Source organism: Saccostrea cucullata, unplaced genomic scaffold (assembly GCF_032062105.1).
Source record: "Saccostrea cucullata isolate Sc308-1 unplaced genomic scaffold, CSIRO_AGI_Scuc_v1 ctg2259, whole genome shotgun sequence".
Taxonomy (NCBI): Eukaryota; Metazoa; Mollusca; class Bivalvia; order Ostreida; family Ostreidae; genus Saccostrea; species Saccostrea cuccullata.
This window is the reverse complement of record NW_026936473.1, coordinates 1-71567: the sequence shown is the minus strand read 5'-3', so window position 1 is coordinate 71567 and position 71567 is coordinate 1. Positions and strand designations below refer to the sequence as shown.

At 31.9% G+C, this 71567-nt stretch overlaps 3 protein-coding genes across 3 annotated transcripts; all 3 read right to left on the bottom strand.

The window, feature by feature from the left end:
- Positions 1–6730: 6730 nt before the first annotated feature.
- Positions 6731–7615, bottom strand: LOC134245675 (scavenger receptor class F member 1-like). Its single transcript, XM_062727947.1, has 3 exons — positions 7422–7615; positions 7067–7131; positions 6731–6963 (listed from the first exon to the last, which is right to left on the bottom strand). Exons 1-3 carry the CDS (start codon positions 7517–7519, stop codon positions 6791–6793), a joined length of 336 nt encoding a protein of 111 aa, XP_062583931.1. The 5' UTR covers positions 7520–7615; the 3' UTR covers positions 6731–6790.
- Positions 7616–11307: 3692 nt separating this feature from the next.
- LOC134245676 (uncharacterized) lies at positions 11308–14005 on the bottom strand. The gene is made up of 3 exons (XM_062727948.1): positions 13871–14005; positions 11699–13697; positions 11308–11603 (listed from the first exon to the last, which is right to left on the bottom strand). The coding sequence occupies exons 1-3, from the start codon at positions 14003–14005 to the stop codon at positions 11308–11310; spliced, it is 2430 nt and encodes an 809-aa protein (XP_062583932.1).
- A 17723-nt stretch (positions 14006–31728) lies between these two features.
- Positions 31729–66077, bottom strand: LOC134245674 (uncharacterized). The gene is made up of 8 exons (XM_062727945.1): positions 66054–66077; positions 51146–51175; positions 45738–45996; positions 44631–44750; positions 44227–44338; positions 43879–44000; positions 32728–32785; positions 31729–32057 (listed from the first exon to the last, which is right to left on the bottom strand). Exons 2-8 carry the CDS (start codon positions 51170–51172, stop codon positions 32045–32047), a joined length of 711 nt encoding a protein of 236 aa, XP_062583929.1. The 5' UTR covers positions 51173–51175; positions 66054–66077; the 3' UTR covers positions 31729–32044.
- Between the last annotated feature and the right edge of the window lie 5490 nt (positions 66078–71567).

The window sequence follows — 71567 nt, the reverse complement described above, 5'->3', positions numbered from 1 at the left end:
CAAGCTCTCCAGGATGTATCGTATCAACGTAGGAATGGAAATGACCATTGTTAATTGATAATACGTCGTAGATATATCTAAATGTCGTGTAGAAGGCCACAGCAAGTGTTTTCTTCTTTTCACGCATAAGATTAAAAATTTAACTGAAGAGAAAATTAATCTCTTGCTATTGTCATTAAAAAAAAACGGTAATTCAGGAAAGCTTTTGCATAAAAGTTATACAATATTTCATTATTTTAGGAGCCAAATACTTTTGTTTAATATCTTAAACCAAGCTTTGATTTTAACTCTCGTCGAGAATTTTAACTTGTATTGCTGCGGCATTAATTTCCGTAACGATTTTTTAATAGAAATTTTAACTTAATTTCGGATTTATAAATGCGAAACTTCATGAATCATATTTTAGCGTTCTATACTGAACACCAGAAACATAAAAAATTAAGTCAAATATTTGAGAAATAATAAGGCATGATCAAGCAGTAATTATAACTTCCTTAACATTACCTTTAAATCAAACTGAATGGAATATTAAATTTGTTGTAAAAGTTAACGATGGCAGATTTGTGGACAGTTCCTTTTTTTCGGGTTTACTAGTATGTCCTTTAGAGAATTATGATGTTTATTTTGTTTTTTAGACAATTATTTTCTTAATGTTTTATATCTTGAATTGGTCCGTTTACCGTAGACTTATTGATTGTGTTCAAAATTTGAAAATGTTATCAAACGTGGAACACTTTTTATTTATAAAGTGAAGGTTTGAGAACATGCACCATTTCTCTCTTCTAAAGACCAGATCTCCCCTAGAACGTTACTGAGGCAGAAATACTGGACTTTTAGTCTACTATATATATCATTATTCTACTAGAGGAAGAAGTGTATTATTTATTTTTCATATCAATTGACAAAGTTTCATGTGTTTTATACCTGCCAGTATCTAGAGCAATGATTTTTGTTTGTCAGATTAATATATAATTTTATAATTATATCATTCACATACACAGGTTTATACATTTCCTTCTACAAAGCATAACTTCCTCCATCCTGTACGCGTATGTGTATAATAATGTTATTTATTTCTATTTTCCCTTCTACTCTCCATGTTTAATCTATAAAAGCTTTTCCTGCATAAATTGTATTCTATCTAGTCTCCGTAATATTTATTTTGATATGAGTTGATATAAGCCTTTTAACATAACCTATTCATACATTAATTATCTTTAGTGTTTTTTTATTTTTCCAAATTTCCAATTTTTCAGAAATATTTTACTTCTTAGTTTAAAACCGAGTTCCTACGTACATGGCCTTTAAACCTGTAAAAAAGTACCTAGTTTTCCACCCTCCCTTACTTTCAACTCCTACTCCAAATCATATACATTTACAAGTATATGATTGGCCCCATGAGAAAAGGTCCTTATGGCAATTTTTACACATTTTTAGTTTTTCATGCATTTTAATAGAGCAAGGTTAGAAGTTACGAAATATGAAATTTTATGACCCTACGTCAACTCTAAGTATGTTTTTCCTTTATTTATATCGTTGATACTTTAACAGGTAAATAATGACGTCAAGTTACTTTCGCACTAACGTCAAACGTCAAAAGTTTTCAGAGTGAACCCGCTTTTAACTTTTCATCGTAACGTTAATAATGATAATGAATTAATTTATATCACTGAATATTCCCAGAATTTTTTTTTTATTTATTAAATCTTCCATTTTATATATTGTATATAATACAATAATAATTTAGTAGTACTTAGTAATAAAAGTTTAGTATTTTCCATCAATGAAAGTAACTGTTTTATATTTCACTGAGCTGGGAAAAGCAAACTTCTGTTCAATATCAACATAATTTTGTTATATGCAGTATACCTTTACAATACTAAAATATTTCTTCGTGTAAAGATTTGTTCAATTGAAAATCTTATCGAATTCATTTGAAAATCATGGCCCTCGATACACGTAGGTCAAGCTGTCAACTTTGTTGTTTTAATACAGTGTGACGATAAATCTTTCAAAATGTGAAAGAAAATGCTCCAAAATATTTCAAAAAAGTCCTCGGCAACAACAATGATCAAGATGCAACTGGGTTGTGAAAATTTGTGACTTCTTTTTTTAAATAAATATAAAGAGAGAAAAAAATGTGAAATGCAATTAATTACTGTATACTCTGTACAACAATTAAAGTGTTGTTTTTCTTTTTTTTTTTTTTTGTAAAAAACTAAAGAATTTTAAAGGAACATATATACCAAGTATATACAAATAGCGGGTAATTTATTACACTGATTTATTAAAAACCATTCTACCTACTAGTGTTTATTTTCATTTTTTAAACATTAATCCAAACTTCAAATGAAATATATTAATTTTGTCTTTTTTAAATTATAATATGAAATAGAATTTTCGATCAAATTATGAATAACTGTCTAATTTTTGGTTTCATATTGTGATCAATTGAGTGGCTTGCGTGATATTTTGCAGAAATACACCGCATAAAATTATCACACTAGGCAGTTGATTGTTCATCGCCATGAAAAAATCTTACAGTCATTCCTTATGTCTACATGTACATGATCTTGATTCCGCAAATCCATGTGCTGCTGTAAGTCCCGCTTCTGTCTTAATGTGTTTTTTTTTAAACGCGCCTATATATATCGATCAACCAGTAGATTTATGTAGAATTAAAGTAAATAGTAAATAATAAACTAGAAGTACTGTGAACACTGAACTCACTAAATGATAACCCCCCTCACCCCCCCCCCCCCCAACACACACACACACACACACACACAATACCATGCATTATAATAGCAAAACACGAAATAAGTGTTAAACAAAAAAATATACTAGGAGGTGCAAAATGGTATGATTTATAATAAACGAAAGTACTTCATTAAAGTTTATCAATGGTATAGGAGGAGTTGCGGGTTAGAGATGAGTACCCTTCAATATTATAGAAAAAATGGCGTTGCCCTTGTTTGTAATTATGGGAAATCCGAAATATGTAATCAACCAAAAAATAAAATTGGACCAGAGGTGTACAATCTTATGGCACTATGTAACAAAAAAAATCTGTGAAGTTTCATTAAAATTCATTCAGTGGTATAAGAGGAGTTGGGGATAAGCGGTGGGTATAACAGAAGGACGGACGGACATCCCGATCACTATATATATACCCCCCCCCCCCCCCCCACGACTTTTCAAGCTGGATATAATAATTATGCATGTAAATGCCTTGTTGTTTTCAATCATATAAATTAATTAATACAGAAATTTTCCGTTAGGGGGTAAATATTAAATAGGAAATTTTATATTCATACAATCAGATAAATGCGACTAGTTTGCAATATTTCTTGACTGGCATAGTTTTGAAAATGACCAAGTTTTACGAGGTGGCATGTAAAATATTTGTTATGCGATGAAGTGTGTAGAATTCTTCACCTTCTAGCGTTTTTTTAATATCATTGTTTTTGTTCTCTTATTTGTTTATCACGGGAATTATTTTACCAATAAATTATAAAAATAAAATCATTTCAATTACATTATTCAAGCAGGTTGGGTACCTAACCAATAACTGATATTATTATAATTTCAATAATAAAACGAGTCCTAGATTGATAATAGCACAGAAGTCTGGTTTTTATCGTCAAAAAAATATTAAGTTGAGGATGGGAAATTTTTTCCGGATTTTTTATGGACGATAAAAACTTCAGACTCCTGTGGTAACAGAACCGTGCGGCGTTCATTGCTTTGATACTACATGTGTATAAGACACGGATTGTACATGTTTTGACTTACATGTATGCTATGTATACGACTTAAATCTGCAGATATTCAAAGCTCTAATAATACTATTAAACTTTTTTAATATATTCCTGGAAATAAAAAGGTACACCTAAAACAGTAGAGATCTCTTTACATTACATGCATACGATATTCTGTTCCTTAAATAATTCGATTTTTCATTGAAGTTTCATTTCTACATCCATAAACTGGATTAAATATAAGATCTCTCTCTCTCTCATCAAATTAAGACACGGGTGTAAACTTGATCTATCTTTTTTAATTTGAATAATTTTATTTCAAAAGGTAGTTTTTGTCTGTGATCACTATAATATTAATTGGAAGAAACAACAACAACGAGTTAAACATTTTTTTGTTGAAAAAATAATTTTAAAATTAAAGTCATTTGAATATTTTCATATCAAAAGGAGTAGAACGCATGTAACAGATTTTTTTAAATCAAAAGATTAGGTTCAATGTTGCATCTATTTCTTATTCTACAATTCTTTTTTTAAAGAATCTTAAGTTTCCAAAGTGTTAAAAAAATCCTTCTAAATGTTTTTCAACTACTTAGTAGAACGTTTGAACTGCTGATAAATAAGATTTTTAAAAAGTTTTTTAAATATATATTTCGGGAGCAAATTTCTATGAAGATGGTCAGTTAAAATGAAGAAAATAAATAAATGCCCCTCTCTGGTACCCCTTTAAAAAGTATTTCGATTATCAGAGTTATCTCTCCTGTTTTTATTTATAATTCTGAAAACAATTTCGCGTCTGTCACTTGCTCATTATTTTGCAAGATTCGGGAATCTTATGAGAATACTTTTAATCTCTGTTGTAAGAAATTTGTTCAGTTTCAAAATTGTTTTAGCATTAAAGCACTTTACAACAAAAAATATGGAAGATGCGCCGATGATTCTATGTTTACAAATGTTGAGAATGCTGGAGCGGATCTCATACACTGATACAGGAAAACAATTTTCTTTCCAGAATTTTGATTAAATGCCCGTGCCTAACACCTAACTTTAATTTTGTCTATACTAGTATAGAAAAATTTGCATTTATTCATCCGTATTATGTAGAATTTGTCTAAGCTTCAATATATATACATATAGGAAATGAATAGATCAGACACGTACGTATATATAGCTAGATGTAGTAAAGAAACTGGTCTCAAATAAAATTCTAAATACACCTACATCTAAATTAATACCAGCGGACCAGAAGATCCAAAGTAAAAAATCCTAATTAAATATATAAAATAAATGAAATTAAATTAAATTATTCTATAACGGTAACGCACAATGTTAAAAAACCACGATAAAGTCTAGACGTGTCAAAACGTAAAACACGTGTAAAAAAAAAAAAAAAAAAAATCTGCGACGACGCTCGCCGTCTGCAGCGTCACGTCTTTATGACGTTATTTCTCTGTTCTAGAAAAATTGCCATAAGGACCTTTTGTCATGGTGGCAATCATATAATATTTCATTTCAGTTAATTCTAGATGATAAGATATTTTTGTCTACAAATATTTTTTTAATTATTTAATTGACATATTTATTAAATATGAAGCAACTTATTATTCAATAAATAACACTTTTAGAGACAGGCCTAAGATAGAAATAGTACCGTTACATGTATATCAATAATTTTCCATTGACCAATAAAGAAAACAAGATTACATTCTTTAGGATTTTTATAATACAGTCACTTTTGATAAAAAATGCACATGTCTATCCGACTTGAGAGATATTGTCCTGTATTTCCAAAACTATCGTATTTCTCAACATGTTTGATTCATTTATTTGTTCGTACACAGGCACACTTTGTCCATCCATTAAATGCTCAGTATTATGTCGTACTTCAAATATTTTTTTATGTTTAAACAGCTTATGAAGATGGATAAGTACAAAACATAGCAATGAAAAAATAACAATAGAACCAACAGTAATGATTATCGTTGTCCATATCTTCTTCTTCGTAGATTCCTCGAGTAGTAAGTCTGTAAATGTTGATACTGTCACCTCTGCTTTGTTTTTTGTAACTACATCTATCACAGATAAGATACAAGAATTTAGAAACGATGTTATATTTCTAAATAACAGCAGAACATGAAGTCGTATGGTTATAATATACCATTATTCCAAGCACTTGAAGTGAGTAAAATATGCTTTGTCTTAAATGTCAACGAATTTTATGCAGTGCCATTTCAAGTACTTTGATCTATGAACTATGCTGTTATGGAAGTGCTTACCAAATAAATGACATTACAAAATTCAATTATCTCAAAGTCGGAGGATGTTCCGATCGATTAATCGGTCGAGAAATCAAGTATACATAAAGTGCAACATGAATGTTGCAGGATAACCAAGGAGATGAAAGATAAAAGTCGAGGTGTCAGCCGCATTTCTTTGAATTGGCAATAATCGTGGTAGAATCGTTCTTAATACACATTTTGATAACAACTTTTTTTTCAAGTAGCTTTATTTATAAAAATAGAAAATGTAGCTAAAATTGACGCAAGAAGTTCTATAACCTTCTGTGTACCATGATCACGAAACAGCGTGTACATTTATTTTTTTTTATTTAATAGATCGAAGAAAAAATAAAAAAAAAAGAATATGAGAAAATACACGTACATGTACCATGTCTGAGAAATAAGCATTTATTATTTTCCCTGGCAAATGTCGCTTGATTTCAAATATAATGAAAGGGAAGTCTGAATCTTACTTTTCACTTAATTTACATTTTTTTTTTAAAATAAAGTACTTTCTTACAAAAACAAACTGTGTTCATTTCTGTTTAAACCCCATTTTGTTATCCCCGACTATGCAGTAATCCTTTACAAACATTTTGTATATAACATCCTACTTTCTCGCTTGCTGCAACAATTTAAACATAAAAGGTGAACGCAAAAATATTATCATATTTTTTTTTCATATACGTACATGACTTACATTTTGTGTTGCAACATTCGTAATGCTGTTATGAAGTACTGCAAGTGAATGTGCTATGCAATAATAAAGCATTCACCACAAATACCTGTTATGGATTTAAAGCATTCTCCTTTTACAAGATGACATTCACTACAGCCAGAGGGACATTTATAGTCACATCCGTCCCCGTAAAAACCTTTTGGACACTGATCGGAGCAGTTGATACCAACGTACCCTGGTTTACACTCTAAAAATATACACACATTTCATGAAGACATTAAATCTTGAGGTAAAAAAGGTTATTCTTTATTATTACATGAGATCAGTACTTTGATTTATAGTATACTTACTTTCACACGTATTACTATCACTCTTCCAAAAATAATCAGCGCAGCATTTGCTTGTCCTGTTCCTCCTATGAATTGAAAACAATATTGAAACAATATGACAGGTACATGTAATACAAACATACTTCAGACTCTGAAACACTTTGAGCTAAAAAAAAATTAAGAAAACAACAGAAACACCAGACGAAAACACAGGGAAACCAGTATCAAAAAGAATTGCAGGGAACTGATTTATCTCTAATAACATTTTACATTTTTTAATGATATCTTTAGATATAAAAACGTGAAAGTGTCATTTTTCCGATTTTCTTTTTGTCTTTATAATATATGTTATGGAATAAAATGGAAATATTCTTACACTTCACTGCACTCCATTGCAGTTTCCCCAGAATGTACTTCATTGCAGAACAGTCTTGGTAAAACGAATGTCCAATAGCACAGAAAGATACTTCTCATATCTCCCGTTCTTAAATTTTAGTTGACACAGAATCATCTTCCGGTAGAAAAAATATTTCCTCATTGAAAATATTGAAACTATTAATTGAACTTCCGACAAATATATGTCAAACAATGTTAATGAGTTTGCGACTGTGTGCAAGTGAATAGGTTTACGCACATTACCGGAAATCAGACTTGTACTTAAATCAAACTGCATTATTATTTAGCTATCAAATAATGTAACGGCGTGTAAATAAAAGATAATGAAAAAATGACACAACCTTTGATTCATTATAATAAAGAATTATGTTACTTAACATTTAATTTAGGTAAAGTTTAATTTTACATATCACTATCTGTAATAAAGAATCCCCAATTGCTTACTCTTTGATTAAACACGATTCTTCCTTCAGAATTATTTACACATCTTTGAAAATCACAGCATTACTTTGTATTGTATGTTCCAAAATATCAATGGATCTCTCGATTTTAATAGAGACAAATTCTCTCTCTCTCTCTCTCTCTCTCTCTCTCTAAAATGCAAGAATAAAAAGAATAGTGATTGTATTCTAGTGTCTACATGTTATATGTAAAAACATCGTAATTTTTAAAACAATCTGCATCCTTTCTATAATGTGACTAAAAATAATTTAACCAAGCACCTAAAAGCGGAGCATACTCTCGCAAGAAGCATAGCACATCATAACATCGATCCTGATGCAAATTTCGTCACTTTCTTTTTGCCTAAAGGACTTACCTATAGACTCACAAACACACACATTGACGCACACGAGTGCATTACTACGACAGTTGATCAAAAAGTCGCGAAGTAATTGAATACATGTAACTTCTATAAAGCAAGTGATAAAGGGATTCAGAGATTAATTCTTTGAAGTAGTCCTCTCCGCTTCTACAACTTCTCTGTCCATATAAGAATCATGTGATCTGCGCGGTAACGTGACATGCTCTGAAGCGTTCTGTTACAGGACTAACAGATTTTTCCGAATTATATAATTTACCTTGCAAGTTATTTTTTGAAAGCAAAAACAGTCCATCTGTTAGAAATGAAAAAAAATGGCAATTCCCTAACAAAAAATACTATAGTTAATTATAGTTAACTATAGTTATACAGGGTTCTCCACATATGAAAATCTAACCATGGAGGAAGCTGCGCGAAGGCGAATTGTGACCCAAAACACAATGTGTGCTATTCTTCCTAATCTTGATTAATCAATGATTGGTTTTACAATTTTTTAAAACTTAACCACTTCACCACAAAACAATGGAATAACTAACACTTTCTAAAATAAAAAAAAATTATTATTATTAAATTTGAAAATCCTGACATGTATCTTACTTCACAAATATACCAAAATTTGCCCGAAACTGTACATGCTGTAGTAACCTTCTAAAGGAATTTAAGGAAAAAATGTTGATACAGTAAGTCAGTCAGAAATTAATAATTATATGAATTGTAACATGTTGTATGAAATGTTTCGTTTCACTATAACTAAAACTGATGAATGGGTAGTATTTTTAAGTTAACACCCAAAGGAACGTTTGGACCAGTGTCCCTTTTTCTGAACCTTATATTTGTTTTAGATATTGCATTTTTCACCAAGTTTTTTTTCTCCACTTGCCCTGTGCTAAAGATAGCGCCACGCGACGTTTCATAACAACGGGAAGTAACTCTAAAACTATGAGTAAACCGGCGATTAAAACTTAGCATGCTAAGATGGCGATTGAGACGTAGGCCCTTTGCACATTTTATCAAAAACATAATAAAGTTAAAGCTTAAAAAAAAAACAGAGCATGGGAAATTGATTAACTGCAGAGGAATATGAAATTTTAACAGAGTATTTTTTCTGACACAGCATGCATGACGATTATCATGCCCGTAATTGTCATCTTTTATGAACCCGTTATATATCTAATCATGAAGTGAACATGTTGAAGTTCCTTACTATTATTTACATGTGTACAGGATATTAAACTCTCAATATAGTGACCATCTGATCAGCTGATTGATTCTCCATTGATTGTCACGCTTCACAGCAAAGTCGCTGATTAACGACGTGTTTCTTTAGCACAGTTCGGTTTCCTTCGAGGCATGCGAGGTGCATGGCAGTCGTAGTATAAACACAAATTAACTACTCAAGTCATTAAAAAAGTAAGACTGAAATGCAATAAAATTTAAGCATGGCGGCTGCCAATTTTAACCATGGCGCAGCTCGTTTAACCATGGCGTACAAAAATTTAACCATGGCGGGCCGCCATGGTAAAACCCCTTGTGGAGAACCCTGGTTATAACTTTGACACATTGAAAACTTTGATTTACTAAAGTGATAACTTTGACACTTTGAAAAACTTTGGCAAAACTTTGATACTTTGAAAAATTTTGATTCTTTGAAAAACTTTATCGAAAACTTTCAACTTTGAAAAACTTTAGTGAAAACTTTGACTCTTTCAATAACTTTATCGAAAACTTTGACACTTTCAAAAACTTTATTGAAAACTTTGAAAATTTGATAATAGTTAGTGAAAACTTTGCAATTTTAAAAAAAATTATCGAAAACTTGGACACATTAAAAAACTTTATCGAAAACTTGGACACTTTGAAAAACTTTAACGAAAAGTTTTACACTTTGAAAAACTTTGGCAAAAACTTTAACACTTTGAAAAACTTTGGCGAAAACATTGACACTTTGAAAAACGTTGGCGAAAACTTTGACACTTTGAAAAACTTTGCAAAAACTTTGACACTTTGAAAAACGTTGGCGAGTACTTTGAAACTTTGAAAAACGTTGGCGAAAACTTTGACACTTTGAAAAACTTTTGCGAATACTTTGATACTTTGAAAAACTTTGGCGAATACTTTGACACTTTGAAAAACTTTGGCGAAAACTTTGACACTTTGAAAATCTTTGGCAAACACTTTGACACTTTGAAAAACTTTGGCGAAAACTTTGACACTATGAAAAATTTTTGGCGAAAACTTTGACACTTTGATTAACTATAGTTAATTATAGTAAACTATAGTAAACTATAGTTAATTATAGTAAACTATATTTAACTATAGTTTTTTTTTGTTAGGGTTTTATGGGTGGATAAAGATATCTTTTTCCAGAATGAGCATGGTGACCATCATAACCCGATTCCTCTGTTTTTATTCAATGTGGATAAAGTATGGGTGCCTCCTTTTTATCATATCTGATATGTTGTCTAGAGTAAATGATATTTTAGAGATATAATAATTATACTTTTGTTACAATATACAGCTATTTTTTCTATAAGTATAAGTGGACAAGGAAATTTTTTGAAAAGGAAAGAAAAAAACATGTCCTCACATGGACTAGGAATATTGTAGTGACCTATAAGTCTGCGAGCTCAGCTACAGGCCAATACAGGGGCTCGGGAACCACGAGGTATCACTAAGTCAGTATCAGGTTGCAAACTCATTTATTATTAGATCGTACCAGGTTGTTTCGTACCACACTCCTCCCCCTCATAATTTTTAAGAGATGTACAATGCGTTATTATATTTATGAAATAGTCAGCTGGGCCAGAAAAATCAAGCCACTTTGACTATATACAAGTAAAACATCATCAGAAGGGAATAAAAGTCCATTTGGAACACATCCTGGAAGAAAAAGCATAATTATACAAATAAAAAAAACAACTATAAATTCTACAGAGGGAGGAGTGGATAAGAAGGAAAAGATATTCAAATACAAGTAATAATTCTAATTAGAATTTCCAATGACATAATGATTAATCGTCCAAAAGACAAAAAATCCTTCATCCATTTAGGTGCCTGTCGTTTTCGAGCGGGTCTTTGGCAGATCTCGATCATCTGATGATTCATTCTCATGTCCTTCATTGGTGAGGCTTACGGCATCATCTTCGTAAGAACTGGGCTGCGTTAATTCCTCCTGTACTTGATTTTGCAGTTTGGATTCCTTGTCATTGGGTTCTGGGTGAATAACTGAATGTCGTAGCCTTTTAAGCCATAAGGGCAGATCTCTGTCTTGACAAAGTTTTAATCTGTCATGGTGGACCACTTTGTTTTCCTTTTTCCCTTGGATTCTGTATAGCACATAATCTTATAAACAATGACAAAAGGGCCTATCCATGGCTTCCTGAACTTCTTCGATTGGCCTACTTTGGAAGAGGTATCCACAATATATACCACATCACCCACCTCATAGCTTCTTGTGTTTGATTTTATGTCATAGGTCCTCTTCTGACGGAGTTGTGCTTCCCCCAAGTTGTCCCTCGCAGCTTGATGACACACTGAGAGAGCCTCCTCCAAATTTTCCACATATCCTGTTGGTTTTTGTCCTAGTATCTTCCTTCCTAACATTATATCTAAAGGTTTAGAGACTTCTCTCCCCAGCATCATTCTGTTTGGTGTGAATCCTGTTTGTCGATTGACAGTGGCACGGATTGCCCCAGCTATTTGTTGGAGGTGTAGGTCCCAATCTTTCTGTTGTGAGATGTTTTCCATATAACATCGGATGGCTTGGAGAACAAGACGATTGTATCTTTCGACCTGTCCATTCGAGCAGGGCCTGTACGGGGTGGTTCTCGTCTTTGTTATCTGGAGTAGTTTACACACTTCCTGAAATAAGCGGCTCTCGAAATTTCTACCCTGGTCAGAGTGAACCTGGAGAGGGCACCCCAATCGAGATACAAAACCTTCCACAAATGATGTTGCTACTGTCTCTGCTTCTTGATCAGGCAGTGCATAACACTCTAACCACTTGGTGAATTGGTCGACTATCATTAAAATGTACTTGTTCCCTTTGCTGGACTCCACAAATGGACCCATCAGGTCAATATGAACTCCTTCTAAGGGTGCCCCAGCATGGTATTGGCCATGGCTTGCTTTGGCATGTATATTGGCTTTCTTGTTGACATTACATACTGGGCACGTTCGGACATAAGACTCGCAATCTGAACTCATTCCAAACCAGATATACTTTGATTTCACCTTCTGTAGGGTTTTCTGCTGTCCCATATGGCCTGCTAATTTGTTGTCATAAGATCCTTCCAGAACACAGTTTTGTAGTGACTTTGGGACCACAAGCAATAGTCGGGACATAGAGCCATCTAACCATTCATAGAAAAGGATACCATTCAAAATTCGTAGTTGCGATGAGCAGTTCCAAAAGTATTTTACAGCTCTACTGGAAAGGGACAGGTCCAGTTCAGTTGGAACATAGTTTTCTGTCTTCCATTTCATTAGAGTACTTGTGTTTAAATCTTGCATTTGTGCATCTCTGATTTCTTCATCTGTTAAGGCAGAAGCCCAGTTACATGCATCCTTGTCTATGGTGCTAGGTGTTTTCTTTGGTTTATCAGTTTCTTGAAAGGTCCTAACTGCTAGGGGGATTACATCATCAACATCCTCCTGGAAGCGTTCCCATTGAGCATACATCCGTCGACAGTAACTGCAGCCCCCACAAGGTAGTCTACTGACATCACAACCAGCATTGTAACAGTCACAGGACAGGTCATTTGTTGTTGACATTCTGGACAGGCCATCAGCGTTCTGGTGTTTCTTTCCACTTCGGTGCTGGATGGTAACATCATATTGTGATAACTCTTCTAGCCAGCGAGCTAGTTGCTCCTCAATATTTTTGAACCCAATTAACCATGCCAAACTGTTGTGGTCTGTCCGCAAAATGAAAGGTCTGCCCAGTAGATAGTATCGGTAGTGACGAGTAAATGCTACAACAGCTAGCAACTCCCTCCTAGTAACACAGTACTTCCGTTGAGTAGATGTCAAGGTCTTGCTGTTAAAACTGATTAAGACTTCCTTACCACACTGAATTTGGGACAGTTCTGCTCCAATAGCCATGTCCGAAGCATCTGTGTCCAATATGAACATGCCATCATCAGAGGGATATCCCAGAACTGCAGGGTTAGTCATTGCCTCTTTAAGGGAAATGAATGCCGTGTCCTTCTCTTTGTTCCAGATAAACTTTGTCTTCGGCCCTGTGAGAGTGTACAGAGGTGCTGCTATCTCCGCAAAACTCTTTATATGCTCTCTATGGTAGTTAACATACCCAAGAAATGCTTCAAGGTCCTTCTTGCATTTGGGTGTCGGCCATTCTGCCATACATTTCACACTCTCAGTAGTGATGCAGACCCTTTTTCTGTAACCAAGCGACCAAGGAACTGAAGCTCCTTCCTGAAGAGATGACATTTTTTTGGTTTTAGTTTGAGGTTATGGGTCCTAAATCTTTCAAATACTGCTCTTAGATTTATTAAATGTTCCTCAAAATTCTAACCTAAGACTATGACATCGTCTAGGTAAGCAAGGCATTCTTTCCAGTTGAGACCTTGTAAAACTAACTGTATTACCCGTTGAAAGGTTGCAGGGCTATTGCATGTTCCAAATGGCATTCGTACAAATTCAAATAGGCCATACCTTGTGATGAATGCCAACTTGTGTCTATCATCAGGGTCTACCTCTATCTGATAATATCCCTGTGCCATGTCAAGCGTGCTCATAATGTTGTTTTTTCCAAGGGTGTCTAGACATCACTACTAAGTCAGAAACGTACTGACATTCCCATTTTTTACTGACAAACTTAGAAAATTACTGACAATGTGCTGTCGTTACTGTAAAACTTAGACAATTACTGACCTTTTTACTGCTGGTACTGATAAACTTAGAAAAGTGCTGACAATCTTAGTCAGTGCTGATAAACTTAGACAATTACTGACCCGTTTACTGTCCCTGCTGAAAAACTTAGACAAGTGCTGACATTTACTGATAATTACTGTCCCTATTGTTCTTGTTCTCGGGGAGGCTGCAGTGGTGTGAAAATGACTGTGTGTTATACTTTGCATTTAAAAACAATCTTTTTCTAATGTTTGATGAAAAAAAAATCCTAGGCAGTTATCATATTTTTAATCTAAATATGATTGATATCTGTAAAATAATTCAGAATATGATTTGAAATTAACTATGAGTAAATCAAGTTTGAAATTTATGTGTTGAATATATCTATCCCTGTTCAATTGAAGAATTAAAACTATTTAATCATCAAGTTAGTTTTCATCTATCTATTTCTTTGTACACAGATATCTGACTTTAATGTTGAGCCCCCCCCCCCCCCCACCCGTTTTCACGATCGGAAAGTTGAATCAATTTTCCGGTTTCATTTGCTCATACGGGTTTCCCTATTGAACAGTACAGTGTTCCATATATAAACTTGTATTATGCCTTGTTAATTTTGTCACTTAAAACATTATTTCTAAATGAATGGTTGGTTGATCGATTACGCAGGGTTCAGTAGTACCCAATGTCTGTAAGTCCGAGACTAATAAATAATTATCAGACTAGTAATAAAAATTCATGTATTAGAGATTATAAGTAATACTACGGAAAATATTTATATTTCTCAGGTCAGCGGTAAGACTAATATTAGCAGTAGCACCATTCTCATTTTTTTTTCTCTCTCCCCTCTCTTTCTCTCTCTCTTAAAGATACAAACAGTATTGACAAGTACTCCGTTTATTCACCTTGCCAAGGGGGTTAGATCACTATTTAGTTTTTAAACTTATTCTTTAAGTATTTTTCAATCATAATTCGATTTTTCTCAAAAATATTACATGTTTTGTACCTTCCATTTTTCCCCTGTAGCTATCGGTGAATCGGAATAAATTAAATTTTATGTGCCGAAATTAAATTTCATCTCATTAAAGGAGGTAGGCGTAGGGGGTGTTATGATGTTAACGTAATAAAAAGGTAGAGGGTGGACTTGTCTGGTAAACTATTTTACGAAGTAGTGAAATTGGAAGTCATTAGTCAGTCGAACCAGTGCTCAAAAATATTTATTCCGAACCCTCTAGCATACATGTATAACCCCCCCCCCCCCCCCTTACACACACGTTACACGAAAAAGTATATTGTACACCGGTTCTTAAATATGAATTTTATAAAAATGTGCAAGTTTTGTGAATGATGCAAATTTCTTTGTCCATTTGATCAATTTATACCCGTAATCATTATTAATTTGATTTATGTTTCATTAACATCTTTCCTTTTCATAAGAGTAAGATTATTCGCTAACTGTAGGTGCCCATTATCTTCCGTGTTGAGTAACCATTCATCTCTCTCTTCTCTCTCACTCCTCTCTTTCTTTTTCTCTCTTCTCTCTCTCTCCAAAAAATCAATATCGACCAAGGCAAAGTTTAAAATATATTTAAACTCCAGCTGTTTTTTTTTTACTGTCATAATATTCTGCATATAAATTTTGTTTGATTTTTATTCTTAATTATTGATAAAAAGTTGAGGAAATAAACTATGAAATATTTTTTACTTGATTTGATAATCAAACAAGTTCCTCACTCAACTGTCCCACCACACACACACTATCACGACTTGACAAAAAATATAAGAAATCAGTAATTTTTACAAAACTGTGGATGTAATGTATCCCTTCTCATATTTATTTTTGCTTACATCTTTAAACAATTTGTGCCTTTCCCCGGTTGGTTTTTACATCAATCTTCTTTTTTCATTAATAGTTAATTTTTTCTTACGTCGGTATATTAAAAAAATATATTTATTTAATGTAAGAAGAAGTTGAAGGTTTGTAGATTGCATATTACGGATGTGTTGGTGTTGAATTTCTCAAATTCAGTCTGTCTTGAAGAGTCTACCTGTCGCCGTAATGTTGCGTAACTAACTTCCAGTGAAATCCGGCGAATGGTCTTCTGTGTAATGCTGCAGTGACACCTATTGTCCTCTTTACCCGCTACCGTACACACTCGGATCGCCTCAGACAATTTCTTTTAAACACAGGTGCTTCACCAAGTTTACGATTGTATGTTGAATGATTATGTAATTCGGCTGGATACCAGCTAAACGACTTGAATAATTTTTGACAAATAAGAAGCACAGTGTTACTGTAAAATCATGATACTGGTTTCGATACCGAACAAAGCTATGAAATGTCGATTTATTAAGTTAATTTATTATGTTTACTTTAATTAAATTTATTAATTTTTTTTCCTAAACAGATAAAAATGAGTACAAACTAAACACGACAGTATAAATTGTGTGTTCTACTTAAGTAAAATAAATAAGGACGTGTTCATCGTTCTACATTTAATTCGCACGTACCCCCCCCCCCCCCATTTAATTTGAAAAGAAACTAGATCCATGTGAACGTCTACCGATACTCTAATTGGAAAGAACATTGATATTAATTTCTATCAAAGTTTTGTTTCAGGAGTATGCATTAGACAAATGATGATTATATAAAAGGTCATAGTTTTACATATATTTGAATTAAAATAACACTTTCAGGTGGGGTTCCAGAAAATCCAGATTCGAGAATCAGCTAAAAGATGTACATTATTTCAAAAGAATAATGCGGACAGTAACTAAATCAATGAATGTCAAAGGATCAATGATCAATCCAGGCACCCCTCCCCCTGCCCAATAAATAAATAAAGAAAATATTTAAATCCCCCGTCTGTCTTTTAATTGTCCAGTGGTTTCTTCTTGCAAATGCTTGGATTCGGGTACGTTTGATTGCACAAAAACAAATGCGGGCGCCCCCCACATAATCAAAAAATTAACACAATATGAAAACTTTAACAAACGCCTTTCCTCAAAAGAGGGCACCCAGGGCCTCACCGCGCGCTATGAGTTTATTATAATTTTTCAAACTTATTTGAATAAATCAAATTGAAATTGAATAAAACACATCTAGCCTAACAGTTTAATTCTTTAAATTAATATTAAAGAAAGTCAGGGAGTCAATGTTAATTTCAAAAAATTGCATGTCATGTATATAAATAACATTGTTTTATTATAAAAAGGAAAAGACCTCTATAAATTTCATATCTCAATACTAAACGAAGATTTTTATTTTTTTTAATTGCTGATCTTTTTGATCTTTTTGAAGGTTTTGAAATTTTATCCATTCTCTTGAAAATATTTTTTTTTCAAAACAATTTTCTATAAATCGATCAAATAAGCTTCTTTTTTTTCAAAGACATCACCTGGACATAGTTAAAAATTATATGAAAAAACAAATAAATAAAATAATTATCTATGTTAAAATATAAAATTTAAAAAATCGATTCAATCAATTCCACACCACTGCAGCCTCCCGGAGAGCGAGAACAATAAGACAGTAAACGGGTCAGTAATTGTCTAAGTTTTTCAGCACCGACTAAGATTGTCAGCACTTTTCTAAGTTTATCAGTACCGACAGTAAAAAGGTCAGTAAATGTCTAAGTTTTACAGTAACGACAGCACATTGTCAGTAATTTTCAAAGTTTGTCAGTAAAAAATGGGAATGTCAGTACGTTTTTGACTTAGTAGTGTGTCCGGTGTATAAGGTGCAGGTCTGAAGCTCGCTAGTATTAAAAAGAAATGAGAATCTGAAATCAATCGACAATATTTTATTGTGCTTGTTTTTCTTGACCGCACATGTCAATCACGTGTAAAAGTTCTACTTCATTTTAGAATCGGATCAATTATTAGTACATTTATCATGTTTATTGCGGGCAGTAATTATACACTTTTTATTAATAAGTGGCACTGTAGTCTGTAGCTCTCTTGTCGTCTGATTCACCAATCCCAATTTTTTTTACACACCAGCGAATTACAGATCTGCGAGTCTCAAATCTTACAAAAGGAATGCCGTACGATATCCCTATGGCAGAATGTACTAATAATTGACCCGATTCTAAAACGAAAGTAGAACTTTCACACGTGATTGACATGTGTGTTCCAAGCAAGATTATATTAGTGGAAAGAGTTACTAAGTTTTGATTTATTTTAATTTTAAATATTAAAATAAAACTATAATTTGTAACACATGTTCGTGAGTTTAAAAAATAGTAAGATTTCTTGGTCATAAACTCCGTGCGACACGGTGGAGACACACCGCAACACTCTGTGGACGCACCGTGGTGCACCGTGGACACACCGTGCTACACGGAGCGCTGAAACCGCTACTTCAAAGGTGCCGACTATTTTCAAGGCCCACGCTAAAGCGTGGGTTCTCGGTCCACGGTGCCCCGTGTTTTATGCGGAAAACTCGTGAGCTGTACTGTATGCAAGTGATTTTAAGAGTTATTGAATTTTGCATACCAGACAGTGTTTATACATGAATGGTTTCTTAACATTTTCCTTTTGAAAAAAGAGTTTAGATTGTCATTCTAAGACTCTCATCAAATTCAAAACAATTGTATTTTGAAAACATTACTAGTATCTGACTACGATAAATTAAAAAAAAGATTTCCAATCGTTTATTTTTAACTTAAAAAAACAAAACATATCATATTGATTATTCTTAAGATGTCTTTAGTTTTATGAAGTTAAATATGTATTAAGCAGTCCCCTGGTTATTCTAATAAAGTGTGAAGTTTTATTCAGTTAACCTGTGCAAGACAGTGTTCGTGATCTCGAAACAGAAGTATCCTTTGTATACAGACTTCAGCATATACTGACTTGTCCATACTAAACATGCATGTGTAAACCTAAAAATATACCAAATACCTTTACAGATATTTGATTAAAGTATGAGCATTTACTTATCTTAGTTTAATACATGCTGCACCGAAATACACATTATGCATCAAAATATTGTATCAGATCAGTTGTTTTAGACTCCAGATATACAGACCATACATAAAAAGGTTTAGCTATAAAATGTTTGCCTTTTTCAGAGTTGGTTAAAAATATATTTAATTGTAATGGGTAGGCCAAAATAATGTCATGGGCGCATGTTGTTTATTTATTTTGCCTGCAGTCATCTCGTTTGTATACAATATCGTTGTAAGTTGACCTATATCGCCTAAAATCAGTAAAACATATAAGTAATAGACAAATGTGGCAGACACTGTGGTGTCTTTTATTTCAAGTTAACTGGGATTTATCAAGTCCATATACGATTGAAAATAATTATTGTTATTTGATCAAACATTATCGATATACCTAAATGTAAAATTGAAGACCACAGTCACTGTTTTTCTCTTTTCGTGTTGAATTTTTAAAAAATAAGTTCTGCTTCATAGGGATATAAAAACAGTGAATAATAAAGCAGCGCAATAAGGTATAAGTGCGCATTGAATTTCCAAAGTTATTTGAATACCTAGCCGACGAAGTCTATTCTAATATTGTCATTGAGGAACTACAGCATCCTTTTTATACCAACAACAATGTGCTTGGTGGTATAATCGGAGTGGTTTTAACGAAATAATTTTATTGATGACCAATCCCAACAAGTTAAAATTGCCGGGTACCGTTTGTATTTTAGAAGCAGTTGTCTATGATGTTAAAAGTCTAGATTTTATTTTATTTTGAGGAATTGTTGTACAAACAGTAGAAGAGTCGTAAATTTGATATTATAGCCTTTGAAAAAATGTTGATTAAAAAGGGGTAATCGGAGTTTTTGATTATTCAGATCTGATTTACACCTCCTCTAGAATACGTTAAACTGTAGCACAGCCATTACAACAATTAATATTTTTGTAAGGAGTAAAGATAAGAGCTAGGCAGAGCACTGCTGGACCCATCTATTTATCTTTCTTTGCATGGATTTTTATGAAACTTAAAAATCCAGTAAAGGTAAGGTAGATCGAACTCACCTTTATTGACAGGTATACTGAAATAGTATTAAACACTGAAATCTGATGCTGATTGGCGTTTTCCATAGTAATTGTTAGTCCATTATTTACAAACTGAATTGACAATCATAACAAGAAGCACACGGTTGGCAGGGGATGCTCATTCCTCCATGGCACCTGATCCCATCTTTGATGTTTTGGAGGTCTGTGTTTGTTCTGCTCTTGTTTTGTATAGTTTTATGGACTTTTGGGCCTGAATACTGTTCGTTATCTGCAAATATTTAATATTTTGTATGCCTTAATCTTTTTTTACTATGATGTATGTAATATACATTTACATGTAATTGAAAATTGTTTGCCTTACTTTGAAAAATTCTCAACTTCTTGTCTAAAAATCTCGTTTCAAAATCATTGTGAACCTCTCTGACTGCAAACAGTTAGGGTATCAGTATAACTTAATGGTTTAAAGTCTTGCTAACGTTATTTAAATATTCTTATGATATGACACAAACAGCATGAAAGCATGTGTTACTCCATACAGGTATTGAATCTTGTAGAGAGGTGAAGAATAATCAAGTGTGCATATTTTCATTTCCAGGCGGTTAACGGTGCAGTAATCGATTTGGACATTGATCATTTAGATGCCGCCAAGTTGCAATAATCTGAAAAACTTCAGCTGACTCAAGTTGGATGGTGTCTTAAAAACGTACCGGTTACTTAATGTTCAGTTAAGACTAAAATTGTACATTGTAAAAGACACAAATTGTTATATAAAGATAAGTCAACCAAAAATAATACAGAAAATTTTGTTATTTTAATAACATAGATACTGATGATATTATTAATATAATTAATATGGTCCATCGATCCCCTTCTTATTATTAGAAACGAAAACGAAAGCATTTTTCTTTATCCTCTTTCGTCAGTTAGATAACATATTATTTTAAGAAAAGCATTTGAATGTTATCTCAATAAACTTATCAGCTTTCCACACCCAATCCAGAAGTTTGACAATCCATTTCAAGGTACATTTTAGAAAAATACATTGTGAAAAATTAATACATCACTTCATCAGAAAAAAATTAAAGAAATTGATATTCTTTTTTACAAAAATAACGCATAGTTGTATATAATTTTATTTTACCACCTTAATTATAAACAATCGTATCCTATGAAATCCAGTGATTGACGACATCTTACTTGGTAACCTTGCGCATCCAGCCTCAAAAGTATGTTTAACTTCTTCTACATTTCTTAATAAAGTATAGAAGTATAGGCTCCTATAAACGTCCGTTTGCAAAAATTCTTTTTTTTAACTATGAGAAGTAAACCTCGTTTATCTTTGTATCTAGGAGTATAAAATAGCCAGCAGAACACACAGTAACATCAACTGAATATGGAGAAAATAATATTGAGATGCAAAGTAGAATTAGAAATAAAATTTTAAAAATGATTGTCAAATAGTAGCGTAGTAATATTGTCACACTTGATAAATTAATTTCTCCTATACTGCGAGAAACCAAGTTTGACAAAACGCGGGAATTTCCGAGTTTCCTCGACACTATTGCCCTACGCTAATCAAAATACAAGAAAAATATAAAAAGGATATGTGTATTTTTCAACTGGACGTAGAATCGGTCACTTCTGACACCAGTTGTAGTGACCTATAAGTCTGCGAGCTCAGCTACAGGCCAATACAGGGGCTCAGGAACCACGAGGGATCACTAAGCCAGTATCATGTTGCAAACTAATTATTATTAGATCGTACCAGGTTGTTTCGTACCACAATATCAAAAATGATGTGGTAGAAAGATGTATATAACAAGTTAGAACAGATTAACGATTGATAACTAATTGTTTTTTACCAAATAATTTTTTAGATTTGATTTTTATTGATTAAAATCAAAGAAGGATAACTTTTCAATGACAGGTCAAGTTTAAAAAAGCATACATACCGCTCCTATATATTGGTAGTAAAACATTAAGATAATGTCTAAATACAATTAATATTCAGCAAATGTATGTTATTCATTTAGATTTTTTGAATCTGAGGCTTTTTTGTGTCGGATTATTAAGTATAGAGGACTATTCTATTGTCTACGAGCTATGCTTTTATGGAATGTTCTTATATAAAAATCGATAAAAAAAACATTAAAAATTTTATTAATTGTCTCAGAAGCCATAAGAGGTATACATGGATTTTTGGGATGTTAATGAAATACAGAATGAATATCGGTTAGCTGCAAGATGTTCCAACAGATTTATCAGTTAATTGTTCTTAATGCAAATTTTCATTTATGACTATTTATTTTTTCAGGAAGTTCTATTAATTTATACAGAACATGTGGCTACATGTAAAATTGATGTAAGAAGTTGTAAAACAATCAGGTAACCCCATGCATGTATATTTTGTTTCAAATTTAAAAGATCGAGAAAAAAGTCTATTTACCACGGCTGTGAAATTAAATATTGACTACTTTCCAGAGCAGCTGTTGTGTGTTCAAATACATGTATAAGAAAAAGAGTCGGAATTTTTACTTAATCTACATTGTTTGCCATGTACTGTAATTTGTTTTTAAGGAGGGACCTATGTTATTCTACGTCAAAGCAGCGTTATGTGACGTCACAATAGCGACGCTTGTTTTTACCTGTTGACCTTTACAACTGTGATGTAGGCTTAACATCTTCATAATCAATAACGTACACAGCTTACAAAAAGAAATTTTATACATCATTCATTAATAGCAGTTTTATTTGATTAATGGAGTATGTTTATATGAGAAATTCCTTCGGTTGATAATTCATAACAATTTCAGTTGTGAAAAAAAACCTTGATAATATGCTGATATAAGTGCAAAAAGATAGTATAAAAGAGAGAGAGAAGAGAGAGCGCGCGAGAGAGAGATTGGAATAAAAAGGAAAAGTTTTATTTAAATCAGTGTAAATTGTTACTAATCAAAACAAAATACTGCAGTACTTGTTTTGCGTAAAATAGTTTTATATTCAGATGTTTGCCAGTGCTTACTTACCTTTGCCTTAGTGCAGAAAGGTAAATGTTTATGACACAAGAGTACGAAAATAAAAGAAAACTTCATATTTCTCGTTTATTTTATCATAAAGGTACACTTTTTTCTTTATTAAAATAAAGTGATATTTTATTTTTTTCAAAAATATGAATAGCAGCATTTTCACACAAAGACTTTTCGGACATAGGTTCCCCTCTAATAAAGAAAACTGTGTTCCTTTTGGTTAAAACATCGTTTTGTTATCCCCGAACATACAGTAAGCCTTATAACTTTTGTATAATATACGGCTTATTTGCATGTTGCAGCAATGTCGACACAAAAAGCATTAATTGTCTTTTTAACATCACGGTGTCAGGCTGTATAAGAATTGATATTTGCAAGAAAGAAGTTGACCATACCTAGAGAACTAGATTTTGTACAAGCTGATTTACATTGGAATTCTTTACCTTTTTTCTGCAGTTCTGTACTACTGAATCAGTCCATTTATATTCTTCGAAAGGGGTGAATCCCTCTTTTTGCGCAAAATGTCACGTAGTAAGCTCGTGACTTTTCCTAGGATTGTTCTATTGTGTGAATGGGTGTGCTAACTTGAATGGAATTAAATCAAGCTCCTTCTAATACTTCAGAAATTCTATCTATACATTTTTTCTCAGTAACATATTGTATATATCAGTATATGAACAAGCGGCACTAAAGAAATGTTTTTTTTCTAATTTATTTCCCGATCCAGCGCTTGTTTACTACATAAATGGACTAGTCCAATAATACACAACACAGTTCAACAAGTCATGGTCTCCAAATGCATAAACATTTATCCCCGTTTCAGATGCACACAATAGAAAAGAACCAGTATAAAATATAGGATTTTTCTTCTACTTGCAGACCCCCCCCCCAAATCAAAACCCACAAAAGTATTATTCAAAAGCCTTATCATTCCTCCTGCAGATATTGATTGATTTAGTCAGGCAAGGTTTTTTAAAAGCTGTTACTTGTATTAATATTAATATTACAAAGCATTCACCACAAATACCTGTTGTGGATTCAAAGCATTCTCCTGTTACATGATGACATTCACTACAGTCAGAGTGACATTTTGTGTCACATCCGTCCCCGTAAAAACCTTTTGGACACTGATAGGAGCAGTTGATGCCTATGTATCCTGGATTACACTCTAAAAGTATGCACACGTTTCAGGAATATCGATATAAAATCCATATGTAAAAATATCGATCAAAATGGACAGCAACATTTTTTTATCCTTGTTGGAAGTCAATAATGATATTTTTTCAAAGAATCGGTCCAATGGACTAAACAACCGCTATCAAGTCTTGTGCAAGAATGAAAGGAGATAAAGAAAGCTCTGGCAGGATTTTTAAAAAGATGTTTCTATGTTTTATTTCATATTTTTGTATTTTAAATATGAAGAGAAATACAGAATGTGAATATCGAAATATTTCAAAGAGACCATAAAAAAATTCTTTCCGCCCTAAATCCGTCTTATCTGAAGTTGACATGGATATATTGCTTCAAAAGATTGCTTTAAAAAGTTCTTCATTTACATGTCATGAAGATAAACGCACACATAGAAATACGTGAGCTTAATTATTTATCTTTGCTAGCCAACTACTCTGATATGCTACTCTTCTCATAATCCCCTGGCATACAGAGTTGTGAAAAGATCGGATTGTTTTCGTCATGAGATCTCAAATTTTGAACAGGTACGCACAAATTGCGTAATGAACAAAAATGAACTAGTGTTAATTGTATCCGGGACCGTAACAGATGTTCCCCAACAGATGGTTCCTTTTATGTGCTTGATTCCTGTAAGACATTTTTAAAAATATGATCAGTATAGAAGGATTTCATCAAAAAATTTTAAAAGCCACAATGATACGGTGATATTAACTATATGCGATTTAACGTATTCGTACGCGCATGTACGTGCATGCACATGCAAGATGATCATGTTATGTTGTCAAAACAATTAACAAATCTATATATCTTGAGAATCAATAAAAAATCTTTTAAATATACATTTTACTGTTTTTCAAATTTATTGGTCATTTTGTGTATTTCACGCGTGCACGTGCATACATGCATGTACGTGCATTAAATTTTGATAGCAGCATAATGTGGGAATCCATTATAACTATTCATATTCTAAATTTTATCCTATTTTGTTGAGAACCAAGAAAGTTATAGGCATTTAAAGTTTAAACCAATCAGATTGCAGCACACGATCATGCACGTGCTTTCATGATAATTTTTATAATCATACTGTAGATCTTCATAATGTATGATCATGTTCAAAATCTCAAAGGATTATGGCAAACAAACAAAAAAGATATTGATAATTTAGTTTCAGCCAATCAGAGCGAAGAGCACGTGCATGCGCGTGAGATTTTGTCATTTTGACCAAGTCCTCTTGTCTATGCTTCAAATATATCCTTACATTATGAGTTTCAAAAGATTTCATCAAAAAATAGAAAAGTTACGGCTATATCAATTATATTGGTCATTCCACGTGTTGCACGTGCGTGCTCTTGCAAGCACACGTGAATGCGCATGCTTTCACGATAATTCTCATATATTAGGCAGTACATGTAGATCTTCTTAATGTATGACCATGTTCAAAATTTCAAAAGATTTTATAAAAAAAAAAGATATTGAGACTTTAGTTTCAGCCAATCAGAGCGAAGCGCACGTGCATGCGCATGAGATCTTGCTATTTTCACCAAGTCATCTTGTCTTTACTACTAATATATCTTTACATTATGAGTTTCAAAGAATTCATTCAAAAAAAAAAAAAAAAAAGAAAAGAAAAGAAAAGTTACGACAATATCCATTTCAATGGTAATTTCACGTGTTGCACGTGCCAGCTCTTGTAAGCACGTGCGCACAAAATGACCTTCGTTTGGCAAATCTACAGAACATGCCTACTGACCCTAAAAAGGTTTTACCTCAATTGGACGAGTAATTTAGGAGGTCATCAATGACAAACAAGTACCCAGGAAGAAAAATAACTAGAGCAAGGCACGTTGCAAAACAACGAGTAGGTCTTCCGTCCTGTTTGACCGAAAGTAACTTTCATTCTTTAAAAGAATGAATAATGACGTCCAAATATGGTTTAAATCTCCCAAATCTATACTAATCTATTTATTGCAAAAGTAAACCATTTTTGGCTACTTCCGGTTTGTCTACGGACGGAAAATTAGGTTTCATACTTCCAGTGACATATGTTTCCTAAAAACTTGTGAATAACGGCAAAAATATGCATTTTTTGACTACTTCCGGTTTTACCGGAGGTAACATCGCCAGACGTATTTTGACAACCCCAATAGATTAAGCTTGAGAATTTTAACATCTTTGCTTCTTTAATGTATTACAAATTATCAACACTTTTCAAGACATTAGGAAAAATCTTCTGGCCCCTCTAGATCCCTTATTTAAGGGGCCAGCCCTTTTTTCGAGATGTCATTCAAAAGATCATGTAATTCTACACTTCTTTCGTTCTATATGTCTTAACAAAATACTTCTAGGTAAAACGATATCAAAGAAAAAGTGTTAGACATTTTATAATTCTCGACATGTCCTTTCTTGGACCATAGCGAGCGTCGACGTGCAGCATTTTCGATGAAAATGAAATACGCATGTAACATCTACATATTTTTTTCTATCATTGCTTAAAAACTCAGGTGTCTATCCTAAGCCGTTTTTGAGACTACTCGCGGAAAAACTGACCCCATAAAATTCACTAAAATGCAAAAATCTTGGAACTAGAATTGACGTCATTAAAACAAAACAAAATAGTTCTAGTTTTTTGATGGTCTATTATTTCTGAAAGTTTCATGAAAATCGAGAAAGCAGTTTTCGAGAACTCTTGTGCACAAAATATGTAAGAAAAAATAATAATAACTGTGGAAAAGAAACCTAAGAATAACAGAAAGATCTTCCGCTGAAGACGTAAGACCTTAAGAAGAAATAGAGTAAAAACAATATGTTCCATTGATTTTTTAAAAGAATAAATGTGCAAGAAGGTATTTATTTCATTTGTTATGTACTGTGCAAATTTACATCTTGAATCAAGATTCCAATTCATTATTTGCTCATATCTTAAAAATTTGGATGACACTATATCTATTCATACAATAGCATGTAATTGTTGCTTACTTTCATTTTTGAGAGTAAAGAGTCACAATATCTTTCGAACGCAAATATCGTCATTTACAAAAAAAAAAAAAAAAAAAAAAAAAAAAAAAAAAAAAAAAAAAAAATGCTGCTTTGTCTATCGGTGTCCAAACATTTTTTTTAACACCGTACGCCAAGAGCTTATGAGGTGAGTAGCATATCAGAAAGCCTTGGCTAGCAAAGATGATGAAATCGTTACTTTGATAATTAGTATACTTACTTTCACACTTATTAATATTGCTGTTCCAAAAATAATCAGCGCAACATTTGCTTGACCTGTTCTTTCTTTGAATTGAATGAAAAAGGTACATTTTATTCAATATCACTTCAGACTCATTTAACACTTTGAGCTAGAATGTATTAGAAAAACAGCTTTAGCAAAACACTAAATAAAGCAGAAAAAACGAGCATCAAAGACTATCCAACGAAAATAATTCAGTTTTAATAACATTTTACGTGTTCTTCAAAGTTACCTTAAAAGATAAAAACGTGAAAGCGCCATTTTTCCGTTTTACTTTTTTGTCTTAATTGTGTGATATAAAATAAAAAAAAATATATTCTTACACTTCAAGGCACTGTAGTGCATTTTTTCGTGATCCTACTTCATTGCAGACAAGTCTTGGAAACATGAATGTCCAACAATACAAAAAGAAACTTCTCATATCTCCTATTCTTAAATTCCAGTTGACACGGAATCTTCTCACGATATAAAAAAAATATTTCCTTATTGAAAATATTCAAACTATTAATTCCGACAAATATATGTCAAACAATGTTGTTGAGTTTGCGACTGTATGCAAGTGATTAATTTTTTTTTTTTTGCATATTACAGGAAATCAGACTTTTACATTGATAGAATTTCATTATTATTTAAATTTAAGATATTTTAAGCTAAAGCAACGGCCTGTAGATAAAAAGTGAAATAAACTTTGAATCTTTAGAATAAACAATTATAATGTTATTTAACATGTACTTTAGGTTAAGTTTTATTTTTACCCTGACTGTCTTTGAGAAATGCAAGAATACAAAAAGTAGAATATTGATTGTATAATAGTTTCTAATTGTTACTTGTGAAAACATCGTGATTTTTTAAAATACAATCTGCATCCTTTCTATAATGTGACTGAAATAACTCAAACAAGCACCTAAAAGCGGTGTATCCTCTCGTATAAAGCATAGCAGTTTTCTACTTTGATCCTGAGGCAAATTTCTGTTACTTTCGTTTCGCACAAAAGACTTGCCTATAGTTTCAAAACCACACACATTGACATACACGAGTGCATTGCAGTACGACAGGTGATCAAAAAGTCGCGAAGTAATTGAATAACTTCTATGAAAGAAGTGATAAGGGAATTCACTGTTTAATTTGCGTTCTGTAACAGGACTAAAAGATTTTTCCAGCTCATATTTCGTACCTTGCTAGTGATTTTTTTAAAAACAAAAACAGTCCATCTGTTAGAAAAGACAAAATTGCGGCAATTGTATGGGTGGATAAAGATATCCTTTTCCAGAATTAGCATGGTGACCATAATAACCCGAATCCTCTGTTTTTATTCAATGTGGATAAACTATTGACACATCCTTTTAACATATCTGATATGTTTAAAATCTAAAGTAAAGGATATTTTAGTGATTTAATAATAAACTTTTCTTACAATATTCAACTATTTTCTCTAACAGTATATGGGGACAAAGAAATTTTTGAAAATAAAAATAAAACATGTACATGTACTAGGAATATCAAAAAATGCTATGGTAGAAAGATGTAGATAATTATTAAGAAAAGTTAAATGATTGATAATTAATTTTGTACAAAATATATTTTTAGACTTGATTTTTATTGATTAAAATCAAAGGAGGATACCTCTTCAAGGACAGGTCAAGTTAAAAAAGGGACACAGTCCGCTCCTACATATTGATACTAAAACATGAATATAATTATATGTATACTGAATATTCAGCCAATACATGTTATTCATTTAAGTATGAGCAGGTCTATTTTATTGTCTACGAACAATGCTTTATGGAAGTTCTTACTAAATGGATACAAAAACATTACAAATTTTATTCATTGTCTCATACATGTAAGCAATAAGAAGAAGACGAAGCATAAGATGTATTTCTTGGATGTCGATGATCAAACCAATTTATCGGTTTTATATACGAAATTGATGGTTTTCATATAGCCCTTCAATCTTTTAATACGCAATTTTATCATAGATCTGATACATTTAACCCATTCTGACAAAGTGTCAACGTCTTCTTTTTCATATCTGGCTCATCGCCTGGCATAAAATTTAACAGAATCCATAATATATATTTATGAAATTCCGACGCCGGTTGAATGAAAGGGGTTCCCTTTATTTATGACCTTTGAAGATAAGTGATCTAAGGTCTTTATTATTAACTATATTTACGTCACCTGTAATTACGTGTCTAGCTGGACTATAGTTATAGAATGAAGAAGAATGGTCATCATAAAAGTTTATGTTTCAGAGACTCGATATCCAAGTCATGTAAAGTTTTTTTGTAATTAAAAAGTTGGAAAGCAATGGTCGATGTACATTGAAATTTTGTAGGAAATAAAGGAGTAATCTTTAACTTGAAATATGGTGGAATACAAGACTGGGCACTTTTGTGATTAAGCATATAACTTATAACAATATAACCGCGTCAATTCCTCTATTGGCATTTTGAATTTAAAGGAAAAGACGTATTCTTTTAGCTGCTTTTTCTTTAGTAAAAGTGGGGGTTCAAAAAGCCTATGATTTGCAATTTATCAAACAATTAAATGTTCGAATAAGTAAATGGCATATGGCAATCATTAAAAAAAGAGTCTAGCACAATATGTATATGGGAACAGATACTGCATGCAATACTATAGTGTAAGATAAAATAAAACGTGTGAACAGGAAAGTCTAATCCCTCTATACTTAGTACAGTGTATAATTTTTGATTTAGAATTTACACTTAACGTCAGTGTATGCAATTACTAGTAAGTTATCCTTTACTAGAATTATCCAGTTATCATTGTCACTTTCTTTAACATTTCGGCTTTGCAATTTATTTTAATATCTTTTTTAATTAATAACACGTATATGCAAATCACTATCAATATGCCTGTAAACATCCATATTTTCATTTTTATTTCTCCTCACAGGTTCGAAATAAATAAATAATTAACAAATTGGACAAATTCAAATTCAAAAGTATGTGTACAACTTATATACCTTTCATAGGAATTCTCAAAAGTACTTATAGATTTATCTTTCTTCTGCCTAAATTTTGTATCGGTTGATTTTTGGGAGAGGATCATGATGTTGATTATTTTATTTTTGTTTTCCATTTTTTTTTTTAAAATTAATTTTACTATATTCAGTCTCCCATTATTTTTCTCAGAAAATAAAAGTATGTGATGTTTTATGGTCGTTTGTATTAAATTCACAAAGACAGCTGATAACAGATTGTACCCCTGGGAGCTAGGCATATAATTAGAGAGAAAAACAGAGAAGAAAACAAACCTTATAATATGGAAGTAATCCTTTTGTGTCCATAAAAGTGTTACATAAGTTTACAACCTACAGATAATAAACATGTATTCAGTATTTCTATATAAGCTTTTTTATATTACTTAACTTAATAAAAACTATGCCTTAATACTTCGGGGGAATTTACTCTTTTAAGAAAATTAGATCGAGGGATTCGCCCATGTTTTGCAGTCGGTACTTATAACCTTCAATCCCCTTAGTCAGCATTGAACCCATCCGTCCAGTGCCCAGTAGCATACATGTAACTAGGTCAGATTATATATTGTTCTTGAGGGATGCTGTATATATTTAATGCAAATCGTTCAAATTCCGAAAATAAACTTACAGTTGCTATAAATCGCGATCGCAGGATATACATGTACCAACAAGTTAATAATACCGGTAGGGACAAAATTCCTGGTCCTTTGACGTTATGTTCTTAGTATTGTCAATGCTTTGGTAAATAATGCTACTAATAAGAACTCGGCATAATAGCCACGCTCCATGCACAGATAACACTGTATACTGTCTCTCATCAGAGGGCGTATTACACCGTGTAATAAATCATATAGCGCTTTGTTGAAGTTTCCATTGTCGATAGGTAGGGCCTTATGGAAGTTTCAAGTGTCGATAAATATTGCGTAAGAGCGTTGGTTACATGGCATAAAGGGATTACCGTATACTCTAACTGCTTAAAGAGAAATTGATTCTTGTAGATATTTAAGAGTCAATGACGTTCTATCAATTAACAAAACTCATCTTTATTTCTTCATTGGCAGTATCTAATTTTTTAGTTAAACTTGGAAAAAAAGACAACACAAAAACAATAAGGAAGCTGTTTCATATTTTTATGTTTCATTAAAAAAAGGTATGTATGGCTTACAACCAATTTTAATTAACTAAGTGATAACGGATTTTTCTTACGCCAAATTCCCTTTAATATACAGCAATTTACTTGCATAACCTGTATGATAAATTGATTAATGCATCAAGGATAATTCCATTCACAATAGCTTATTTTAGGCAAGATTTGATGCCAATTAGTAGAGCAGATTCACTGGTATCTTTTATTGTCTTTGGTACCTCATCCCACCTCTTTTTTTAAGATGTCTGTCTTCAATTGCTCTGCTCAAATACTTTCTGCATAGCAGACTTATTTTACCATTGTTAAATGTATTTATTTTTCCCGGTAAAGCTCATTGCTCTATCCTGCAAGAAATGTGTAAATAATATCATTTACGAGCTATAAATTCTGATAAAATTTTTAAATATTAAAATTAACAAAAGTAAAAAACAATAAAAATAGATGAAATGTTGCGTAAACTTTATTGCGAACTCCATCTTTTTATTTGCATATATCAGATTATAATTATTATATCATTATTATTATATTTAAATGGATCAAATATATATTTTTGAGGTGTACTTTTTGGTTTCTAATTCAAAAATCAAAAATAAATGCAACTTATTGCAAACTATGAGACTGCTATGGAACATATAAATTCATATCAAACTTTTGCAACATAAAAGAAATGACTTTACATGTTCATTTGCAGGTTTACTATTTTCAAAGGAAAATTATATTTAAAAGGAGCCGCTCATCCGTGGGATTCTACATATACCCACGCAATAATGATAACTATTTGTTCTTAATACAATGATTAAAACGTCACACCTTTTGTCATGCTAATTGCATATAGAATCTCTAAACGTTTCTTATCGTAAAGCAACATAATCTTAATGAATGGTTGTGTTTGTAGAGTAGTAAATTTCTTTTAAAACGATGAAAGATTAAGCAAAAGCGTACACAGGAGAAGAGGAGATTAAAGTAAGTAGTGCTATTAATGTTTTACACAACACTTGATGTATATATACGTACCCCATTGGTCCATTTTTGATTTTTGCGATACTTATATACGTCTCTGCTTTTTCATTACCTAAATAATAATAATAATAATAGTTTCTAGTTATTGTACAGGTTCCTGTAATTTTTTCCCACATAGAATGTACGTCTTCCCCATTAGCAGAGAGGACCTAGAATTGTTTCCAATAAACTGTGACGATGACTTTCAAGCAAAACAGAACCATGATAAGATCGGGTTATTCATCCTGCCTCCTGTTAATTTGACTCCAAACTACCCAAAAATTGCTATTAATACGATAGGCTATCATTATTTTACATTCACAATAAAACTGAAAGAAACCCATTTGTGCGATTGTGATATTTTCAAGCTGATTAAATTTACGCTGTTGTTCATAAAGCACTGGTTCTCTGCCCTTGATTGCAGTCGCTGCTGCTAGGAATTACAAGGACAGGTAACATCTGCCGACATGACAGTGGAAAAACTCACTGCTAGCATCGCGCATAGTAACTGCGCATTCCAAAAATAAATAGCATTAATGCTTGCGGAGAAGAATGTTAGGTGGATCCAGCGATTCAAATAACAGCAGAGATTCAAATAACAGGAAAAAAACAAAATGTATCGTATCTTACTTGATGAATACAACAATTTAATACAGGGAAATTATTCAAACAATAAAGAAGGGACCTTATTAACTGAGTATATCATTAATTTACAACAATACACTACGGAACATTTGAAACTTCATTGTGACAATTTGAATATATAATATATTGTCACAATGAAGTTTCAAATATTCCGTAGTGTTAACATTGTAATCCTCCTATTCCTGGTGCATAACGTAACACATGGAGTTAAAGAGACGAGTTATAGCATTCCCCATAAACTAAACATATAATGATAGAGAATAAGTGTTATAACTCAATAGATGAATTATCATATCAGTGCCAAATATCCAGGTCTTGATTTGAATTATTTTGGTAGAATATATGCATATGGGACCAGTACGATATCGCTTTACATTTAATGGCTTTTGAGGCAGCACTTCTTGACGATTTTAGATGCTTAAAATCCGTCTACTTTCTTCGTTTACAGCAGTGTAGAGTGCAGAGAGAAGGGTTTATTTACTTCAGCACTTCTGGATTTACGCTAGTCTAAATATAGATTTTTTCATCAGTGTTGTTTCCTGTGATGCGATAAAATGGCAGTGGTTACCTGTCGTTGGTTTTTCAGGGCGCTTGCGCCCGTGAACCAATGTCAGGGTACCAGTTTATTGTTCATATCACCGGGGCGCGCGTCTATGTACGTCATTTGCCTATCTTTAGGCGTGTTTACCCTCGCCAAAGTATGGCAGAGTTAGTAAGGATTTTCCCGCAATCTCATTTGCCTAGTCGACTGAACATCATCTTTTTCTTAATGAGCATCTGTGGGACAAAGTGGATGATTAGATCGAAATACTCAAGCTAGTCACTTTAAACTATGGATTGCCTTGTTGAAATGGTTAAATGAAATATAACTAACATAAAAATACTAAAGTTAAGTGTAGTTTACTAAAGTGAACACTTTGACACTTTGATTTATATGTATTATAGTAAATACTTTGACACTTTGATTTACTTAATATAAGTCATAACTTTGAAAACTTTGATTTACAATGGTGATCACCATATATGGGCAATTTAGCCACATATGATCCACATATGCATTGCCTTTCATATGAAGATCATATGTGGATCATATGAGAATCATATGTATATACAATCATATGAGAATCATATGTGGCCAATCATATGAGAATCATATGATCATACATATGTTAATCATATGAAGTAATATACATATGATTCTCATATGAAAGGCCCTACATATGTATATTTTGGCAGTGGCCATATGAGAATCATATGAAACTGATCATATGAGAATCATATGAAACCATATTCACGTATTTGCCTTTGTTATACTCAGGGAAAAATCATATGAATATTTCGACAGTGATCATATGAGAATCATATGAAACAGTGATCATATGAGAATCATATGAAACAGTATTCACTAATTTGCCCTTGGTATACTCAAGTAAAATTTCAATAAAATATCTCAATAGTAATTTAAATGTACATCAATTTCAAAAGAATTTGTTAGCAATAACTTATGTTAAGTTCTAGTTTGTTTAACCCTCCCCCTTTTTTCCCTTATAAAAAAACCTTTCACAATTTTCTTTTTCTGTAATACTCATACAATAATTCTGTAATGCATATCCCAGACAAAATTGATAAAGAATAAATTAATTTGCTTTTTATTTCAAATCTTTTGGGTTAGGGTTTATTACTTGAGTAAAGTAAAAAAAGAATTCCGTATTTTTCCCGGACCGGTTTTGACTTCTATCGGATGAAAGTGTACGTCATGTTTGACGTCACTGCTGCAGCAGAAGTGCTGGGTGTTGGAAAAAGTAAGTAGATCTAGGCTAATGTCCTAACAATTTTTAAAAGACATTTAATTCATTTGTTTAAATATCGTTTCATTACGGTTACAGGTTCGTATGAACTCATCTCTGTAATACTCTCAACACTTGTAATTGTTAAATTAATGCATTTCGTAAACCTAGATCTACATAACGTTAGTGTTTGGATTAATTTGTTTCTGAATGGATGTAAACATTACAATTTACATGTTAGGCTAAAGGCATTACTTTGTTTTTCTTTTTGTTTTGACTTTTGTTACGTACTGATTTGAAAGTGAAAGTAGAAACCTTGTATATAGCAGTTTGGCGTTTTCGTATGTTGAGATCGTTATCAAGTCGATTCTTTCATCAACTTAATGACAAATGTTTGTTTTTATGGCCTATAGATGCATTCAACCACTTGAGTTCAGTGTCACCGTGCTGCTTTTTTTATTAAGTCCAAGAAGCCCAAAGCTGATAAGACTGGCGATTGATCCACAAGCTGATTGTGACAGACGATTGCATCATCACAATATTAAAGGTAAAAAGAAATACTTGCAATAAAAAATCAAAGTGTACATCTGTTAATGACTCCTTTATGACAAAATACAGTGATGTGCCATAAGTGTTCGTCCAAATTCAAAATGGCCGCCGTAGTAACGAGACGCTTCGGAAAAATAAAACACAGAAATAAAATTATAAAATATTTTTTCTTACCTTAATACTTTGTTATATAGCCTTTTGACCTCAGAACTTTCTGTATTCGTCTTGGGATCGACCTGTATAAGCCCTGAACATAATAAATTGGGATGTTTATCCAGATACGTCGAATGGCTGCCTCCAGCTGATTTTTACACAAGAATATTTCGTTGCCGTTTTTCAGTTCTCTTTTCAGTCTCAACCAGATATTTTCAATAATGTTCAAATCAGGACTCTGAGCGGGCCAAACCATTGAATGAATATAATTCTGTAATTTATATTCTTGAACTACTCGGGCTCTGTGAATAGGGGCGTTGTCATCTTGAAATATATAGTTATTTCGAGGAAAATGGCGTGCTATGACTGGCCAAAGTTGATCTTCAATTATATAAATGTATTTTCAAGCATTAATGTTACTGTCTTCAACAGTCACAGTCCTTACACCGTTGAAAGTGATACAGCCCCATATTATTAAACCTAACTTAGGTTTTGGATGTTGCGAGAGACAACATGGTATCCACTCTTCGCCAACCTTTCTTCATATAAAAACACGGTTATCAGTCCAAACGTCCACTTTGCATTCATCACTAAAGATTACCCTGTTCCAATAATTATCTATAGTTTTGTATCTGTTTCCTCTACACCAGGAGAGCCGTGCTTTTCTGTTCACTTCGCGAATTCTTATGCGCTTTCGAACAACTCTTCTAAAATACCCCTGTTTGTACAAATTTCGCTGAACTGTCCGTTTAGATATAGCAGAGTCTCTATTTTCATTGAATAAGGCTGTTATGTCTGATAATTTTCTCTTTCTGTTTTCTTTCACCAACCTTAAAATGCTGCGACTGTCTCTGTCACTTAGCTTTGCCTGCTTCCCTTTCCTCGGTATGTTTTCTACACTTCCTCGCTTGCGATACCGGTCAACTACAGAAGTTATTGTAGACCGGGGAATTTGTAATCTCCTTGCTATTTCTGAATGTTTTAATCCAGACAGGTAAAGAGAAACGATGACTTCTTTAACATCAGTACTCAATTCTTTACGCACGGTAGCCATTTTGTTTACAGGGGAAATACACAGCAGACGAAAATAATTTTGCTACGTAATTGTGACACGTGACAGTCACGTGGATATGCTATAAATATATACTTATTTATTCAACATTGACGCCATGGTTAAAAGATACAGCGTCGACGAAGTTATGTGAAAATGTAAAGTGACGTAATGAAAATTGAATTTGGACGAACACTTATGGCACATCACTGTATTTCTTGATTTTTTTTCCTTTATAATTTTACATTGTTTGCATGGCTTCATCAAAAATAAATTCAACTAAATAATATAGAAGTGCCCGTACGAAACAGTCCGGGCGGCTTAGACACGGCTTAGGCACGGATTCCGTCTCCAAAAAGCTGTGCTTTAGCATTCCGTGCTCCTATGTAAAGTATGTATTGAAAGCCGTGCCTTAAAGTGGTCGAGGCACGGACACGGCACGGGATATTGGCCGAAATATTTAAATGAGATCACACGTTTTTACAAAACCCGTGTCAGAAAGCCTTGCTAGTTTCCATATATGGACTTACTGATTCTGTAAACCCGTGTCTGAAACCCGTGTCCTTTTCCATATATGGAGACACGTTTTTTTGGAAACCCGTGTCAAAAAAGCCGTGCCGTATACCATATAAGGAGTCATGGGATCTGTACATTTGTTTAGATCTAGGTCATGGCCTTTAGAGACTGTGGATGCCAAAATGGTGACTGAAACCAAAATAACTTCACATTGCTTTACATTATTTGCTTAGATTTAGAATTTCAAAAGTTAAAAATCTTATATGAATGTGTCCATTTACTTTCTGTTAAAGATTAACTTTATAAGTTACAATCCATGCTAGTTTTTAATATGATTTTAATGATAATTTAATCTAGTAGCTAAGTTTGCACAATCTGAGAAAGAATTTACTTTAAATAAAACTTTCACTAGCACAGTGATGTCACATAAAATATATATACTATAAAGGATTAGTGAAAGTCCAACTAAAGTCATTCAAATAAATTTAACCTAAACTATTTCATCATGTTCATTGTCAACATCGCAATACAGGAAGATCATGAAAATTGAAAAATTGACTTATTTATTCTAGATTACACTTACTGCATTTAGTTCAAAAGTGAAGAAATTATCCCAGACTGACATAAATACAATTCCAACTGACATCTATTAGTTAAATATCCTTTAAATAGAGCAAAAAGACACACTGACTTAGCTCATGACCATGAATCCCTCCAATTTAATATTCAAATAAAGGAAGTTATGATTGAGCATGCTCAGTAAAAAGCCGTGAGATATAAATAAATTGTTTGAACCAAAACCCGCCTTAGTTAAAAACCTTCTCCCTGGGACACGGATTCCGTGCATCCACACGGGTTTCTGTGAGCGAGGATTCCTCACTATCAGACACGGAAGCCGTGTCCGTGTCTTGGACATTCAGAACCCGTGCGGCTTTTTAAAAACCCGTGCGGATTCCGTGTCTTAGCCGTGCCTATTCCGCCTCGAACTTTCGTACGGGCGGTATTCTACATTTTGAAACAATTTTAATCCAATGCACTTTTAAAATATGGTAAGTATGAATGGAATATGCTGGCTTTAAAAGCTATGAAACTGTACAATAACTTCAGGGGGTTAATTGAATTTTTGAATTTCAGCAAAAAATTAATAATAACACTGGCAACTTTCAAGGTACACAAATGCATATGTATGTGTTGAAAGTACATCAGATAGCTAATCCATTGAATATTTACATCCATGTATTCATTGACTGACATTTATAAAAAAAAAATTCCAATACTAATAGAGAACCTAGTTTCAGGCAAAATGTAAAATATTTAAGACTATTGAGAACCTACAAATGTGTATACTCTCTCTTTTTTGTGGTTTAAGTTTTAGTAATGCTTAGAAAATATCTACTGTGTTAATATTGGTTTTACAGGTTCAATATACAGTCAGCCTCGCATAAGAAAAAATCCAAAGATCATAGGCTTGTTTCAAAGTTAAGGTAACTACACACTGTTTAACAGACTTTGTTATATTTTTCCCAACAAAGTTTGGGATATCCTTGAATCACAAAATCTGTTTTTCTGCTTATCTACTTGTCTGTAATTTTTTTTTTGTCCAAAAGTAATATATTTGTGTCAGAATCTTCTTAATTTTTGGCAATAATACTATTTGAACATTCCAAATTTAATTGAGAAAAAAAATGCTTTTTATGATTTTAATATGAAGCATATCTTCAAATAGTGTAATTGTCTTGCAAAATTCAATTCAATTGGCAAAATAAAAAAAAAAGTTTTTTATAATTTTATTATGAAGCATATCTTCCAACAGTGTCTTGCAAATTACATCATAGGATTTCACAAACCACCTAGTATAACATATATAACATTAGTTTTATCTCGTATTATATCTGTGTCGGTGAATTGGGAATACATTTGTTTGCTGATGATAAGTTACTTGAATCTAACTTGTAGAATTGATTTTGTAATTTAAGAATTTTTTTATTTTTATTTTTGGAATTTTTGTAGAGACCATTCTGTGCCACAAAGAAATTGTTCAGGAAGGGGAGAACTGGTGGATTTGCATTTTTGGTACAGTTCAAAGAGATTTTCAAAACGGTCAGATCAGAGGGAGGACAACTGAAAATATTGAAAAGATACAGAAGGAAAAAGAACAAGGAAATATATGGAATAATAATGAAATGTAGAGGATGTACACAATCTTGTCTGAATTTGACCTGTAAAGATTTCACATTCTTATTTGTATGCTAGAATATCAAATAACTTGATTGTTCATAAATTTACAATAGACAATACATGACAAATGTTATTGCCGATATTTCAATTTTTCTGCAGACACTTTCATGTCATATGGTATTTTTTTTACGAGTACATGGCCTAATTATGTTATTTATTTGTACATGTATACATGTTCAACTACTTAATCATTTTGCTGAAATCTTATAATTTGCACTCATTTTAGAATATGTTAAATACATGTATCGACAAATTCTACTGACTTGTTTGTATATTTTCTTGTTTAGAATGTACACTGTGAAAAATAAGTTATTTCTCTTGATGAAAATAATTTTATCAAAAAAGTTTTGTAAGCATATAAGATATTTTAAAATATTTAACCAATGAAGATAGATCATTGTAATGTAATGAATTTTCCTCTAAAGCAGAAATATCTGATTTTTAAATGTGTACCAAAAAGTTAAAAAAAATTTTGAAAGAGAACACACATAACTGTTTCATATGATTTACATATGATGCCCCTTTCATATGATTCTCATATGTAAATGGCTTGAAACACACTTAAGTGTTTTATATGATTTACATATAATGTCCTTTTCTTATGATTCTCATATGTAAATGGCTTGAAACACACTTAAATCATTCATATGCAAATCATATGTAGTTATTTTCATATGATTTACATATGTGGATCATATGTAAATCATATGATTTGCTTCATATGATTCACATATGATGCCCTTTTTCTATGATTCTCATTTCAAACCTATAAATAAAGAACACAGTTTCTGTACACCAGCACTGTTACCATGATTAAAAATGTCAAAAAGAGAGGATACGCTTTAGAACCAGGAACGCGAAAGAGGCACTTTAACATCTTTTTTTTTGGAATTTTATTTTTTTAAATTAATGATATTAGATTTTTTAGTAAAGAATTTTTTTTTATCTCTAACAAAAACAATAAAAAATGTACAAGCACCAAAGGAAGACCATTAAGTTTCCAAATAAACATATTTTTCTTTTTTACAATTAATTTCTCTTATTTATCAATGAAGTACTAAAACATTTTTGGATATCAGATTCATTCGGTCTTGATTAAATGTTGTTACTTGAAAATTTGAAGGAAGTTTGGAAAATTTAAAATAGATTTATACCAAATTTACAACTGTAACATTATAACATAAAACTTTTCAACTAATTTACAATAGTTCCCCACGATATATTAAACTCCAAGCTTTTTGATATAATTGACAACTACTTTAGCTTTCAATAAAAATGACCTCGTTAATGTATTAACTTTGTTCTTGGTCATTTTCAAACAATTGCAAAATAAATGATAAATCTTATTTGCCGACGAAGTCATTGAATCGACCATCCCAAGTTGATTTTTTGGAGGTCCGTGTTTGCTCTGTTCCTGTTTTATATTGTTTTATGGACTTTGAATTGGAATACTGTTCGTTATCTCCATATCTAGAAATTGACAATTTTATTATTGAGTTAAATGCTGATCCGACTGACTATTTTGTCATATTTATTATTGTGCAATTAGTTACTCATTGGAATGAACAACGGATTTTTCCGTTATTGCCCGATCCTTCAAAAGAGCACAAGGTAGGTATGATCGGTCGGCATTGAATACTCACTTTTCCTTGGTACCTGACCTAACCTCTGATGTTTTAGAGGTCGGCATTTGCTCTGGTACTATTTAGTATTATTTTATGGTCTTCTGCGATTGAATACTGTTCCTTTTCTTTATATATTTCATTTGATTATTTGTATTCATATGAAGGAGAATTTGTGCAAAATGTTATAGAAAACACTTAATGTGGCTTTCAACTCAACGTATATATACATGTATATATATATATATATATATATCGACGACGTATTGTCAACTAAAAATGGTAACTTCCATTCGTATTTGGATACGATATCTCCCAGTGAGTTTGACATACCACAGAGTTCAACACATCTGTTCATACTTGGATATTTTACTTGAAAAAGACGTTCATAGTTCGAAAGTCAGTTAAGGTAACGTATAGAGGTTTCTTTGTAATGAACTGATTAAAACACATAAGCGCTGAACTTATTGCACAGAAAAAGTTGTTTTCTTATACAAACTTTATACCCACAACATGCCCTAGTCAGTGCACATTATGACGTCATAAGAAAATAAGCTTTAACATTATCTGTGTAAAAATTACACAAATTATGCATTTTCATTAGCTGATTTGCATAGAAAGGCCTCTACCTGGCCCTTACTTACTTGCCTAATTTAACATCCTAGCTCTATGATGAACGTAATGATTTTAACTTTTCAATCTTTCAATCGATAACATCCCTTACTTGAGCAGCAATACACCTTTATCTCCTGCCAACAGAGTTTATTAATCTCAGTTGCATGATAAATCTGGTTAATTATAAAAGAGTTGTCTAGTTATCAATAATAATGAAACATAAAAATAAACAACTAATGTTAATGTTCTATTTCGGCTTCTGATCTTAACCGTGACTGCATGCTCATGAAAGATTCAATAACTCAGTGTCGCGTACCACTCGGGGAGTTCTTCACTAGCCACACATATGTGCATGTATTTTTTCAGTAGTTAAACTACACGGACTCTATAGCTAGATTCCAGGAAGGAAATCAAAAGACTGTAAAAAAGGAGGTGGTGTTAATCTCTTGCCATCTTGCCGGAAAATATGGATGATTCAGAATTGAACCTATTTTACTTAATTTAAAGTACCTCAATACAGAAAAAGAACCTCCCGTTCTTGTGAATATGCATAGGAAATATTAATAGACAAGCTAATTCAGTGAATTTTTGTCCCCCGCTTAGGGAAAAGGTAAACCATGCGTAGGGGATGGTGGTGAGGTGGGGGGTTTGGATCCCCTTGACTGAATTTGTAGAATTATTGAATGTATACTGAAGCAAATAAGATATGCCAATATGGATATAAAGGTTTGATTGATTATTCTTTATTATGTGTGTAGAAGATTCTTTTTATATGGAATATTTATCACACTGTAATGATGATTGTATGAGTTTGTACAAGCCAGACCTCATAACTTTTTCATTTCACCTGAATACTATCATTTAGTAGAAAAAAAAGCATTTCGAAAAAAGAAGTTTGATCGCCCGGGATACGAACGCTGGCCCTCTCACATGTGAAGCGAGAGACATACCAATAGACCCATCGTCGCAATCCACGGGTTTTAAGTCTATTCTGGGAATAGAATGGACACAAAACCCGTGGCTTGCGACGATGCACTAGACCACGGAGTCGCGTTATCTTGGCGAAAATTATATACAAACATTAAGTCACATACATGTATATATTCACGTTCGATATATTGTCAAAATTTAACACAAGGCATGGTGTCTAATTTAACCTTTGTTAAACAGTTCTAATAGATGTAATAAGAATATAAAGTCCGCCGATAACCTGTTTTATACGTAACAACTCTCCATCATGCCCCTGGGCTAATAATAGCGACATGTAATACAATCAATACTAATAAAACAAACGGGGCGGGACACTTTGAGAGGGTGAGAGAGGTCCTAGGGACTTTTGGTATAAATTACATTGCAAAAGCTCAACATCCTCTTGAAATATCGCACGAAAACGAAAGTGTTACACACAAACAGAATGTATACATTTATAACCTTGAAGTTTGACCTTTTGACCTCAAAATCAATAGGGGTCTTTCTTAAGCCACAGGTAGTTGTTATGTAAAATTTCATTGCAAAAGCTCAAAGGGTTCTTGAGACATCGCGCGGAAACGAAAGTGTTATAACAGACAGAATTTGCGAATTTATGACCTTGACCTTTGACCTTTTGACCTCAAGATCAATAGGCGTCTTCTTTAGTCCATAGGGAGTTGCTATGCTAAATTTCATTGCAAAAGCTCAAAGGGTTCTTGAGATATCTTGTGGAAACGAAAGCGTTACAGACAGACAGAAAGACGGACGGACGGACCTAAATTAATATCCCCCACTTTTCAAGCGGGGGACAAAAAGTGACAGGTATCTAAATTCTGAATCTTTAAGGTGTCAAATATATCTAGGTTTCACAAAATATGTTGTGTACATGTAATTGGGTTTTTTCCTCTCCAGTAAAGTAAGAGTATACAATAGTGGTATTTTTTTCAAATAATTCAGCTCCCTAATTTATGGACTAAATTCTCTACAAACTGGGTCTAATGTGCTAAGAAGAATAACTAACCTTTTTGCTTACGTTTACATCTCCAAACAACATAACAAATGACAAGCAAAAATACCACTGCAATGCCTATACCAAGTAATATACCAGTGACAGAATCTTCCTCGGCTTCTTTTCCGCTCGATCTAATAAGTTAAACAAAATATGAGATTTTGAAAAAGAAAATTGCAATACATATTCAAATGCAGTTCAAAATATCGTAAAAATCGCAATTAAAAATTCCCAGCTGTTTCGTTTCTACACGGCTGTTTCTTAGACTTATAGCTACTATAAAGTATGAAATCAATGTATCGTATAATGAGTGTAAGATAACTCACAAACAATCATTCTAATTATTGCAAATGCACTTACATTTGATTTTCCTGCTTTGGAATATCTGTTGTTGATGAACCATTTCTATTTTCGGTTGTGTTCATTGGTGCTATCATTGTTGTCGATTTGATTATATTAAAGCAGTCAGAATCTGAAACATATATTAGAATATTTTAATATATCCAACGTATATATAAGGACAGCTAAAAGCAAAATCGTATCCCTATCCTCTGAAATAAATTAACTAGACTTATTAGGATAAGTTTTATCTAACGCGTTCATAAATGAAGTATAACTCAAATATATATACAGTACATATGAACATGATAACGAAAGGTATTGTCCCATATGGGTAACTATCTTGATTATTCACGAACTAAATAACAATGTATAAGTTTGATGCATAATGGATTTAATTAAATAATTGTAATAATAAAGATTACATCGGTAAGATTCTGTCGAGTTGTATGAAATTGGACATGGATGTTTAAAAGTTGTACAATCACTGAAGAAGACTCTGCGAATACTTCGTAGTCCAGTGTTAAATTCTGCACACTTTCCAACTGTAAAGACAAAAAAAAAAACAGAAAAAAAAACAAAAAACAGATCGTTAACGATCTACAAAAAAAATAATAAATAAATAAAACTAAAAAATAAAATAAAAATCTGTACAATTTTTCTTGATTCCTCATTAAGATATACTGGTATGATTTTGCGCTTTAGAGCTATGTTTATGAAAAGAAAATCTGAAAGGTGTATGAGTCTAGACAGGCAAAATAAAGGGTTGCTTTTGAGAAAATGGATTGATTGATTGTATATTGTTTAACGTCCCTATCGAAAATTTTTTACTTACACAGAGCTAGACGTTTCGTATGCAGATGAGGGACTTCAAATTAAGACCTATACTCGGCACTAAGGGCTATTGAACAGTGAGGGTTCTTTATCATGCAAAGGCTATCGTGACACGGGACCTACGTTTTAAGGTAATATCCAAAAAACCCGTAACTTTCACTTCTAATGCCTAGCGCTTGGAGAAGGAACATTAACTACCTATGTTTACGTCAAAGGTATGAACGCCGCGAACGAGAATCGAACCCGGGCCTTCCAGTCACGAAGCGAACGCTCTACCACTAGGCTACTTTGACCGGTCTTTGAGAAAATGGATAACAAGACAGCTGTATTTGACAAGAAACAATGAGAAACCATTTCAACTCTTATAATTTATCAAACAAGAGCATATGGTTATACATGTAATCTAAAAAACAAGAGCATATAGCTATGCATGTAATCTAACAAACAAAAGCATGTGGTTATGTATGAGTCGGGGCACTTTAACGTTTCCTTGATCTGTGTAAAAATTCATATGATCATAAGAATTGAACGAAGCTGTATATGCTCAAAGTTTGCTTATTTACCGAGAAAATACAAAAAAAAAATATTATCAAAGGGTGTCATCTAAGTTTTCCTAGTGAATGTAAGCATAATAAAAAAATCTATCAATCCAAGTTTAATCATACCAAAAGGCCCATGCTGTACCTACGTACACTTACATTGAATATAGCGAGACGGTGCACAAACTTCAATGATTTTAGTCGTATCATCGTTTAGAACACAGTGGTATTCGAAGGATCTACAGCTGTTGCTGTATTTGCTGCAGTTTTTCTTTAAAGCCGCCACCTGATATTCTTCGAAATCAGATGGACATTTTGAGGCGTATGATATAGTCTCCAACGATTCTTCACAAGCGTTGTTAGGGAGTTGTAAGCAGCATATGTTTTCCAAAACTTTAAATATAATAACAATGGTATTCTACAAAAGAGTGTAAAATCAATTAATAAATATGTTTACTTCAACATGTTCAATGGCATTAGCGTTTAAATTAACTTTTGGGTAATTAGACATCTTACGTCAGATAATTTAAAGTTGTTAAGTTTCATAAGTAATTGATAACTACTTAATATCTAACATTTACGTATTATTATGTAAATTGAGGAAAACTAAGGTAATCTAGTTATAAAGTAAAATACACATGTAGTAAATCAATAAGCCTGATTTTATTAAATGGAAAAGCAAATGTGTTTGTGTTGCGTAACAAAAATATATACAGTCCCTGAAACGTTCTACTTTCCCATGTTTCCGTTCGCTCACCGTTCGCTCACCGTTCGTTCACCGTTCGTTCAGCGTGCGTTGACCGTTCACCGTGTGCTCGCGTTCACCAGTAACAAAACGTTCACCGTTCGCTCTTCGTTCCGTTTACTTTGCGTTCACCGTTCACTTATCGTTCAGTCTTCATTGTCATTCGGAACTCCAAAGTGAAATTTAGAGGACTTATCTTTTTGATGGTAAGGATTTTTACGTTTTTTAATTAAATAACTTAGATATCGTGTTTGAAGAATAATTATTTCATTGCAAAAAATATCTATGATATTTACATGTATATTTCTTACAACTCAGCTACTTCTTATTTCTCTGGAAATTATAATACATTTAGTACCTACATTTATGTAGAACAATGCTAAAATATTTACTTTAAAAAAGGGCAATGTACAAATGCTTCACGCGCGGCATCAAATTGTTGTAATTTTAAAGAAGACAAATTATAAGAAGATGCATAATAATCACTCCAAGTCTTTTACAGGACAAGAATACATTAAAAAAATATTTCTACAGTAACACGTATTTTAAACTACACGTAGGTTTGAGAATTATGAACAGTACTGCAAATATTCATTTAATTCAATATCTTTAGAGCTAATTAAATTGATAGTGTGATTTTAAATTTTAGAAAAGACCAACTGTTTAAAATAGTCTATTATTAGAGAAGGAAAATTCCTTCCTTCACCGTACCTAAACATACATGTTTAAATATATGTTTGCCATTCAGTATAATTAAGATACCCCTTCCCCCGGTGCCTTCTCTCCCGAAATTAAATTCTTAGTGAGTATTTTTCAGTATATTTTAATTAAAATGTGTATTGTAACACAAGAAAATTAGTCTTAAAACCAACATCAAACAGTCATTAAACAATAGTATTTAAGAATAAACTTGTGCCGACAGTAGTACAATTGTATTTTAAATTAGCAGGGAGTATATTTCAAATTCAATTTAAAACTTAATCCTTCCAAGTATATATTCCCATAATTTATTTATTTTTTCTGCAGGAATGCAAAAATCAGATATCGAAATGATAGGGAAAAATATAAAAACTTCTTGGAAATACTAAGTGACTCTTTGCCTTCGGTATGTTCGGTGAACACGCGATTTCCACACTTCCACTGTGTCGAATGATTTTGATTGACACAGGACAAACACGCTACTAGCACGCGGACTTCATGTGAACTGTGTGAACTTGATGATGGAAAATAAAAGCTAATGATCAAATGGATTTGTTAATCTATAAAATGATTACCTTTACTGCTTAGAAAATATTTAGGAAAAATAATAGAATTTTTATTTGATACAACATATATCTGAGAATCGAGGGTGTTATCTTTCTCTCTCTCTCTGTGTCTCTCTTTCTCTCTCTCTCTCTCGCGTACATTTCTCTGTATAATAAAAACTATGACAGCACATTACTTATTTAGTTTTGAAAATTTAATCTATTACAAATAATTTGAATGCCTCTTTCCAACATATTGTCCGAGTATAATCACAGCCGGGAAATGTCTACAGATACATGTAGAAGTTAGCTAAAATAATCATCATAAAAGAATACAAAAGGCACATAAATATGGAATATTTTGCATTAGAATTTAAGAGCCATTCTCTGTAATGATTTGAAATTTTATATACGAGCTGTGGCACGCATAGTCTCTGAATTTTTCCAAACTCTCTATGATAAAAGTCATTGATACCCTAAACTAAAATCAGGCAAAAATTGTTTGCTATGTTTTATAGTTACCATGGCAACATGTCTTAAAGTTTGAAAAATTGTATTTTTACGTAACATGTTTAGAGCCCCATAGTTAACATTTGCGGCAAAGCAGACAATTGGCAATGAGTATTTCCAAAATTTGAAGGTCAGATCTCTCAAATGCATGATAAACATGTTTGGTAAATCAACTATTACATACGTTACTATGGTAACAAAGCATTCAAAAGTAAAAAAAATTCATTGAATTTTATAAAGTCATACACGTAAAAATAAAAAGCATTTATAGGATTAAATGTAACCAAATAATAGAAAAAAGAGCCTTGAAACGTATACCAAGAACAAAATATGATATATCATTTTGGTTGGCAATGGTTGCCAAGGTTTTTATACCAAAGAGAGCCTTCAAAGTAACACTCTGTCTGTTTAAATCTGATCCTATATTTAAAAAAAAGCATATTTCCTCATAACTAATGATCAGTTTTATAAGATGTTGGTGTTCTCCAAGTTTTCCCATTTGAAAAAATTCAGATTAGATTCTTTAAATAGAGCGTTGCTATGGAAATAAGCAGAAAATATATGCTTAAAAACCTGAAAAAATATTTTTTTCCTTGGATACGTACCCTTAAATGTAGATTCCCAAAACTTTTATGATTGATATTTATTAACAGCTAACTTGACTTTTAATTTTGACTATCATCCAATCTCTAAGTGGATGCAAGAAGTTGGCACACAGGGTTTAATATTGATATAAAGTTCACAAAATCGAACATTTTCCCTTCTTGGTAACCATAGCAACAGTGTTGTTTTATTCCTCAAATTTTATCAATATATGATATTCAACTTCAGTTCTAACAGATAAGTTCTATTCAAGCTGAGTCCTTTAATTTGTTTCTTTATTAAATGGCAATTTAATTCTTAATGCAGCAAAAAATAATTCACTTTAAAGCACTGGTACTTTGTTTCCATGGTAACACTGCAAAGTAGCAATTATACCCAATTTTTCTTATGGTTTTGGTGTTGCAAGGTCCTAAGGATGCATATATGCCAGTCTTGAATTTTCATGTTTTTCCTCAAGACAGTAGCATTAACCCAATCTTAGTTACTGGTTTTGCATGGTTACACTGTGTTACCATGGCAACCATAAAAGTTATTTATTGAATAATATTGCTTATACTTATAAACTTAAGGTCAAACATTTTTATTGTTTTTCTTAAGTCGTTGATTGAGTTTGAGCATGTAACACCTACCATTAGTGAATACGGAGTGTTTCTCAGCATATTTCAGCATTTTAAATGTATTCCAAATTTACCCTAGGTTACCACTTACTTAGAGATATATTCTAAACAGTTTCTTTACAGTATAAGTGAAATCAAGGTGTCTTGTTTTTGTGAGAAAGGTTTGTTTGCTTTTTCTAGCTTTTATTAAGCCACAGTCAAGATTTAATGTGACTGAAAATCTCGATTTTTCAAACTTTTCCGGCTGTTGCCATAGCAACCGAGACACATAGCAACGAAATTTTGTTTGATATTTGTTTCTGGTGTCAAGTACTAAGTATGGGTGAAGCTTAATCAAAATCGGTGACCATGCGTGGCAACGAAGTTTAAGTGGTAACAGAGAATGGCTATTAAATAAAACGAGAGTTTTTATGCAGTACGTCAACAGATAATTGTGATCGATCCCGTTATTTTACTCAGAATCGCCTTGGCACGAAATACATGTATGGTTGTTTCAATCGCGTACAATGTAATTAATTCATTCTATAAGTAGTAGTTTTATCTTCAGAAGTCCTTGTTATTTTATTAGTGATAAGAAGCAAAAGAATGGATAAGAATATTTACTATATAAATATATTAATTTTATATTTAATCTACACGCGATCGGTAGCTATAGCAAATATACATGTTTTACGGCAATTAAAATCGTGTTATAAAAATATCGATTTAAAACATAGGTACATATATGTACAGAAAAAAAATGTTTTTATTATTTATTTATGCATTTATTTATTTATCAATTGTTTATTTATATTTAAGCACCTGAAATTAGAAATATAGAATAATAGAATAATCTCAGTGCAAGGAAAAGATCGGAGGCATTCCAAATAAATCGTTCATCTTGCGTTCACCGTTCGTTCTACGTTCACTTTGTGCTCGCGTTCGCGCTCTGTTCGCGTTCTGCGTTCACTCACCGTTCACCGTTCACACATCGTTCACCAAGTTGCGTTCAGCGTTCGCACATCGTTCACCTACCGTTCGCTCTGCGTTCGTTCACCATTTAGGTGGGAAAGTAGAACGTTTCAGGGACTGTATGCTTGATATTATGCAAATTAAGATATGATAAAGAAACAATCATATTAATATTCTAAATGTACACATATATCTGAGTAAGCCTGAATTATTATATTGCAGCTTGGAAATTGCTATAAGTAAAAGCTCGATACTATGTGCAAAGACTTTTTATTGCATTGATATTTGGTTATAAGGATTTGCAAAAAAGTCAATTTTATTGAATTAGATAGTTATTAAGAGTCTTCCTATCTACCAAGATCTTATTTTATTTAATTCATTTTGTTGCATGTTTAAAAATCATCTCGGGTTCTCTTAAACAATTGGATTGCTATGATAACAATTTTAGAAAGTAATACTTTTGTGCCCTGTATCTGAGAAATGGAAATGAAAAAAAAAAATAACTAAAATAAGAAACATACGTTCGACAAGCATAAGGGTATATAATCCTGAATATTTTTTTTATCTTTATTGCGCGGCAGAACTTGAAAATAATAATATCGTTTACATTTTACTTAAATGGTTAAAGTCATGTTCTACTGTAGAACTTAAAATTACACGTAAATTGTTTCTCTATAAAAGTAATTTGATTTGCCATCATTTGAGGAAGCTACATGTATGTACAAACAAAACGCCTATCGGCATCAACATTCTTCCAGACATTAAATACACTTTTTTTGCAAGGTTACATGGATATTTTAAGCAAAAAGCAAGCGAATTGCCCCCTTCCAGGCAAAACGACAAGAAGAGATAGAAGCAATATTTTTTTTAAATTTGATGTCAAAATGTGAAATATACCAATCCATATTTTTTAAGCCTGGCCATATTCTGCAATGGAATACATTTTTTCATATATCTTTCTTATCGATTTTTATATTGTATTAATTTTGATTTAACAAACTACCCATATTAGATCTGAATTCAGATCTTGGAAAAAAAATACCGGTATATATATTTTTCTTTATAAATCTTATTACATTTTTTTTTAAATTCTGGGAGATATAAAAAAATGGTTTAAGAAATACTTATTCCAAAGTCTCTTTTTATTTTGTTTCATGCATCATTTCAAATCAAAATGTATATCCCTCTTTTAAGATTTGTACATTTTTTCCGTCATGAAGTGTGTGAATAATATTTTTAACAATATTATCACATAAATATCAATAAAGATATTTACAGTATAATATTTTAATAAAGTAGATTCAGAATTTTGAATAATTAAAAACCTCTTAATGATATTTTTACTTATAATAGTGTCATAATTAACACACTGAATTTTTTTCCCTTTCCATTTACTGAATCCTAGAAAGTTACACTGTCAAATTGAATGTAATTATTTGAAAGGAGGGGTTTATTCCTCGATAGTACCGGACACCCCATCTATGATGATTTAGATGCTTATACTAAGCATCATTTCAATTAATTTTTAAATTTGATAACTGGTCGTTAGCTGCAAATTTCATACATACTTGTAGTGCAACGGTATAATAAAAATTGATAAATGGACAGAATGCAAATATTTAATTCAACTCTGCATATTGATGTCATATAGTACCGAAATAAAGTGAAGTGATATTCCTTATTAAAAAAACGCTTTTTTGACGTTGAGCACTCAACACAAATATAGAAAAAAAAATAAATTTCCCGTTGAAAAAAAAAAATTAAGAATGTGTTTTACAATTGTTATCTATGAGCTTTTGTTATGTAAGAGCCTGCTCTACGTATTAACAGTTTCTAAAACAAGGTTAGTTATCGAAAAATACGTTAAAAAACTTTATGAATCAAGAATACACGTATCAGCAATCTGGTTTAAAGGTGAAAAACCTTTGTTTAGTACAATTCCTTAATTATTATACGCACAATGTACTGAACCAATTCTTCTGTATTTTTTATGTAGAACGTTTGAATGTTTATCAGTGGAGTTTCTGGCTAGATCGCCTATTTGCAATTTTATATAATTAAAAAGTACTGCTGCTTTCCCAAAGTAGAAGGCATTATTTGATAAATGCATTAGAGACTTTGTAAAGATCACACACACGTAAACTTGAGCTGCATTTTTTCTTAATTCAACGTGTATTCTATTTAAAGAAGCGTCTCTTTTTTATAAGTACTAGGAATATGGAACTAGCAACTTAATTTTCTTTAAAGGAACAAGGGTATGCTCTTACGATATTGAATTTGGTGTATGACCCACATGGTATTTTTTTTTTTTTTTTTTTTACAAATTATGTATCTATCACATGACTGTCAAATAAGGTAAAAAAACCAAAAACAAATAAGATTCACTTAAGAGTGGGTTATACAATGTTATTTCTATATATATTTAAGAAATCTGGTAATATAATAGTAAAAAGTACAAAAGTATTTTGCAAACGTGAGGCAGCATAAGAAGTTATTTATTTGAACAAACCTTATTTCGGTTTAATGATTTAAAGAATATTCTTTCCCAAAATAAACATGGGGACCCAGATCCTCTGTCTCGATAGAGTCGTTTATTAAAGGTGGATACAGAATTGGGTGCCACCCTTTTATCATATCCAATATGTTTAAAATCTTAAGTGAATATTAGGAATAAGCGATATATTAGGTTTTAAAAAAAAATAACTACATGTAGTATCAGTAGAGAGCAAGAACACTACCTTTAATCAGATGATGGGTCTTTTAAATAAATGCATCAACTGTTTTTAAGTTAACACGGTGATTTAAATGCAAGTTTTTAATATCCCTTATGCAGAATAAAAAAGGAATTGCCACACAGAATGTTACTGAATCATATATCATAATAGACATATCAAATTCTATACACTACACAATCTTTGACACATTTTTAACTCAGACACAGTTCATCAAGATATACATTTAGTTGGCAACTGAATATTTCCATAGCTGCATGTCACGCAGGTTATCAAAATAAGTTGCGTAATTTCAATACAAGAGATTATAATCTTGGATTTGTCCTTAAGGTAACGATCTATAGCTAATGAAAGACGCCTGCAGTTTTCTCTAATTTAGGGTAGCTCTATACTCCGCACTAAATTGGCTCAGTCTTAAAAATATGCTTTCAAAAGATAGACATTTATCTCAGCAATGGAAAAAGATCCGAAAAAATGATATGTGAACTTGTTTAACTTTCCACTAGTCCCAGACTATATACCCCGAATTGCAAAATACTGAAAACTTAATTCTTAATATAGAATTCAAAATGTTAAGTAACAAATTTAATTAAGAAATAAATAACAAGTTTATAAACTTCAATGGGAATTGAAGTGGATCGGTCACGTGATCAAATCCTGTGAAGGCCGAAGTTATTTATTACTTATATATACATTTGAGAAAGACAATTGAATATTTTCGAATATAAATTATTGTAATTACCGTCCGTCGTAGATTGTGAAAACTGACGCAAGGTGTAAATCGGCTTGAATGGCGGTTACGCTTCAAACTCATCAGGCTCAGGATTTTATTTCTAAGGGAATATTTTTTGAAAGGCTAAATGTGTTTAGTAATAATGAACAAATTGTTGTCTGGGAATAAATTTAATCGTGAAAATTGATAATCAATGCTGAAAAGACGAAAGAAACACTTCCGAAGATCGGTGATAAAAAGTTTGATGAATATTTCGGTCGCTGGAAAGGGATGGATGGATCCGATTGATGGAACCACTTGACCGAGCAAGTTAATATGCAATCAACTGAATTTGATCAAATACATTCAATATACAATTTCAATAAATAAAGGCATATTTATGATGAAGACACGGAGACTGGCGACAGCTTATTGTTACGACAACACCGAAGTGCACATTTTTGAATTTTAACTAAAGATCTACCAAAAATATAAGGATAAACGCAAAATATAAGGAGAGACTGCAGCAGCCTGAAAAAACTGACATAAAACTTGTAGGCCTAAACAAACACTAGTTTCATGTGTAGGCTATATTTTTTATGTACACAGGTTAAATTTATAGCCAAAAAACTGTATTAAATACTCATCTACATTGTTAATAAAATAATTAATTATTTTACTTGCTTATTTTGTTCATATTTATACATGAAAAGCAAGACGAACAAGTCATTTTATAATTTATTAACCCGTAGAGATCATTGCACCGTGTGATTAGATCACGTATTGACCTCTGACCTCAGACAAACTTCATACAGAATTGAAGATTTTTGTTCTCTGTATCTTTATATGCATGTAATTGAAAGATACCACAAATGAATATATTCAATGTTCTGCGTGAATTTCTTCCACTATATTTCCACCTTGTAAGGATTATATATCAAAATTAAAAATTTTTATTAACTAAGTTCAATTTTTTAAAAAATAAAATACATGTACATGAAACAAAATTCATAATTATATTGAATTTAATTAGAATAAATATAACTAATCGTACTACTTTTTAAGATGAATTTATGTCACACACTTTCAGGATTATTTTATAGAGCATAGTTGTGTTTTCTTAATTTAATGAAACACTTTAAGTACATACATTGTTTATACGTTAACTATATACGATTTTGTATTTTTTGCTTAATGATGTACATCAAAACATTGGTGGTTCGATGTGGAAGGGGGCGAGAGCTCCGGGCTCCAAAGAATCGACGTGACTACGGGTTCAATTAGCTATGCCGCATGTCCAATACATATTCTGTACGATTCCAAAAGAAGTTGTTAAGGTGCCGTTACCAAAGCTTAAGATAATACTATATTTGAAAAATAAAAAAAAAGTAGGGGGCAAATGAAACATTTGCAGGCCCTTGAGAAGCAATATCAGTTTGGAACGCAGAGCCATACATTTTCTGGCCATGCATTGCAGAATTTGTAAACGATGGGGTAACCTGCGTCATCTATTAGAGTAACCATTGGACTCGTCCAAAGATGCTTTGTCGGCGACTGTAAAGTTACATGAGATTCCTACGCAAAGGAAAGCGCGACATCTCTGTATAGAAACCGTTGTGTCTGGGGAGCTTCACCCATTGCCATAGAATATTCGACATTTAACACTTAATACCTTTTAATATACAGACGTTTTCAAGATAAGCTTCATTTTTGTTTCTAGATATATTTTTATATAGAAAAGTAAGATATTCTGTTTTTCAACAGAGTAAATCGATAAACTAGCATTGTTTAGATAACTCAAGCCCCTCTAAGGCTTGAGAAAAAAACACTTATCAGTAAATTTCATACATTCAATCAGAACGTGGTTGATTGATTTTAACAAACTGGATTACAAAAAAGTAAGTGTGCTGCAAGTGAAAGAACTATTTTAATATACTAGTATTCTAATGATAATATTGCATCATGCATAGGATAAAATATGACGTCATAAGCCTACATGAAGACCGCTCTTAAATAATTCGATCAGTTAGTTTATGATCGTAATTGTGAAATTGTCTATTAAAAGAATGAACTCTTTAATCTTTAAGTTTAAGTAGTTTTTGATATACATAACTTGGTTACTAAAAAAAAAAATACAACACCGAATGAAAATAAATAATCTTTGTAATTAATTCCTAAACAAACCCTTTTGAAAAATTTACAATTTGGTGATATTTTGCGATACCTTTAAGCTACTTGAATCAGCATTACAAGAAATATGGGACAAAAAAGATAATTCGGTGCTTTTTCAACAAATATCCATAGTGTCTAATATTAAAATTTGGCAACTTTTGAGATGCCCCACCCCTTACAAAATCCGCTTTTTTAAAATCTTAAAACAATAATCAAAATGTAACAGTAAAAATTTACTTTTAGGTCTTTTGAACATATCCAGCTGATAATCTACAAAATAGGTATAAAATACACGAACGAAGCAGCAATAATGAATAATCTTTTAAAAATATGTCTCTAGTGAACACATTTATTAGAAAAAGAAATATATGTACGGACGATCAGTATTCTTTGGAATCAACTTTTAAATAGAAACTAGAGAGTGTATGTCTATATTCAGCTATTTAGAACAGAAGTTCATACCTTGACGATGGTGGTTAAAACCTTTTCAACATAAACACAAATATCTAATAGAACGTTTCTTAGTGAATATAGAGTTAAATAAGAATTAAAGGAGCTAAAGAAAATCAGTCAGGTATTATGATCAAAAAGCAAAAATGTTAATCTACAGTAATTACATATCGTGTTCCATTAGTCATGGGTTTTAATTTTATATGGAGAGTTTACATATGGAAAGAGCGCTGTTTCTTTGAAAATCTGTGTACGTTCTTGGCAGACAAATTAAGCGCATGGTATGGGTTACCTAAGGTGCCTCTTCAAAAGTCTGACATAAATGGCCCCTTGATCAAGATCTTCGAATCTTAAGTTGGGATTGAAATGATGTAAAATGTACCAATTACAATTGATGACTGATCAACCAAAAAAATTACATGTTTGTGGAAAACTTATATATATATATATGAAAAATTGCGTTATAAGCAAAGGGAAGCAAGGGTTCCAATTCGAAAGTGTTAGCAATTATTATGGTTCATTTGCTTGTATCTCTAGCTTTTCCTCTTCATAACGTTTCAGAATGCATGGTTAAAACTGATACAGGTCGCCAGTGTGGCGCAGTGGTAAGGGAGTCGGGTTAAGAGTTGCAATGTGATGAGATGTTGGACTTGATGAGACATATAAATAGAGGCCCTGTTTCGCAGTAGGTTCTGGCACGAAAAAGATCGTTCCCTCAATGATCAATCGCCGTTAGTACTGAGTGTGGGACAACAATTTGCAACTCTCCAACGATATTTTTAGTACAAATATTTAACTTGAACATTTATGCATTGTATTATCCATTTACGTACAGAGTCGTCTGATGTACATGAAGTTAGAGAAAAAGAGAGAGAAATACTAATTAGGTGAGGAATGGACATGGAAATGTTAAAAATAGTGCTATTCTTGGAAGAAAAAATATCAAAGGGATTTAAATCCCGGAAAATATCACTCCATGCATGATCTTGAACGTTAATTATTTTAACATGAATGAAAAAAAATTGTGGTAAAACTCTGTGATCTGTAGGTTTTGAGAATTCTTTATTCATTTTGAAGATTCATTCAGTGTGTTTTAACAAGAGACCGTCGGTTCGTTAGCTATCATACATGTAATTGTGTCATATGATATTGAAAACCCATTACGATTAGCAGCTGCTGGGGATGATTGCACAGTCCCATCTGTTATGTAGATCACAAAACAAAATGTACTTCACTCGCAGAGATATCAAATCCCAGATAACGATAAACTATTGCTAAAAACCATGCAGTTTATCCTTTCATTCTGTCTGTAAATTTAGAACCATGCGCTACGCAGCTGATGAGATTCGAAGTAAAATGTGCATGTGTTTGATAATGATTTCATTGTATTAAAGGAAAGTGCCTTTTTCGTGGGGGGGGGGGGGTTACGCGATTATGTGAGTATTAAATTGTAATTATTTGCTTCGTGTATAAATGATGTAAATGCATTAAATAATCATAAATGCAAATTATTTTTCATTGTCATTACGTGTACGATCATCAAGAGAAAATATATTTACAATGATCATTGCTTTAATAACAAATACTAGTATTTTTTCCATGATAATAAGTCTAACAGTGTACCGGTAATCCCCACTTGAAAATTCAACAGCAAACATTACATTGTACGAATATTGAACTTCGCTATGAGGAAGTGATATTGTGTGAGCAGTGTTACAAAACAAATTGTAATAACAACGCAAAATGTAATAATGTAATAAACCTGGATTATTACATTTTGCGCCGATATCAACGCAGAAAGTTATTACGCAAAATGTAATAATATAATTTTGGATTATTACATATTGCGTTATCACATTTTGCGTCGAGAATAAGCAAAAGGCAAGAACGCAAAATGTAATAACACTTTTTTTTCGTCCATAAGATTGAGTACGATTTTCAATAGTGTAGTGGCCAATGAAAATAAAAAAAGACACAAAAATATATACATACAATCTCTTTAAATTAATTTATTTTATAATTAATTGATTTAATTAGCTACAGGTATTTAAAATCAGTTATGTATTCAAAATCAGTTTAATAAATGTTTTCAAATTATAGGTAAATTAGAAACGTGCATCTGTGGGCAGGGTTGTTGGGGTATTGACCAGTGTGCTTTTGTTGTTTTTATAGACAAATGCAATGAATCTAAAAAAAACTATTCATTTGTACTGGCAGGTGTGATTGTATAGCGGGAAGGGGTATATTGACAAATGATACACCATACTGTTCCATGCAAATCACCAGCATTGCAGACAAGCAAAAACAAAATTCTCTCTTTCTTTTTTTCCACCCAATATAAAATGGATTGTTTCTGCATGTCCACAGTAAAAAGTAAACACCCCACCATATCCCTTACCCTCACATACACGTCTAATTTGTTAACCAATATATAGTTATATACATACATATAAAGAAATTTTAATGAATCTATGGTCAATCTTTGGTAATTAATTAAATAAATTTTGTGCTATTGTTTAGAAATTTAAAAAGACTATCAAAAATTTGTCAATCAAAGTTAAATTAATTCTGTATAAATAGGTACAATGTATTCAATATAACTAAAATCAGAGTCAGAAAAAACGATGCATTTAGATGTATTTATGTCCGTAAAAGCCCTAACGTTGCTCTCATTGTTTTCAGTTCTAAATATTTTACAGCGTGTTTCCCAGGTTGGTTAGAAGTATATATTTAAAGACGTACAACACACTGGGGGAGATAACTCTTGCGATTTCAATTGAACGTTTGACGTGACGTCAAATTTAACGTCAAAAATAAAGCGTCAAAATGACGAGTAAAACGATCCCGATGTATACAGTATCAATCATGAAAGAAAATTGGGATATGGGGCTTGGCTGTGATTGTGCGTACCATACTCAATTAATTAGTATTTTTTTTGATTAACCCGATTAAACTCCGTAAAAAGCAAGACTTAAAATACCATCCCTTAATATTTATTTCATTTCATTTCATATACAAAAAATTGTATTTTTGATCAAAGCGCAGCATTTTTTTTTATTCTTAAAATTTTATTTTGCCGAAATTCTCATTATCACAATTGTCTATATAATATTCCGATTAATGGTCTTCATTACAATATGTGCATACACGATATAAATATTAAACAACAATAAATAAACAAAAAACTTGTTACAGTGTAAAATCGATGTTGTTCTCAGACCCTTACTGATCAAAGAGGAACAACTCTGAAAATGTAGGAGATGTTTATTTTCCTCCCTTTATTCACGGTTTTCCACAGAATCCAAAGACCTGATAAATCCGAGAATTGAATACTATAGACCTCAAATGCACAATGTAAGTATAGAATTGAAAAGAATTGTTTACTTGTTACTGAAATTATCTGCATTCATGAATATCCTATTGCAGCAAATCGTAACTTTGACTTTCTCAAGTTTCTGTCAACAATGTCAGTTCGCATTTCCTCGAATCAAAACAAAACGTAGCCTATAAGATTTCAGAAAATATCAATGTGCGAATTGAAATAGATGAAGAGTTTAATTATTGATATTTTGATGTTCATGTGGACGAATACGGAATTTTCATTTTAACTTTAGAAGCGACGACATTGAAAGAAATGCGTACAATATCATGAGGGGTGTATGTACATCTAATGCAAATGTCGATGTATCCCCACGGCCACATACTGTCTCGTTTGAAAAGATGACATGAAAGAAACTACAATTATTCCATTTATATCACAGGACAGGAGAGTTGAACATACATCATTTTTTTAATGAATAAAATTAAAGAAATAAAATTAAAAATCAACATATTCAAGTTCAACAAAACTTGAATTCGTATCCAGGTTTCATGAGATACTAGGAATGCATAACGCATACGTATATGGACTAGACACTAAAATCTTTCAGTAATTTTTTCCTGATACATATTGAAAAAGAGTAGTCAATATTTATTCTGCATTCATGAATTTAGAAACTAATGCATACATCCGGGATTCTTGACGAAATACCAGTATATTTGCACTGTAAACGACGTTTCGTCAAACGCTAAATGGTCTGCGACGCAAAAAAGGAAGGGGTGGGGGTGATAGGGGTATTCAAAAATTGCCTAAAAATCTACATTTAAATATGCTTTACATATGAGAACTTTTAAATTTGTAAGTTAATATATTTTTGAAGCAAAAGCAATATTCCAATTTAATTTTTTAAATGTGTATTTGTAGATTGATATAACAAAGTGATCGACCCCCGTCTGAAAGACGCGCGAGAACGTGTTTTATTGAGAAAGGGGGAGGGGGTAATTTTCCGCTATTAAATCAAAACTGGTCGTACAAAAATTATACAAAAAATTATTAAGATTATTTTTACTACCAGCTACCTAAACAAAGTTTTTTACAAAAATTAAACGACAGGTTTTTTCACAAAAAAATTTTGAATTTGAAAAATACGCAATTTTCAAGGCTTAGAAAATTCATAATGTTTCAGTTTAAGGTCTTTAAAAATTGTTTTGATGATATGTATATCAAAAAGATGACTATGTTTTTGTGTTAAATAGTTAAAAGAATAAGCCAATGAAATTTGACATTTATATCTAACCTGGTTTTTTTGAAAATCAAGGTTTAAGTAGTTCATTGATTAAAAAATTTCTCTCCTTGTAAACAACTAAAGGGGGGTAACTTTCGGAAGTTCCTGTCCAAAAACCACTCGAACGATTTTGTCCAAAATATGCATACATGCAGTAGATATAGTCATGTACTAAATATACAAAAATAACGAAAATTAAACGACAGGAATTTTTTGGGGTAGGTGTGTTGTACATCCTTAAATCAATTTTATGTTCTTTTTTGCTATACATAATCAAAAAAAAATCATAATATTTTGGTTAATTGCAAATTGTTTTATTACATTTTGCGTTGTCTTCAATGCAAAAATACATGTAAATAACGCAAAACGTAACAAAAAAATGCACATTATTACATTTTGCGTTGATCTCGACGCAAAATGCAATAACGCAAAATAAAAAATAACGCATAATTTAAAAATCATGTTATTACATTTTGCGTTATTACATTCTGCATTGATTTCGACGCAAAATGTAATAATTTGCATTTTTGTTAGGTTTATTACATTTCGCGTTGTAACAGAGCTCAACAGATAATAAAACGATAGCTATGTTGGTGTTCGTATCCTATACAACACATTGTGTAAACAATATTGCATTTGATCTAAACTGGGTATTGATAAATTCAAATGAGCCGTTTGTGTAAAAAGAACATTAGGATTCTTACGTTTTTTATGCAGCTTATTATTTAAACAAGATTTTGAGGATCGTGAGAACTAAATGTTTAAAGATTTTCCATCGTTACCCGCAGAATTTTTTAAGGAAGTTAGAAAAACCAACAAACTATACGTATCTATTTAACTATAAACTTAAACAGCGAAGAATTTTAACAAGCATAAAATTGTTATATAAGAAAAAAAAAAAAAAAACGGCGAACAAACCAAAATTTGATTTGTTATTGAGGATTATTGAAGCCTCATATGACCACATTTAAGGTAGGATTCTTCTCTGGTTTCTGACTAGATGAAACATTCAAAGTATATTTGCTTATTTGTCTTATATATTGAGATGTAAGGAATTTAAAAGACCATATTTTTCTTTCCTCATCACAATTGTACAACTTTAAATAGAAATGGTAAACTGCGTTTGAAAACTAGCAGGGACTATATTTTTGGCGGAATGGTGGCGTATGAAAATATCTTCTTTTCTGCCTCTCAAAATCATAATAGCACAATGAATTTAGTTATAATTTTTACACAATCGAAGACTTGGAAAAATTTTCAAATGTAAGTTAAATTAATAATGAGGGACTAAACTTTCAAAATTTGTCAAATGAATATGATTTTTCAAACAAACTAGAACTTTATTAGCTTTTAAACGCTTCCTAACAAAGTGAAGATTTGAGCCAAAAATCTATAAAAAGTATTTTTTCTTTCTTAGTAAACGATCAAAACTTTTTGTTTTTGTATCATTTTGTACATTTGTAAGACTACTTTATTATATGTGAAAATAAGAAAAAGTTAAATATAGGAAGCATATGAAAATAACTAATATATCCTAAGAAATTATGAAAAACAGAGAAAATTCGGATGAGCTAATATCCAGTTAAATTATTTATGTAAATTTTGTAATATCATGCTATAGACCAGATATAGTCGTGTGTTTTTATGCAAAAAGAACAATCATTAAACTTTTGAAATAGAAGTAGGTATCACATGATTGGCAACAGTTCTCTTTTATTCTTAATGTCAAGGAAAAAGATAATGACCTTGACCTGACCTTGCCTCTAATATAAAACGGTCAAATTTAATTTCACTGATACTATCACTCACTGATATTGTCTTCTTGATTCTGTAAAAATTTCATTAATTTTTAAATATTAGAAATATGAGAAGAATCCTACCTTAAAAGACAGAATACAAAATTTCCTTTTGTAGATTATTATATAGATATTTCGTTTTTCACTTCCTCTTAAAAGCGAGATTGTACCATAATTAGAACAAATTGCCCTTTGGCAATATGAACAACTCGATATTGCCTTATGGCAATATGAAAAACTCGATATTGATTACAGTTGAACCAGTATGTCAGTAATGCATCTAACTGTGAACATAATTTTATGTATATTCCTCTTCTTTCACATTTGTAGGAGAAATTTTAGTCAAAACTATCAAATTAAAGTATATAGCAAAAAGATGTTGATAAGAAACTGAAATGATCGAACTCAATAATAGCATTAAGTTTTGATGCAGTGATGTATTTTTACAAGTTTTATGTCAAATGTATTATTAAGGCCGAATTCAGTTTGTATGTATAAATTCACCTTTAATAGCTACATCCAGTTTCTTTAAAATGATAGTAAGTGCTTATTGAATGACATTAAGAATTAAAATATTTTTATTTTTGTAAAAAAAAACAAAAAACAGTCATCTACTTGTAACAAACAATACTGAACTGTTTCATTGATAATAAGGATTTTTCCAAGGCTTGACTTTGCCTGTTCTTTTCTAACTCTTTCAAATCCTTACAGACAAATGACATTGTAACGATACAGTACATAAAACTATTACCACCATATTCGTACTTACCCGTAAAGAAGTTCAAACTTTGACGTTAACTAAGCACTAAAGTCATTGAGCAGTGAGGGATTTTTTTTTTCTTCCTCGGTTTTAAGGTCTTATCCAAAGGACCCGCGATTTTCACTTCAATGTGCCGAGCGCATGCCGAGTGAACAGTTATAACTATTTTTAATCGAATTAATTCTTTTCTAGCTCAGAGTCTAACTAAAACATCTTTATCTGCTTTATGAGTATTACGTTAAATGGGATAAGACACACGATACGGAGACGCTTTTCATCTGTCGATGGGTCGATTCAGACGAATTTCAATATGTTATTTTTACCGGCTACCAATATGCGGTTATATTCCTATGCGCGTATTTTCTGCTGTATTATCTTCTTTACATATCTTAACCTCAAGTATGAAACGGCAAGAGAAAAAATGGTAAAAGTACAACACATAGGAATGTTTCATTTCCTGTATATTGTTTGATTAAATTTTATCAATACAAACATGATAAAATGGACATTAAAGATAATAAAAGAAATTTTGATAGATGAAAGAAACAGTGACTTAAGAAAACATGGTATGCTTAATCGTTCAGATATCACTAAATCAGTGAAATTTACATTAAACTTTTAATTGGAATTCTGCATAACTCTTTCAGGTATTCTCCTTTTTATATAAAATGTTTTTACCATTGCAAAAAAATTAGTACTACAGATTCTTTATTTACTGGCGAATAATTATTAACGCTAAATGGCTCTTTAATATAATGTCAAATCGCAAATAAGGTTTGAGGTGATTTTATTCTGCGCGTGGCGTTTCTTTCAAAATTACGTAATAAACTAGAGGTACTGTGAGCAATGAGCTCCCTAAATGATAACTCCATCCTCCCATATCGTTATAATGGCAAAGTCCCTGCTTTGCTGTGGCTGGGAAACTCAAAATATGTGTCATATCAAAAAGTAAAATAGGAGGTGCACAATGGCAATATGTAATAAATATTCTGTGGAAGTTTCATTAAATTTCACCAAGTGGTATAAGAGGAGTTGCGGATAAGAGATGAGTACCCCAAAGCGAAACAGACAGAAGGACGGATAGGCGTACAGACAGACGGACGGACATACCGATTACAGTATACCCTTTTCAAGCGGGGGGTGTAATAATTCCTCGCGTATATTTAGGAATCTTCAGTATATTTTTTTTTCATAGTATCACTATGTTAAAGGTCACCTAAAAATTATTATTGTTGTCACTATTTAATGTCTATGATACGCTTTACCTTCAATCTATTTGAGGAGTATAAATGTTTAAGCATGTAGTATTAGATATGGCTCCATTAATTTATGGTTGGGTATTTTTGCTTAAAAATGAAATTTAAATCTTACTGCATGAACTTGAAAACAAAAAAATCAATCATACCTTGACATATATTTGCATACGCACATCTCTTCATGTTATTGTAGAACATTTGAAATCAAAAACAAATGCAAAAATATAAATATGCTTTTTAAAGAATATTTCACACTATTCATACATATACAGATATTTTGAACATTCAATCGTTTGCTGTTCTTGCGACAATCTAACATGCCATAACATAATTATCTTTAAGCGCGATGACGCATCTTAAGAAATCAGTCGCTATCAATAAAAGTCAAGTATTTAAGTGTTAACGATAACCATGAACTTTTATAAAAACATGTTCAAACTTAATGTAGACACGCACCAAACTATCACGGAATTAAGCCACAGAACTTTTTGCAATGATCCTTTAATTATTTGTTTTGCACTTTCATTGCAATTCGATAAGCCAGGTGGGGGAATCATAAATAAAATATTTGTAATTTTAGAATTCGAACGGGTTCTTTATGACCAAAAAATATAATGTGAAATCAAATATTTCAATGATATATAAATGTAAATTCCGATGCTGACAGTGACAAGTCTCGATAATTTGTGTCCTTGAAAATCTTTCTGAAAGCCTTTTTAAGATACGAGGGCTGTTCGGAAATTATTGAGACATTGTGTATATTTTGCTTTTTAATGAACGTCTTTCGGTGAAAATTTGCATGTACGTTTGAAACACACTACGAATTGATACAAGCAAGAGATATTTTAGAAATATTAAATATTTTCTTTAATATATTTATATATTTATTAGCTTTGCACCTAGGAAATATTGATACTTAGAAGTGCCTGACGCCGTGACGTCAGGCAACAATGTCGAAGAACATATCTATACTGAGCACCAATTAATAAAATAATTTGCATGTACTCTAGAAAAATCGAGAATAAATAACGAACATGCTGAAGAAGAGAAACATGAAGTGGTGTACAAATGGCGTAGGAGGTTGTGAATGTATGATATCAGTGTTGGTATCAGTCGAAAAGATCTGTATGAAATCAAACTATCCGTAAAATTCGGTCTGATTAAAATATCTGAAAACATATTGAATCATGGAATAAAAATTATGAATGGAAGCTATAATCCGCTAATTATAATCAACAGTAAAATCAATTTGAACGTGCGAGTAACAACGTACTCGTTTAATTCGATATTGTATTTTTCTAAACTACATTTATAATACAATACCTTGCATTTGGCAGTTTCGTCTTTATGTTCGTATTGGCCGCAACGGAAAACTATCTGGAAAAATGTAGTTTCTTATTAATGTTTTTTAACAAGATAAAACAAGACCAAAAATTATCTTGAAATAAGATAAGACTGTTGTTAAAATTATTTACATATTAAAACATTGAAAATTCCTGAAGTATTGGGTATTTTAATTTTTATCTGTTAAATGATAAACAACAGATCTGATATGATCTCAAGTGTTTGATTTTATAGTTAACCTTTGCAGTGCTATTATTTGACAAATACTTAAGAAAGCATTTCAGGACGAATTAAAAACTCGTGTCTTACGTAAAACGCATGATGTATCAGTGCTATTTAGGTACATTTTTACGGAAAAAAAATGTCACGACCTGTTGAAACGTACATTTTCATTAAATGATATTATTATATTGCGTTAGCATATTGCTACATGTACTTGTATCCCGAATCGTTTATCTTACAGAAGATTTGGATTAATTACGTGGACTCTGATTTCCACGCAGATAATATTATTATAAGCGAGGTTAAACAGGATGTCATACGCATGCGTCAGGTTACGCATGTGCGAGAGAAGAAGAGAGGCCTCTAAGACAACTTGCTCGTATAATAAAAACTTTTGCCGTACAACAGTCCGGATAAACGGAACTGAGTAAGCAGTTTGCATACATTCCTTGAGCAATAACTATTCTATCAGTTATGTAGGCCTTTCAACTAATTTTTCAACTTGCACATATGAAAAAAAAAAACATTGCATAGACAGGTTTATAGGTACATGATAATATCAAAAAATATAATAACTTATGCATACTTTTAATTAAATCATTATAATATTTAATATTTTATAATTGGCTTTTACGATGTTGTGTTTTAAGGACAGGTAACTCAGGTGTGAAAAATGACAAACTAAGTGCCGAATTATGAGTTATCGTTTATAGGAATGACATAAAGGCTGCTTCGGCATTGGTATTGTTATGCACACAAAAGGGTTCCTTACATCGTTTTGTACACAAAAGTGTTGACCAAAAGAAGTAGAACGCCTACACTCTACCTGAAAGAACAGGGTCGAATGAATGGAAAACAGACTATATTCAATATTTTTAAATCTCTTTGACGACTGTAGAAAATATTATTTCATGTTTTTTGTGTTCGCGCTTTTTCGCTTCCTATATAAAAAAATTGTATTTTTACAAGTAAATGCAACAATTGATTATGTTACTAAGCACGAAGGGGAACGACCGAGTATAAAAATCTAATCAGGTTAGAACTAAGAAGGAGGGTAGATTTCACTTTTTATTTTAATTAAAAATTTTAAATACATGATGTTAAACGGTGTCCGCAAACACACAGCAAATAAGTTTAGCATTGGAGCTAAATTTTAAAACCACTGGATTCTACTGACAGCAGGAAATGCTAAAAACTGACTTGCATGTAAACAGTAAGATACCTCGGGCTTGCTTTAAACAAGTTTCAGCAGTGACGCGGGTATGTTAAGGCAGCACATGTATTAGATTTCGGCGAATTAAGGTCACACGACACGTTCCTAAAAAATTTATAATTTTTCTTAAGAGATTGTCATTGAAGAATAGGTACTTAAACAAGATCCCTCGCAAAAAATAAGGGTACCTTACCAGCCATTTAGACAAGATACCAAAGGTTCATATTTCTTATATAACCCTTATGGAGAATCCTCTGAACGGCCTATCTCACCATTTTTTGGTGTACCTATATTTTAAAACATTTTGAAAAATAATGTAGAAATCAGAAGAGAATGCCAAATATGAATATTTTTTTTATCTTATTCCAAGAGATACAAAAATTATTATTAAGGAACGTGTCGTCTGACCTTAACACTTTTTTTAATTACATGTAACACTAATAAATCGGAACAGTCATGAATAAAACTTTTACTATCATTATGCATTCTATAGACGTCAATGAGACATATACTACAATAGGCACTATATACACCACGACGTCTCCACGTGACGTCTATTTAATATAAAAAATATAAAAAATGCCTTAATAAAAAAAGTGAAAAGTTCAACACTACCCCGGGGAGAATTAATTTCAATTTGTATTCATAGTTATGTAAAAACATGTACCATGAAAAGCGCTGCTAGAATCCTACTGTCCTATCACAGAAATAATTATTCAACACTTTCGGAGAAAACCTTCCAGAAATTTTTACATTTTCTTCATATTATCGAAAAAAATGCATCAATTCCCGTAAACCATACGATTCTAGCAGCACTTTCCAAAAACAATATAATAAGAACTTTAGACAGAAACAAAAATTAAGTTTTAAAGTATGCGGCGTAGTGTTGAACTTTTGCATCTTTTTTTGTTACGAACGACAGAGGAAAGGCTGATCGGCAAGTAAACACCCTTTCTGCTTTTATTTTACGAAGAAACTGTAGAGTTATATTAGCATATCTTATTCATAAGCTTTATTCCCACATGAATCACACATGATACTCATTCTAAATGCTTTTAAACTCCGATTTCTTGTGTTTGATTACATGAATTTTCTTTTCGTTTCACTTTCACTCTGCTACTGCATGATCAACAGTTATTACATCACGGGTTTGGTATTTAACCCCTGTGATAAATACAGAGACCCTAAAAGGACAAAATTCCGTTTATATTATGCCTCTGTATATTTTGATCCAATTTTACGATTTCAAATCAATCTTTGATATCAATTTCAAGAAATTGTTATCTCTAAAACTTCACGTCATATAGCTTATTATAACGGCATATCATACAGGCAAGTAGAATTTTTGGTTGTAACCTTAACATACCCGCGGAGTTATTATTCATAAAAGCGAACCCTAGCGGCACTTGAAAGGCCTAAGTTATGCAGACACTGACGTATATGTCTTTAATACAATAAATAGAATAGATTTTAGAAAAAAATGTTGTTTCATATGAACACAAAAATTGGTCCATTAATTAAATGGAACAATCGTTATTCATGGCAATTTCAATAGTTTGTTGGAGAAAATTGTCTCCACCACAAAACAGATATTGTCAATCAAAAACTCAAGCATCTTCTTGACGTCAACTTCAATGTACTTCTCTGTGTTCATGTACAATGATTTTAATTAAATTATTTTGCAAATGACCAAAGATAGAATTCACGAAAATGAAAACCTATGGAATATTTCTGAATAAAATTTAAAAATGTATTAAAACAAAAAATATTTGCTATCTTAAAATCGACAAGTGACAAACAACATGTTCAATGGATGTGTATTATTGATACAAAATAATATGGATCGATTTTCTACTAATTATATGCCTAATGAATGATGGTGATTGAATGTAAATCTTAGGGTGAAGAACGGGCGACATTTTTTTTACCATTTAAACAAAGAATATACTAATATCATGATCATTAAAATTTTAGCTGAATGTATCATTATAAGGGAACAAACTGGAGACATTTAAATGCAAAAATAATGATATTGATATTTGTACAATAAAATTTTTAGAAAGTTCTTGAAATGATTTGGTGCAAACTACACAATTCTAACCCACACATACAAGGTCATAAAAGTTGGAAGAAAAATCAATGTTACCCTTAAAATTTCTTCCTAGAAGCAACATAAATTGGAAGTTTTTGAATTAGATATTACATAAAAGAGTTAAGGATAGATCTTTAAGTGCGGATAAATGTCATTGATTATTTTGCCCAAGAGCATAAATAAAATAATCATGGGAATACGTTGATTAAAGGTGATGCAATGTTACGGTCGGTTGCTAAAAAGACAAAACGTTGTTGGTTAAATTGTCAATAGGGTGTATTTTTATATTTAGAGCTATGAAGAAAGGAAACTTTGTATAGTTTAAATTGTCATTTCGTAATCTATGGTCGAGATGATTTAACTAAATTACCCCTCAGAACTAAATAAAATTAATTGATAAAAATTGATAAAACAATGGCAATTAAGAAAAGTTACGCGAATTGGTAGATTAACAGTGATTAAATACTTGATTATACCAAAGATGATTCATTTGATATTGATGATTCCAAACCCAAATAAGGAACTTTTCAATGAATTTGAGAAAGACCTTACTATTTTCTATGGGGAAGCAAAATTCATAAGGTTTATAAAAAATGTTATAATCCAAGACTATAGAAATGGGGCTTTAAAATGATTGATTATATGGATTTCTTATGTGCATTAAAATCAACTTGGATCCGACGACCGATTTACTCAGATAGACAGATACAAAATGGTTATTTTTTTTAAATCAGAATCAGAGATGAAAATTTAAACTCTGTGGGTAAGAGGTTTAGATTTTAACTGTTTATATGTGTAATAAAATAAGTAACAAATTTTGGAAAGAGATTTCCTTAATTTGGTAAAAATCATTGACAGCGGTGGTAGTCAAAATATATGTAATATTCAAATTCTTCATGAATATAGTTTAACCCAAGAATTAAAATGAACAATTCATCTATATTTTTGAAAAAAGTTTTGGATGTAGTCTTTGTTTTTATATGTCTGACCTTGAAGGAAAATTATAAGCCTTGATGAGTACCTCAGTGATCTAAATGTACAAACTAATCTAATATTTCGTCCTTTATTGTTACATACTGATGTCGTAAACAAGGTATGCCAAAAGTAGCTTTTTTCCTCACTATAGAATGAGCGACAGAGTGACACCTCACACTTAACGCATACAGAGGTCAGCGACATTGGGTGCTGCGAGCACCTGCATATTTTGACGCCAAATGTATAATTTGAAAAACTGATGTACTGAAGTTCAGGGAGGAAGACAACAGAGGTACCATTTGTATTTTTCAATGACATTTAATCAATTAAATGTATGTTAATTGCACCATTCTCCCTCTTTATAGCGCAATTCGTATTTAACTATAAAATTTTATTAACATTTTATTACCGCTGCTTCGCTTAAGCTGAAAATGACAATTGTATGTTTAAAATGTTTTTTCCTTCAGGAAACATGTACTAATCTAATAAATTCAAACTGATAATATTTTCAAATAGAAAACTATTTGGTCTAAGTTCAGGCATTTCCTTATGGACAAAAACCTAAATCATTGCCTCACATTGTGCATCAGAGAATATGTCGCCTACGAGAATAGTCTTTGTAATAATAAAGCATAAATAATATTCCCGAAACATATAAAAATACAAAACCTTCAGCAAGCCTCAACGTGGAGTGTCAAAATATGCAGTGAGTGTAGTCACATGTACTTGTATTATTTTTCTGCGTACGACAACATGTACAATGGACAAGCATTATGTACCACCACACATGCACATGTATTTCATTTCACTGAAGTGTTGAAGTGCTAATCCAAGACTTATTGGTTCTAAATATTAAATGTGACCATGATCTTATTGAATATATCAAAATTTCCATGAACTCCGAAGGATATCCTTAGTAATCAAGATTTTTCTCACTGGTTCAATTAACGTCAATATCACACCAATAAATCCAAATAAAAGAAGCTAATTT

Excerpts from the sequence above, each read along its gene's own strand:
- LOC134245675 (XM_062727947.1), bottom strand. The coding sequence starts at position 7,519 with ATGAGAAGTATCTTTCTGTGCTATTGGACATTCGTTTTACCAAGACTG. Across the intron at positions 7,132-7,421 it reads GCAATGGAGTGCAGTGAAGT|GAGGAACAGGACAAGCAAAT; the intron begins GTAAGAATATTT and ends TTCAATTCATAG. Across the intron at positions 6,964-7,066 it reads TGATAGTAATACGTGTGAAA|AGTGTAAACCAGGGTACGTT; the intron begins GTAAGTATACTA and ends GTATATTTTTAG.
- LOC134245676 (XM_062727948.1), bottom strand. The coding sequence starts at position 14,005 with ATGGCACAGGGATATTATCAGATAGAGGTAGACCCTGATGATAGACAC. Across the intron at positions 13,698-13,870 it reads GCCCTGCAACCTTTCAACGG|GAAGGAGCTTCAGTTCCTTG; the intron begins GTAATACAGTTA and ends TCATCTCTTCAG. Across the intron at positions 11,604-11,698 it reads CACAAGAAGCTATGAGGTGG|ATTATGTGCTATACAGAATC; the intron begins GTGATGTGGTAT and ends ATTGTTTATAAG.
- LOC134245674 (XM_062727945.1), bottom strand. The coding sequence starts at position 51,172 with ATGGCCAGGCTTAAAAAATATGGATTG. Across the intron at positions 45,997-51,145 it reads GGCTTAAAAAATATGGATTG|AATACCATTGTTATTATATT; the intron begins GTATATTTCACA and ends ACTCTTTTGTAG. Across the intron at positions 44,751-45,737 it reads ACCGTCTCGCTATATTCAAT|TTGGAAAGTGTGCAGAATTT; the intron begins GTAAGTGTACGT and ends TTGTCTTTACAG.